The sequence below is a fragment of the Aythya marila genome (genome assembly GCF_965140915.1).
Source record: "Aythya marila genome assembly, chromosome: 28".
NCBI lineage: Eukaryota > Metazoa > Chordata > Aves > Anseriformes > Anatidae > Aythya > Aythya marila.
The window spans coordinates 1,817,137-1,887,742 of NC_139069.1; the positions used below are offsets into that span (position 1 = coordinate 1,817,137).

At 50.6% G+C, this 70,606-nt stretch overlaps 5 protein-coding genes across 5 annotated transcripts; 2 read left to right on the top strand and 3 right to left on the bottom strand.

Moving 5' to 3' along the window:
- Positions 1 to 6,541: 6,541 nt before the first annotated feature.
- LOC309888250 (olfactory receptor 14J1-like) lies at positions 6,542 to 57,444 on the top strand (the record flags this gene model as incomplete). The annotated part of the gene is made up of 2 exons (XM_082780488.1): positions 6,542 to 7,062; positions 57,015 to 57,444. The coding sequence occupies 2 exons, from the start codon at positions 6,542 to 6,544 to the stop codon at positions 57,442 to 57,444; spliced, it is 951 nt and encodes a 316-aa protein (XP_082636614.1).
- LOC309888138 (olfactory receptor 14C36-like) lies at positions 15,469 to 16,461 on the bottom strand (the record flags this gene model as incomplete). The annotated part of the gene is made up of 1 exon (XM_082780380.1): positions 15,469 to 16,461. One exon carries the CDS (start codon positions 16,459 to 16,461, stop codon positions 15,469 to 15,471), a length of 993 nt encoding a protein of 330 aa, XP_082636506.1.
- On the bottom strand, positions 34,403 to 35,344 carry LOC309888139 (olfactory receptor 14C36-like; the record flags this gene model as incomplete). The annotated part of the gene is made up of 1 exon (XM_082780381.1): positions 34,403 to 35,344. The coding sequence occupies one exon, from the start codon at positions 35,342 to 35,344 to the stop codon at positions 34,403 to 34,405; it is 942 nt and encodes a 313-aa protein (XP_082636507.1).
- Positions 49,892 to 50,884, bottom strand: LOC309888140 (olfactory receptor 14C36-like; the record flags this gene model as incomplete). Its single annotated transcript, XM_082780382.1, has 1 exon — positions 49,892 to 50,884. The coding sequence occupies one exon, from the start codon at positions 50,882 to 50,884 to the stop codon at positions 49,892 to 49,894; it is 993 nt and encodes a 330-aa protein (XP_082636508.1).
- A 10,541-nt stretch (positions 57,445 to 67,985) lies between the features above and the next one.
- Positions 67,986 to 68,921, top strand: LOC309888251 (olfactory receptor 14C36-like; the record flags this gene model as incomplete). The annotated part of the gene is made up of 1 exon (XM_082780489.1): positions 67,986 to 68,921. The coding sequence occupies one exon, from the start codon at positions 67,986 to 67,988 to the stop codon at positions 68,919 to 68,921; it is 936 nt and encodes a 311-aa protein (XP_082636615.1).
- Between the last annotated feature and the right edge of the window lie 1,685 nt (positions 68,922 to 70,606).

Genomic DNA, 70,606 nt, shown 5'->3' on the forward strand with positions numbered 1-70,606 from the left:
CTGTGGGAGACAGTGTCAAAAGCCTTGCTGAAGTCAAGGTAGACCACATCCACAGCCTTTCCCTCATCCACCCAGCGCGTCACTCTGTCATAGAAGGAGATCAGGTTCGTCAGGCATGACCTGCCTTTCATAAAGCCATGCTGACTGGGCCTGATCGCCTGCTTCCCCTGCAAGTGCTGCGTGATGACTCTCAGGAGGATCTGCTCCATGAGCTTTCCTGGCACTGAGGTCAAACTGACAGGCCTGTAGTTTCCCGGGTCTGCCCTCTGGCCCTTCTTGTAGATGGGCGTCACGTTTGCTAGCCGCCAGTTGATTGGGACCTCCCCCGATAGCCAGAACTGTTGATAAATGATGGACAGTGGCTTGGCCAGCTCCTCTGCCAGTTCCCTCAGTACCCTTGGGTGGATCCCATCCAGCCCCATCGACTTGTGCACATCCAAGTGCCGTAGCAGGTCACCAACCAGTTCTTCATGGATAGTGAGGGCCACATCCTGCTCCCCATCCCCTTTCACCAGCTCAGGGTACTGTGTATCCAGAGAACATCCGGTATTGCCGCTAAAGACTGAGGCAAAGAAGGCATTAAGCACCTCCGCCTTTTCCTCATCTCTTGTAACTAAGTTTCCCCCCGCATCCAGTAAAGGATGGAGATTCTCCTTAGTCCTCCTTTTTGTGTTGATGTATTTATAGAAACATTTTTTGTTATCTTTAACAGCAGTAGCCAGATTGAGCTCCAGATGAGCTTTGGCCTTCCTAATTTTGTCCCTGCACAGCCTCGCTACTTCTTTAAAGCCCTCCTTAGTGGCCTGCCCACTTTTCCAAAGCTTATAAACCCTCTTTTTCCTCCTAAGATCAAGCCACAATTCTCTGTTGAGCCAGGCTGGTCTTCTTCCCCGCCAGCTCGTCTTTGGGCACGTGGGGACAGACCGTTCCTGCGCCATTAAGATTTCCCTCTTGAAGAGCGCCCAGCCTTCCTGGACCCCTCTGCCCTTCAGAACCGCCTCCCAAGGGACTCCACCAACCAGTGTCCTGAGCAGCTCAAAGTCAGCCCTCCGAAAGTCCGATACAGCGGTTTTACTGGTCCCCTTCCTGGCCTCGCCAAGAATAGTGAACTCCACCATTTCGTGGTCACTCTGCCCAAGACAGCTCCCGACAATCACATCCTCCAGTCCTAGTCCCTTAGGGACTCACTTTTCTGGGTTAGAGAGTAAACAGAGTTTTTTTTGGGAATGTTTGTTGTTCTTCTGTGGTTAGGGTATAGGCAAGCTCTGTAGTTTAGCATTTTATTTAGGTCTGCCAAGAAATCGAGGGATAAATAGAACATTTTAATACTAGTGTCCACGGAAGGCAATTTGGAGAGTAAGCCTCATTTTGGCAAGGGATGCAAGGAATAATAAGAAGAGATTTTAGAGATATATCGCTCAGAAAATAAACGCGAAGGAGAGTGTACCCCCTACGATGGATGAGAAGGGTGGACTGTTAATGACAGACATGGAGAAGGCTGAGGGACTCAACAACATCTTTGCCTCAGTCTTCCCTGCCAGTCAGGCTTCCCAAGTCTTTCATTTCCCTGAAGCCATAGATGGAGGCTGGAGGTGCAAATTCCCACCCACTCTAAGTGAAGAGCAGGTTTGAGACCGCCTGATGGAACTCAACAAGTACAAGTCTATGGCACCTGATGACTTGCATCCCAGCATCCTGAGGGAACTGGCTGATGCAGTTGGCAAGCCTCTCTCCATCATATTTGAAGATTCCTGTCAGTTGTGTGAAGTCCCTGGTGACTGGAAAAAGGGAAATATCACTCCCATTTTTAAAAAGGGTAGAAAGGATAACCCAGGGAACTACTGAATGGTGAGCCTCAGCTCTGTGCCTCAAAAGATCATGGAAAAGATCCTCCTGGGGTCAGTGTCAAGGCACAAAGAGGTGATCCGAGACAACAAGAATGGCTTCACCAAAGGGTAAATGGTGCCTGGCCAATCTGGTGGCTTTCTAACAATGGAGTGACCACATCAGACAACAAAAGAAGACCAGCCTATGTCATCTACTTGGACTTCAGTAAGACCATTGACACTGTCCCACATGACATCCTGGTCTCCAAATTAGAGAGATACGCATTTGATGGGTGCACTATTCAGTGCGTAAGGAGTTGGCCTGAAGGTCACACCCAGAGAGTGGTGCTCAATGGCTCTATGTCCAAGTGGAGGCTGGTGGTGAGTCTTGTACCTCAGGGGTCTGTCCTCGGACCCGTATGGTTTAATATGTTTATTAGTGACATAGACAGTGGGGTCGAGTGCACCCTCAGCAAGTGTGCAGATGACACCAAGCTGAGAGGTGTAGTTGATGCGACAGAGGAAGGGATTCCTGTGCAAAGGGCCCTGGGCAACCTGATCTCATGGGGGGCATCCCTGTTTATGGCCAGGGGGTTAGCAATAGGTGATCTTTAAAGTCCCTTCCAACAGGAGCCATTCTCTGATTCTATGGTCTCACGAGCTATACCTCAAGCATGACTCCCATCCCATCAGCCTTCTTGTGGTCTATCACCTGACCAGAACAGAAGATGCCTCACCATCATCTTCAATGCCATGTGCATGCTTCTGGCCTTTACAGTCCCTAACTGTGCCACATTCCTCATGCAGGTCCATCAGAGCCAGAGACAGAAGTGACCTCCCAGCCTCCGTCACAACCATGGGCCTCCTGCAGGCCCAGTATATCCTGAGGCACACCTGACCTCATCCCAGCATTCCCAGCCAGCTCCACCTTGTGGCCTCTGATCTGATCACATACCTATCACCTCACATGCCTCTTCCAATGCTGAGTGACTGCTGCAGGACTTCACAGTTCCTGCTCTACCCCAAGGGGACAAACAGCTGAAGTTAGGTGTAGAAGTGGGGTTGAAGCTGAGATGTGTTGTGTGCATGGTGGAGGGCTTTGGGAGTTATGTGTTCAGATTAACATTTAGGCATTAGAGGTCACCTTCTAGGGTTAAGGGAATGGTAGGGCTTTAAGGGAGGGATCAGTGTTCTGCTCAAGATGCCTGCTCAATGGGTAGGGGAAGAACAAGCTTTGTGGGTTAGAGTTCAGTTCTTGGTGGAGGGCTAGGCTTAAGGCTGGTGTTTTACTCCTTGGTTAGGCTTAATCATCCTTCTGCTTGCTCTTCTAGTAGAAGATGAATTTGACATCTGCATTTTCAAAGTACAGAGGAACGTCTTTGATCAACCTGCCCTTTGCAAGCTTGTTTTCAGAAATGTGTTGTATAGCACATTACTTACTGCACGTGTTCCCATTGTGCTCTTTATCATTTCTGGGTCTGGTATAAAGTTATTTTGCTATGTTGTGTAGCACTGGCTTATGAGTCTATAAAATTACTGGTCATGTGACAAATCTGTTCTTTGTACTGAGCATTGCCATCACCTCCATACCTCAGGAACCATCACTCAGAAACTATTAAGAATTACACTCTTGACCTTTTTGCTTTAGGGAGCCAATCCATGAGGAGAAACGGGAGAGACACTTCTCCACTTATGCAATCTCTCTTTCTCCTTCACCTCCCCCTTCTCCTCCAGGCTAATTACACTAGCTCTACAAAGCTTTGGATATCCATGGGATGGGCCTACTGTGATGTCTCCTGAATGTGTTTCAACTTTTGTTTAAGGATAAGCAACTCTTGAAGAATGCCCTCCTGAGACCTGCCCCAAGGCCGGAGAGTTAGGAGTGGCAGGGAGCATGGGAGGATCTGGGCAGGCACCTAGAGCAGTGGGCACCTCCAGTGCTTTGGAAGTTCCCCCCTGAGCACGTGCAGAATCCTTAAAAACTGCAGAAGTGCTTGAAAAGGAGGGGTTATCACCTTGGCAATTCCAAAGGGAATTCCAAAGGCAGCCTCAGTCAGTGTCACTCCAACCCCTGGGACAGGCCCTGCAGGTACTCCAACACCTCTGACATGTCCTGCAGCCACTCCAGCCCCAGTGACAGGCCCCAGGTCTAGTCTGGGGCCTAGACCAGACCCCCCAGGTCTGCTCTTGCTAGGCCAGAACACCAACCTTTGCCAGGATCAATTGCCTCTACATGCAGGAGAAAACAGTGGGTGTGAAAATCAGGCTCCTGAGAATGGAAGAGAACTACTGCCTGGAAAAGAAAGGAGGGAGAGGAATGTTGATCTATGAAACCTTGACATAGACTTCCCCACGAGAGGGTACTTCCAAGATCCAAAAGGGTACAGCTGGAGTTTCGGGATAGCTGCCTTCAAGAGAGAGGATGTTAAAGAGCTGTCTACCTTGCCCAGTCCCTGGGAGGACCCTTCCATTTGTGGTCTTGTTGAAGGTCAAAGAAGGTGTAGATGGTTACCAGAATGTTCTACCAGTTGGGGACAGGCTGGACATCAGTCAGTAAAGAGCAATTGCACTGTGCATAGCTTGCTGTGTACATAACAATAATAGTACTAAAAATAATTGCTATTATAATTCTTTCTCTACCATTTCAGTCCTTTCAACTGCCCTGACCTCAACCGATAAGCATGTGGGGGGGTTGGTGTGAGCTAACAGCTGTGTGGTGCTGAGCTGCCTGGCAGGTTAAAGCACATCATGTTTGACAACCACAGTCCAACAGCACAAATCACACTTCTAAAAATCTTGTGTTCAGAGGGGAGCAGTAGATGATCAGTTCAGTCTGCCTCAATGAGCAAACCCCAGCAGAGACCCTGCTGCCTTGGGGAGCTGTCAGCCCTGAGGGACACCTCGAGGGAGCCCAAGGGCACAGAGCAAGCGATGCCATGGTCGGGTGCTGTGCTGCTGAGCTGGGCCGGGCTCCTGGGCACAAGGGGAGCTCCTGGCAAAGGCAGTGCTGCAGAGAGACAGCTGTGCCCAGGAGCAGCTCCTCTGCACAGCGCAGCAGGGCTGGGGGCTCTGACCGCAGCTGGCACGCAGAGAGGAGAGAAGGAGAGAGGGCTTGGAAGCACTGAGGAGCGCAACAACAGAGGGCAGCGTGTGGCAGGACACATCTGCAGGCTTTTGACACCGTGAGGCTCTGGCAGCAGGGCCATGCAGGTGGGGTTGCCAGAGGGGTCTTCTGCAGCTAGCGCATCTGATGCCTGATAGCATCTGGCAGGGTGGGTCTCTCTATTTCTCCAGAAATGAGTAGAAGATGCTTTAGAGAATGGCATTTATGGTTCGATATTTAAAGAGGAAGGCTAAAACAGGGGTTACCTGAAGGGTAAGATTTTTTTTTAGTCTGTGTTTTGAGCTTACAGCAGTAGAGACAATATAGGTTTCATGTTAATTTGTTGTCAGCATTGTGTAGGAGACTGAGATTCCTAGAGCATTGCACTGAGAGATCTATATGGAAGCAGTGAACTTCATAAAGTGCCTTCAGCCAGTTCAGCTTAAAGATTACACCAACATCATGTTTGTGGTCTCCTCAGGATATAACTGAGCTGACACTAATCTGGCTCCTGGTAGGGATATGGGTAGGCAGCAGGGACATGGGCAGGCAGTGAGAGGGAGCTGCTGCCAGAAATGCTGTGCGAGGGAGGGCTCAGGCACCTCCCTGCCACCCTCTACAGGGCAGGCGCCTTCCCTGGGACACCCCTTGCTCTCTTCTCTCACCAGCACAGCCTCTGCCCTCAAGCCCCTGCTGTCCCCAGCACAAGCTGCCTCCTCTGCAGGCAGAGCTGCAGCACAGGAGGGTCTGCTGAGTGTCCGTCTGTCCCTCCCTGGCCTTGCCTCCCCTGGCAGCAGCATGCTGGCATTCCTCCTGGCTTCTCCAGCTGGCCGTGCTGCTGCTGGTCTTGTTCCCAGGCTGGCTGGGGATGGGGGTTTCACATGCCCATAGTGTGAGCCCTCAGTGTGCTTGGGGGAAGGGGAGTACAGGGAGAAGGTGAGGCGTCGGGAGATGGGCACTTTGAGCCTGGATGTCTCTGCTCTCAGCAGTGTTCAGGTTCTTCTCAGGTCAACCTCTGAGTAGAACTTTCCTGCAGCTCTCACAGGGCAGCTGAAACCAGCACTGATGGACAGATTGTCTGTCCTCACTAAAGGACACTTCGCGCTATAGGGACTGCCTCTTTTTCTCTTAGGATGCGCAAAGTTTCCCATCAAGTGCAGGAGAAATGCTCAGGGTTTCTGTTTCAGAAAAACTCAGCAGGTGTGGTAGGTTAGCAACCACAAAAAATCTGACCATATACAATAAAAATTAAAGAAATCTGTATATATATATATGCTCTGAAGTTGGTAAACCCGGGAGCAACACTGGGGCAAGGTTCTTTGATATCAGCAGTGAAGTGAGTCTGAGATTACACCATGTTCTGCCTTTCCTCTGGCTATTGGGCATAACTGACTCTTCCATTGCCCACAAAGGAGTCCCCTGCTCCCAGGGATACCCTCAGGCAGCATCAGGAAGAACTCATGAAAGGGACCTGCCAAATGTCTTCCTGGAAGTGGACAACTTTTCTGGTGATATTAGATGAGAAATGGGATTAATTTTTCTCTGATAAATCTGTTGTATGTTATTACTGTTCTTCCTCTTCTATGTGCAGGAACACATCCCAAAAACACAAATGTCCAACAGAAGCACCATCACTGAGTTCCTCCTGCTGGCATTCGCAGACACACGCGAGCTGCAGCTCCTGCACTTCGCGCTCTTCCTGGGCATCTACCTGGCTGCCCTCCTGGGCAACGGCCTCATCCTCAGTGCCGTAGCCTGCCACCACCGCCTCCACACCCCCATGTACTTCTTCCTGCTCAACCTTGCCCTCCTCGACCTGGGCTGCATCTCCACCACTCTACCCAAAGCCATGGCCAATGCCCTCTGGAACAACAGGGCCATCCACTATCAAGGGTGTGCTGCTCAGGTCTTCTTTTTTGTCTTATTGTTTGGAGCAGAATATTACGTTCTCACAGTCATGTCGTACGACCGCTACGTTGCCATCTGCAAGCCCCTGCACTACGGGAACCTCCTGGGCAGCAGAGCTTGTGCCCAGATGGCAGCAGCTGCATGGGGCAGTGGCTTTCTCCATGCTGTCCTGCACACGGCCACTACATTTTCCCTTCCCCTCTGCCAAGGCAATGCTGTGGACCAGTTCTTCTGTGAAATCCCCCAGATCCTCAAGCTCTCCTGCTCAGAGTCCTGGCTGAGGGAGATTGTGCTTCTTGTAGTTACTCTCTGTTTAGCCTTTACATGTTTTGTTTTCATTTCATTTTCTTATGTGCAAATCTTGAGGACAGTGCTGAGAATGCCCTTTCATCAGGGTCGTCATAAAGCCTTTTCCACGTGCCTCCCTCACCTGGCCGTGGTCTCCCTGTTTGTCAGCAGTGTCCTGTTTGCCTACCTGAAGCCTCCCTCCATCTCCTCCACATCCCAGGACCTGATGGTGACAGTTCTGTACTCGGTGGTGCCTCCAGCCGTGAACCCTCTCATTTACAGCATAAGGAACCAGGAGCTCAAGGTAGCCTTGAGGAAACTCTTTGGACACATGCTTCTTTGGCATCAATAATGTGTCTATAAAAATAACAGGAAAGAGAGGTTATCTGAAAAAAACTCTTCATACAATAGCTTGTAATTCTTCTATTTTTTTTAATTATTTCTTAAACTTGTAATTTTGACTGAATTCTACTTGTGTAATCCTACCTATTAATTAAGTTATTATCTGTCACCCAATCATCTAATATACCTACAGTACCAGGCTCTCTGGATAAAAAGAATAAAGAAACTATGAATTTTGGTGGTGTCAGCTGCTCCCTCTTTGCATCTGCTATGGAGTTGGGGGAGCAGCCCCAGCACGCAGGAGGGGCTCGGGGCCAAGAGCCCAGCTGACACATGCAGAAGCAGCCCCGGTGGCCCTCGGGGCTGCCCCTCACTGCCCGCTGGGCTCTGCCTCTCTGCTGCCTTTGGGTCGGGGCTGCTGCTTCCCTGGAGCCATGGCCATGGCCAGCAGCAGGACGTGGCCTTTTCCCTGCTGCTCTCTTTTGGCTTCCACATTGTGCTTCTTTTCTTTCTGGGTAAGCCCTGATATCTTGTGTACCTTCGTGACAGTCCTGTTGTCTCTGCAGTGGCATCCCTGTGGCTGCAGGCAGCAGCAGGCACTGTGCAGCCCTGGGTAACAGCTGGCCTCCCTGCTAGCACCACAGTAACAAGAGGGTCTTGCTCAGGGCAAACCCAGAACCCTGGACACCTCTCCAAAGCTGCTGCCAGGAATACACCCAAGAGGTTGCTCCCTGCTCTTCTGTTTTCTGGGGTTTGTCATGGAGTGAGGGACAGAGGCTGAAAGTCCCAGGGTGGTTTGTGGGGAAACAAGGGCAGGACTAAGAGTTCCTTTTATGGCGGCACTTGCCCAAGCAGATGAGAACTGGTCTTGGACTCATCTATATTAGACTGCACCCGCTGTAGTGGGGCTGACGGCCAAAGCCAGCCTGGAGAGGAATTTGGAGCTTCCAGGAGATGTCAAGGGATCTCTAGGGACAGGGTGCTCAGTGGGTAGTGATTAGAACCTCATAAAATGACTGTGCAAGGTCGTTTCAGGTAACAAACAAGGTGAATCTGAGGAGTGCATGGGCAGCTCAGACTGCTCAGGCTGGATCAGCTGTCACTGCAGATTCTCCTCCCAGCCTCTTGCCCACATACAGCCAACTGTCTCCTGGGGCAGAGTAATAAGCCGAGAAGGCCTTGATGCTGTGCAACCACGGGTGACCAACACTGTTCTGGTCACATATCAAAAACACAGCACCACAGGGCCTGATCTGCAGAGAGAAACTCTGTCCCAGCCATGAGTCATCATACCCACAATGGAGAAGAAGGTCTGGAAGGAGTCAAGATAGTGCTAATAGACACCAGGACAATTGAGGAAGCCCAGAGGCCCTTCTGAAGGGTCACCGACTGCCAACTGAGAGGCAGTGCTGGGCAGTGGGGAGGGCCAGGAGAAAGACTTGTGAGAAGGCTGTGAGAAACAAGGACACTCAGGGCTTTAACAGATCCTTAAACTCCTGCCTGAGTCCCCAAATGGAAAGCAATCTATGTCTGTGGGTTGACGAGAAGGAAGTGGTGAGTCCCGAATGGGGGACAGGGCTTAAGGTCCCTGCGTGAAGCTGGGTGGATGGAGACGTGTCCACCTTGCATGTGTGCCTCAGCCTGGGAGCAGGGGCCTGCCCACGGTGCAGGATGGCTGGGCTGTGCTCAGCCATGCCCCAGGAGATGACCTTGCTCTCTTCCTCCCCACCACTCCCCACACGGGGCAGGCCCTCAGGAAACACCCCTGAGCCTGGAGATGCACCAACCTGCTGCAGTGAGGTGCCACTACTGCAGGGGCAGAAGGGAGGGTTGGAGAGACACGTGGGACCTGCATGCATGAGTGGTATGGACTGGGGAAGTGAGTGTCTGGGAAAAGTTACCCTGGAGCCATAGGAGCCATTCTGGAAAGAAAACTTGTAGGCAGGAACCACGCTTTTGTGGCAGTGCAGAGCTGCTGGGCACATTGTGCAGGGTGCTCTGATGGACATTTGTGTCCTTTTCCATCATGTCTTAAGTGCCACTTTTCTCAGGAATAGAGTAGCCAACAGAGCACTGACAGATAGACTAAGATCATGAAAGGCATCATAAGCATGCCCCTAAAAAGATAATTGATATGGGGAAATCAGGAGAAGCCTGGCCAGGAGAAATGTGAGACTGAGAGGAGAGAATAGGGGCTTGGCCAGCTAAAATTAAGGATTTTGTAGAGGTAAGAGGGTCCAGGTTATGCTGATGCAGCTGTAACCGTGACTTAAAATAGTCATACAAGTCTATTCCCTGGCTTCAACGTGTAAAGTTAATTCTTAAAACTAAATGCTACTCAGCACCCTGACAGGAATCCACTACTCTAATGAGTGACCTCAGCGTACCCCTAGAAGACAAAACTCAGCCCATAGCTGATTCATCCTAGCTCTTACTCTCTTAATCACTCTGATCTCTGCCCTTAATACTAGCATCAAAATGGTCTATTTAACACTGGAAAACTGCTTAAGAGATCTAAACAAAACCCTAACTCCAAATGAATGTGTTGGGCCATGGATCTGATCAGCTTGTGGGTCACAAAGAGGAGATGGGTGGGAATGCTCTGAGGAGCTCAGCTCTGCCTCAGCATCTCCTGACCCAGCAGCAGGAATGTGACTGTGGCAGTGACTGTGAGGTCACTTCTGTCTCTGCACTTGATAGGGCAGCAGCAAGAACGTGTCACGGAAAGGGACTGGGAGGTCACTTGTGTCTGGAGGTGGCAGGTCACCCTTGACATAGACCTGGGAGCTGCACTTTTGGGCTGACATCTGGCAGTGGCCCTGCTAGGCCAGCAGAAGGCACCTGCTTGGCATGCTGACTGGGGGATCCCCTCTGCCTCCAGAGCCAGGAGGACCCAGACAGAAAGAAGGCCCCAACATGGGTTGTCCTGTCCCTTCTGCTGGAGTCCATGACTGGGCAGCAGGAGGCACAAGGCTTGGCTGTGTGTAGCCAAGAAGCTGCAAGGCCAGCAGCAGGCCCCTTGCTTGGAAGCTGCTGCTGAGGTAACCTGTGTCTGGTTTGCTGACAGGCTGCAAGGAGTCTGCTGGGTTGGGATGCCTACTTCAGGAGTGGTTTCCAGCCTGATGGAACTTTCCTTTGCTAGTAGGAAAGAGCAGGGGAGAAGAAACTCAACAAAGTGCACCATGGAAGTTACGCACTGTCCACAAGGAGGAAGAAATGTCCCTCAAAGGGTCATGCTGTGGTGCCAGAGGAAACCCTCTTATCAGACCATGGCTTCATGTTTCAAGGAACAGCTGGTGAGGGTTGACGAGACATCGGTGAAAGCAAGCGATGAGAGCAAGGTGGTGAACAGAGATGGGTGTCTGAAGACTTCAAGGAAATAGGACAAATTGTGGGACAGCGTAGGAAAAGCTACATAGGAGAAGGCAGAGGGTGCTAGCAAGAATGGAGGGCCCAACAGCCCTGAGGTTTTTGTCCTCTTGACTAGAGCTTAGGAGGAGAGATGTTATATTCATTGTGATGGGGTCTCATGGATTCCTTACAACCCTGTGCAGCAGCTCAGAGGTGTAATACCACTGTTCTTCTCATGGCATCACACTGCCCACCACATCCCACAGACCCCAGCAAGAGCCCTGAGATGGACATAGGGGTGCAGGATCTCCTCTCACAGTTCCAGGGGTCAGGCCTTGGCTCTTCTGCTTCACTAAAACCAACAAAGACATTTTTCAACACAGTGCTTTGCCTGTCTGTAACCATGGCCTCCAATTATCTGCCCTAACAAGGCCCTGGGGAGGCTTTGTTAGTAACAGCCCTCAGTGGGGCCCATTAATACTCCAAGTCACTTCAGCTTTTCCTCCTGACTTTACTTGCTAAAGCAGTTGCATCATTCTCCTCTCAGTACCTGAGCTTCATAGACTGAGCACCACAATACACCATGAAACTCATTAAAATTAAGAAACTCCTAACATCTCCTCCATAGTTTTCTTCAAGTCTTCACAGCTTTTGCACCTAATTGCAGAACCTGCATGCTGTAGTTAAGGATGAAGTTTTCAAAAAGCACCTAATAAAAATCTTTTCTGGTTTTAAAGGTTGATTTTTCTGCAATTCAATTTTGAGCATCATTCTCCTATTGCTATTGATCCAGGTTGACTTCTTTGGAGACCTCCATAGGGAGGAAAAGCAGAAACTGGAGGTCTGACACCTCCACTGCCAGCAGTGGTCTTTGTCCCTGTAAATGCAGCCCAGTTCAGCACGGGAAACCCTTTCTAAGACAAGTCAGGGGTTCCTTGGGAAAAAAAATAAAATTAAAATAAATAAAATAAAATAAAATAAAATAAAATAAAATAAAATAAAATAAAATAAAATAAAATAAAATAAAATAAAATAAGTAATATAAAATAAAATATAAAATTAAATATAATATAAAATAAATTTGAAATAAAATAAATTTGAAATGACCATTGGAACCTGAGAAATACAGCCTGAATCTTACTAGAAAACTGGACATCCACAGTCTCTCTTGGTTCTGCTGTGGAAAACTCAGAATGAAAACTAAAGAAAATATTTCTTCAAGTGGCTGTAGCTGTACCCATGAGCTTGGCCTCTTTGGGGACATTGTTCCCTTCCAGCCACGGAAAACTAAATTGAGTAATGTGAAAAGTTACATTACTCAAATAGAGTTGCTATTGACTGGGCAGGTCTTTTCACAAGGCAGCTATGCCAAATCCCCACTGGTGGTGCCATCTTGGAACTTTGAAGTTCCCTCTCCTGAAGCAGTCTATGCCGAGCATGCACATAGCCTCCGAGCGAGTCCCACTGGGGTGCTTTTGCCATTCTTTCCAAGTTAGACTCACTTCAGCCTCAAGTACAGTTAACTGTTGGGATCCCCCTGTCACTCCAGAAATACAGGTGGGTTCTACCTCTTTCTAGCTTGATGGCATTAGGGTACTTTGTGCATCAGTGTCCAGTAGAGCCTGATACATTTGTGGGTGTGATGTGTCAGGCCATTAAATATACCCAGTCCAGTAAACCTGATTGTCCCTTTCCTCCCTGCCTCCCCCTGGCTGGAAGCAGTACCCCTCTAGTCCTGCTCATAGTATTAATTATGGTGCATGGTAGATGACCCACTGGAAACACATCCCACCATGGTAGGGGAGACGGCACTGACAGCCAAGGGATGCATTTCGGTGCAGGAGCTGGGGCCCAGCAGAGACAAGGAGTCAAGGCAGTGGGCTGGGGGAGGCCAGCAGAAGCAGCCCAAGGGGTGGTGCTGCTTGTGAGGACACGTTTGTGGCAGCAGCCTGAGTGGGCAGCAGCTGTGCGCAGGGGGGGGGAGGCCAGGAAGCGCATGGCAAGAGCGCTCCTGCCAGCAGAACCAAGACCGGGGCCAAGCCCAAGGGCAGAGGCAGGCCCAGGGCAGGGGGCTGCAAGGGCCATGCTGAGCTCCCTGCCCCTGCAGCAGTCACCCTGGCCCTCAGCACATGTGCTGGCGGGCACGCACGGGGAGGGGCTGGCGTGCATCAGAGAGCAGCAAGGAGGGCGCTGGAGAGGGCCGGGGCCAGGCGGGTGGCAGAGCTCCATGCAGGGGCTAGCTGGTGGTCCCCTCTGCTGCGGCCAGTGCACACAGTGTAACAGGAGGAGGGCAGGCAGGGCTCGTGGCCATGGGGTACAGCCTGGCCCTGGACACTCCATGAGCGCCTTGCAGGTCCTGGCAGGCTGCGGGGAAGGGACAAATGCCCTGGGCCCCCTTCCTTCTCTGCCCAGGCCAGCAAGGGCCCAGAGCGGCCTCCTCTCCCCTGCCCCTGCAGCTCTGGGCTCCCTTCACGCAGTCCTGGCTCTGCAGCACCAAGCCCTGCTGGGAGCCCTCCCCTGCATGCTGCCACCGCTCCCTGACGCTGCTGTTGCCCTCTGCCGGGCACTGCCCAGCCCAGCCCCTGCCCAACTCTCTCCTCCTCCCTGCCCTCTTCCCAGCCCAGCAGCCCAGGCTGTTCTGGCCCCAGGGCAGTGCCCACCGCAGGCTGCTGCAGGGCTCTGGGCATGGCCACCACAGCCGCAGCCCCTCAAAGGCACCGCAGCTGCTGGCACAAAGGCGGCTCTGGGCCTCCCCAGCAGCCCCCGCACTGGGGCCAGGCATGGCTCAGGAGATGGAGGTCCGTGAAGCTGCAGGAGCCCTGCTCTCTTCCCTGGGAGATCCCCAGCACACAGTAGCTATGCCCCGCAGGGCCAGCCCCACTCCCCCGGCTAGCACAAGAGGCCTGGCCCATCCACAGAGCAGCTCCAGATACTGATCCAGGATGCCATTTGCCATCAGACTAAGCACCACGGGGACAGTCCCAGGCCAGTCAAGGCCAGTTATTGTTTGCTGAGCCATGGCCAGCCAAGAAGGGAGCTCCCAGTACAGCACTACACTGAGCACTCTGAGATTCTGATCCACAGTGAAGCCCCGAAAAGCAAGAGGCCCGTTCATGCAGCAGTTCCTTGGGTATATTCCTTCCACCAGCTTTGGAAGAGCTGTGCAATGAAAGAGATGCCACTGTACAGACAACAAGATTGTCAGCAAGATACACGAGATGTCAAGACTTAGTTGAATGTGAAAGCACAAGAGAACAATGAGGAAGCCAAAGGGAGCAGCAGTGACAAGGCCACGTCCTGCTACTGGCCATGGCCATGGCTCCAGGGAAGCAGCAGCCCCAACCCGAAGGCAGCAGAGAGGCAGAGCCCAGCGGGCGGTGAGCCTCTTGGCCCTGAGCCCCTCCTGCATGCTGGGGCTGCTCCCCCAGAATCAGAGGAGATGGGAAGAGAGGGATACTGAGTCCAATGAATTTATGCTGTCTTCTTTATTGTCTGTACTTACAGAGGAAATCTAGTTCAATAGGTTGATTAGAAGACGTAGTTAAAGTAAATAAATTACTTAAAAAATTAAGCCAATATCAAAAGTTATGAAAATAATCAAAATGAAAAATGAAATGAAAATCTCTCATGTCAGCTTCTCAGATAGAATGGTAGCATTTAGAGGATTATTATTAGTAGTACAATATGATAATAATACTAAGTACAAAAAACGATATGATACAAATCACAATAATGTTAACAACACTGATGCTTAAGAAGCACATATAGAAACAGTTTCCTCACTGCAACCTTGAGCTCCTGGTTCCTCATGCTGTAGATGAGGGGGTTCACTGCTGGAGGTACCACTGAGTACAAAAGTGACACCACCAAGTCCAGAGATGGGGAAGAGATGGAAGCGGGCTTCAGGTAGGCAAACGTGGAAGTGCTGAGAAAGAGGAAGACCATGGCCAGGTGAGGGAGGCACGTGGAAAAGGCTTTGTGTCGGCCTTGTTCAGAGGGTATCCTCAGCATTGCCCTGAAGATTTGCACATAGGCTATAGGACAGCACAATGAAAACAAAAGAACCAAAGGCTAAAGAAATACTAAAACACAAGTGCCCCAACAAGTGCTCCCCCAGCTCCTGAGGGGATCGGAAGAGATGGCAGCTCAGACCAATGAATTTCTTCTGGATTCTTTATTGTTTATCTACACAGGAAGCCTGGTTCTGTAGGTAAATCTTTAAGAAGTAGGAGGCTAAGATTAATATTATTTATATCTGAAACAATAGCTAGTGAAAATAACAACACAGACAAATAAAAAGAAAAAAAAAGTATCTTAAAGATTTCTGAAAAAATAGGTGTTTCTGATTATAAGCTTATTGTTATAGTCAAAGAACCAGAAGCATATGTATTCAAGCAGTGTCCTCACTGCATCCCTTAGTTCCAAGTTCCTCATGTGTGTTCACTGCTGGAGGCACTGGTGATGGGAAGAGATTGCAGTAGAGACTAATGAAATTGTCCCAGTTTCTTTATTTAAACAAGAATATTGATTGTAAAGGTATTTGAAATTATCAGCGTCATAATAATAATAATAAAATAATAATTAGGAGGCTTAGAATAACATTAAATCAATGCCACAAGTTAAAGGAAATAATAATAAAGAAAATTACTTTCAAGAATTTGCACTAAGAGTGTTTGTTTGCAGAAATTCTATTAGTATTTTATGCACATTATTAATGCTGAAGAAAGAGGTATAAAATAGTTTCCTCACTGTATGTTTGAGCTCCTGGTTCCTCATGCTGTAAATGAGGGGATTCACTGCTGGAGGCAACACTGAGTACAAAACAGCCACCACCAGGTCCAGGGATGGGGAAGAGATGGAGGGGGGCCTCAGGTAGGCAAACATGGCAGTGCTAAGAAAGAGGGAGACCACGGCCAGGTGAGGGAGGCACGTGGAAAAGGCTTTGTGCTTGCCCTGCTCAGAGGGCATCCTCAGCACTGCCCTGAAGATCTGCATGTAGGAGAAAACAATGAAAACAAAACAACCAAATGCTAAAGAAAAACTAAACACAAGTGCCCAAACTTCCCTGAGGTAGGAATCTGAGCAGGAGAGCTTGAGGATGTGGGGGATTTCACAGAAGAACTGGTCCACAACAATGCCTTGGCAGAAGGGCAGGGAAAATGTAGTGGGCGTGTGCAGGACAGCATTGAGAAAGCCACTGCCCCAGGCAGCTGCTGCCATCTGGGCACAAGCTCTGCTGTCCAGGAGGCTCCCGTAGTGCAGGGGCTTGCAGATGGCAACGTAGCGATCATAGGCCATGACAGTGAGGAGATAGTACTCTGAACCAAACAAGAAGAATAAAAATAAGACCTGAGCAGCACATCCTTGATAGGAAATGGTCCTGGTGTCCCAGAGGGCATTGGCCATGGCTTTGGGCAGAGTGGTGGAGATGCAGCCCAGGTCGAGGAGGGCGAGGTTGAGCAGGAAGAAGTACATGGGGGTGTGGAGGCGGTGGTCACAGGCTATGGCGCTGAGGATGAGGCCGTTGCCCAGGAGGGCAGCCAGGTAGATGCCCAGGAAGAGCGCGAAGTGCAGGAGCTGCAGCTCGCGCATGTCTGCGAATGCCAGCAGGAGGAACTCGCTCACAGAGCTGATATTGGGCATTTGCTGACATTGAACACATTGTCTGTTGAAGAGAAGACAGAACAATGTTAGTTCACATGTCTTTGAGGGAGACTTATTACAAGTCTTAGAGCGCCCTCCAGCCTGAGCATCTCTCTTTGCAGGAGAACCTTTCTGCAGCTCTCTTACTTGAGGTAAAGCTGGTGCTGGCTGAGAGTGGCACTGGGAGCAGGGGCTGCTGTGGGTTGCAGAGGAGTCCTTCCTGTTGTACATCAGGAAGGAATCAGGAACATGGGGGAAGCTTAAGTTCAGTTCTCTGGTCAGATTAATGATCTTTTCAGTGTTATTTCAAACAACTCATCTGAATGCAGAGTTACACAGGCCACTGCCCACATGTCGTGTTCTAATCTACCCTGTGTTTCCTGTCTTTGAGCCGCAGAACCATCCAGCTCATGAGTTTCCCTGAGAAGAAACTGTAGAGAACTGAGAGCAGAGAATCCCCAGTCCAAGTGCAGCTGGACAGAAACCTCACCTGAGGTGAAGTTCTCACACAGACAGAGCTTGGGAGCATCTCTTTGAGCTCTACCTTCTCTTCTACCCCTGCCTGCCCCACAGCCCATGGGCTGCAGGGGGAGAGGAGGCCAGGGAGGGGCTGCTCCAGGGGAAGGCGTCTGCACTGCAGGGCATGGCCGCAAGGTGCCCGAATCCCCCCTGCCACGGCGTTTCTGGCAACAGCTCCTTCTGGCTGCCTGCCCCTCTGTGCTTCCTGCAGCTGTCCCTGCTGGGAGCTGCTGCTCTGCGCCCACCTCTTCTTTCCCCCTGCCCGTGCTCACAGACCCCATCCCCCGCGGCTGTGCTAAGCACTGCCCTGCAGCACCCTGCCACCAACAGGGCCCTGCCAAGGGACACCTCCATGGCTGCAGGAGCTACGGGGCAGCTGACAGAGAGCACAGCATGGCCAGCCACGGCAGGGTGTTCTGGGCTGACCAGGGGCACCTGCCTTAGGGCACTCCAAGGGGCTTCGGCCAGACTTTCTCACCTCACACAGCAACCCAGCAGGACTCTCAAAGCCTACTGCATTGCCCACTGCCCTCCCAGAAACAAGACCCAGCAAGAGGAGACCCTTCCAGGACCTGCAGCTGCATGGCCCTGCAGCCAGGCATTTACCTTGTCAAGGGCTGTGCAGGTTTCTCCTGCAGGCAGCTCTCAGCATCCTCCCACTGCCAAGTGCCTTCAGCCCCTCTCTCCTTCTCTCCTCTGTGTGTGCCAGCTGCGGTCAGAGCCCCCAGCCCTACTGCGCTGTGCAGTGGAGCTGCTCCTGGGCACAGCTGTCTCTCTGCACCAGGATCACTTCTGAAATGAGTTTTCTCTGTCCCACGAGCCCGGCCCAGCTCAGCAGCACAGCACTAGCCCAAGGCACTGCAATCACCCCTCTGGGGGCTATGCTGATGAGCCCACGAACTTCAGGCACTCAGAGACAATTGAAGACAGCTCTCCAGAAGTCCAAGTCAAAGGCAAGTTTCCTGCAGTGTCCCCCTGAGGGCCAGCACTGACACAGCCTCCCTTGGAGCTCGTTAGAGCAGAACCCTGGAGGCAGTGAGGACAAGGAGTCAAAGGCAATGTGAAGGTGACACTGATGTGTAGGAAACCTGGATGTGTGTCACCAAGCACAAGGGCCAGGACTTGACATCCAACCCATTTTAAGGGGGATCCTTTCCCTTCCCACCTTGCTCAGGGCTCTTTGTGGGGCAGTAGGAGATGGGGATGTGCATTGCCAAGTGCAGGAGAATGGTACGACCCCTGCCTGCCTCATGGGTGTGGGCGAGGAGGCAATGAGGCCCTGGTGCTTTAACAATCAGCTGTCTCCTTAGAGGCGTCAGTGGCAGAGACAACAGCCATAGCCATGGACACAAAGACCTGAGTCCTGTTGAGACTTTCAGCCTTGGTAGAGCCCTTGATCCTCTCCACACCAGGCTGTCTGAGGGACTCCTAGACCTGTATGTCTTTTCCTGCTGGCTGCAGACCCTCTTCTGTGTAGTACCACACTAGATCTCTGAGGAGTCTCATAACTCAGATCTTCTTGTTGGCCATGCTCCTCGTAAGGGAGCTCTGTGGGAAACTGGCCTAGCTGCTGCTGAGCAGGCACCACTGCTCATATGGCATCCCTTGTGGTGCCCAGGCCCTCCTCCTCCTGGCCACTGTTCACTCAGCAAGGTTCCATTCTGCCCTGATGTGTGGGTTTTTCTTCCTGTGGTGCAGTATGGGGTTCTTCTCCTTGTAAAAGCCAAGAGGTTTCTGTAGGCAAAATCCTGCAGTTTCTCAAGGTTGCCCCACACTGATGCTCCATTCTGTCAGCTCTTCATGTCTACAGGCAGACAGTTCAAACTTTGCGTGTGATTGTGCTATCTTTGAGAAGACAACAGCAGCAGGAAAGTTTGGATAATACAGGAGTAACCAGTTGAATGGCATTGCAGCACAGAGCCACAGAAGAGCATGGAAAGCTGCCAGGTTCCACCTCTTCCGTGCTTCCTTCTCATGCATGCTGTCAGTTTGTCTGGAGCTGTGTCCTGAATGTTATGGGGCTGTGCAGGTCAAAATTAGAAGGGCCAAAGCCAAGCTGGAGCTCAATCTGTCTGTGACTCTTAAAGACAATGAAAAACTCTTTATAAAAATACTATAAATAAAGGAGGATTAAGGAGAACCATCATCCTTTATTGGATGTAGTGGAAATCTGGTGAAGATCTTGAGATAACGTAAAGGATGAGGTACTTAATGCCTTCTTTGCCTCCGACTAGGTCAGCGAGACCAGTTGTTCCGCTGGACATTTCTTCTTCCTCATGGCCAGTGCCAATATTCCTGGGCACACATTGTGGCAAGTTTTTCTCTCCTGCTCTTTCCTACAGCCAAAAAAAGCTCCATCAGGGTGGAAACCACTCCTGAAGTAGGCATCCCAACCCAGCAGGCTCCTCGCGGCCTGTCAGCCAACCAGACAGAAGTCACCTCAGCAGCACCTTCCAAGCCATGGGACTGATGCTGGCCTTGCAGCTTCTTGGCTAGACACAGCCAAGCCTTGTGCCTGCTGCTGCCCACTCATGGACTCAAGCAGAAGGGACAGGACAACCCATCTGGGGGCCTTCTTTCTGCCTGGGTCCTCCTGGCTCTGGAGGCAGAGGGGATCCCCCAGTCAGCATGCCAAGCAGGTGCCTTCTGCTGGCCTAGCAGGGCCACTGCCAGATGTCAGCCCAAAAGTGCAGCTCCCAGGGAGAAGTCAAGGCTGACCTGCCACCTCCAGACACAAGTGACCTCACAGTCCCTTTCCGTGACACGCTCCTGCTGCTGCTCTATCAAGGGCAGAGACAGAAGTTACCTCACAATCACTGCCACAGTCATATTGCTCCTGCTGGGGCAGGAGATCCTGAGGCAGAGCTCACCTCTCTGTTGTCCCCTACAGACTGGGACTTACCTTTCTGGTTTAGAGAGTAAACGAAATGTTAGTTGGAAGGTTTACTGTTCTGTTTGTGGTGTCAGGTCTCTGGTTAGGGTATGGGAAAACATTATGGATTAGGGTTTTGTTTAGTTCTGGAAATAAGTCTTGGGATAAATAGAGCATTTAATGTTAGTGTTAAGGGCAGGGATTAGGGTGAGCAAGAGAGGAAATGTAAGAAACAGGCGCTATGGGCTGAGTTTACTTGAGGTGATATTTTGAGTTTTGCTTTACAATAGTGGATTCCTGTCAGCATGTTAGACTAACGTTTAGGTTGAGGGATTATTGTTATTGTTTAAAGGCGTTACAAGACTGAAGTCAGTGTTACAGCAGCATCAACATTACAGGAACCCTCTTACCTCTACAAAGGTAAGCTTCTGAGCTCCTCTTCCCTTCTTCTTCCCTCCCCCAAATCTGACGTCTCTCCTGGCCAGGCTACTCCTGACCTCCCCATATCAGTCATCTAACTGGGATCAGCTTTCTGATGGCTGTCATTATATCAGAGTACCTGTGTCAACTCTGTTGGCTACACTATTCTGTAGTATTAGAATACTCATTACTCTGTTGGCTATTTTATTCGGTTACTCACAAAGCCTCCCATGGGAATTGTTAGGGCAGATAACTGGAAGCCATGATTGGCTTACAGGTTGGCAAAGGCACTGTGCTGAGAAAATCACTGTTTATTTTGGTGAAGCAGAAGGGCCAAGGCCTGACCCCAGCCACTGGGAGGGGAGATCCTGCACCCACAGCATCCCCATGTCTCACTCTTCCTGGGGTCTGTGGGGCAGAGGGTGATGCCCACAATATCATCTGAAGGACAATGGTATGACACTTTCCCGCATTTGCGAAGGATTGAAAGGAGAATTCATAGTCCCAATGCCATGAGTAAAACACATCTTCTCATAAGCCATGGCCAAGGGGACAAAAATGTCAGTGCTGCTGCAGCCTTCCATTCTTGTCAGAGCCCTCTGCCTTCTCCTCTGCACGCTTTCCTGTGCTGTCCCACACTTCCCTGAAGGCTGCAGACAGACACTTCTCTTCCCCACCTTGCTCTCACTCTGGTATTCCCATGATTTCACTGCTGCCTCTCCACTCTCACCAGCTGTTCCTTCAAACACAAGGGCATGGGCTGATACAAACTCCCTCTGAGTGATCTCTGGAGCCACAGTACAAGTGCCAGTGCCTTACCTCCAAGTCAAGAATTTCATCTGACTATCGAATCTAAATCTACCCTCTTGAAGTTTAAAACCATTCCCCTTGTCCTATGATAGAGTCATCGAAATCATAAAAGCACAAATTTGGAAAGGACCTACAAGACCATTTAGTCCAACCTTCCTATCACTAATACTACTCACTAAGCTACTAAGCCATATCTCCTAGCAACTTGTCCTGGTGCTTCTTGAACACTGAGGGTCAGTGATTCCACCATGTCCCTGAGCAGACCATTCTAGTTCCCGACTACTCTTTCAGAGAAAAAGTTTTTCATGATATCTAATCTAAACATCCCCAGGCACAACTTGTGGCCATTTCCTCGAATCCTATCATTAGTTAGTTATCTGAGAGAAGAGGCTGACCCCCACTTCATCACAACCTCTCTTCAGGAAGTTGTAGAGTGCAATGAGGTCTCCCCTGAGCCTCCTCTTCGCCAAAGGAAATAATCCTAGTTCTCTTAGCCTCTTCTCATAAGACCCGTACTCTAGCCCCCTCAACAGTTTGGTTTCCCTTCTCTGGACATATTCCAGGACCTCGATGTCCTTCTTGTAATGAGTGGCCCAAAACTGAACACAGTGCTCGAGGTGTGGCCTCACCAGAGCCGAGTACAGGAGGATCATCACCTCCCTGCTCCTGCTGGCTGATCTATTTCTAATACAGGCCAGAAAACCCTTGGTCTTCTTGGCCACCTAGGCACACGGCTGGCTCATGTTCAGCCGAGCATCCATCAACACTCCCAGGTCCTTTTCCTCTTCACAGTCTTCTAGCCACTCTGCCCCAAGCCTATAGTGTTGCATGGAGTTATTGTGGCCAAAGTGCAGGACCCTGCACTTGGCCTTGTTGAACCTCATCCCATTCACCTCAACCCAGAAATCCAGCCTATCCAGGTCCCTCTGATGGGCCACCCTACCCTCATGCGGATCCTCACTACCTCCCAACTTGGTGTCATCTGCAGACTTAATGAGGGTACACTCAATCCCCTCATCTAGGTCATCAATAAAGACATTAAACAAGATAGGTCCCAGTACCGACCCCTGGGGGACACCACTTGTAACAGGATGCCAGCTGGACTAACCAAAACTCTTGGTTAAAATCTCTGAGGAGACACATTTGCCGAGGCGATCGGCTCCGGGGCAGACGTGTTCTGCAGCGGAGTGGAGGATCAGGCCAGGCAAGGCTAATTTTTCCGGCATCGAGCCTACTTGAGGGAGCCACCAGGACCCGGCAGCCCTCGTGAGGGAGGCTGACGAGGCGAAGGCGGAGCCAGCAGCGCCCCCTCCCCAGCTGTTCAAAAGCTGCCCCTAGGGAGCGCGAGCGACCAGGAGCGCGGTGAACAGGGCGGGCAAACAGGGCGTGGCACGTCAGAAGGGAGTGGCGCAGCAGTTAGCGCAGCAGTTAGCGCGGCAGTTTGCGCAGGAAGGGCAGAGTGCTCCCACCGCCCATACGAACACCTCCTTAACGACAGCCGTTAGCTAGGTGATAACGGTCTCCACCAGGCAGGGTGCGCTCTCCAGGAAGTCAGTACACACGCAGACCGACTACCCGTTAAAAATGCAGCAGTTCAGGTCACTGGATGCAAGGAGTGTCTGAGCCTGTTGCTGCCATCGGTGGGAGGCAGAGAAACTGCGTGCGTGAGGTGCGAGCAGGTGGATGACCTGGTCCGCATGGTGGCGGAGCTCAAGGAGGAGGTGGACAGGTTGAGAGCCATCAGGGAGTGTGAGCGAGAGATAGACTTGTGGAGTAATTCCCTGCAGGGCCTCAAGGGGAGGTACCGAGGTGAGACACCTCAAATGGGGGTGGACCCCCTGCCCTGTAGCCATCGGGCAGAGGGAGGGAATTTGGGAGTTCAGGAGGAATGGAAACAGGTCCCTGCTCAACATCGCAGGCGATGCCCTCCCCTTCCAGCCCCGCCTTCCCAGGTGCCCTTACACAACGGGTTTGAGGCCCTGGAGCTCGACAGACCAGTAGCTGAGGAAGAGGTAGCAAGTGTTCCCAGGAGGATGCCTAGGGCGAGGAGGTCGACTCCATGCCTCAGGACTGCCTCCGTCAAGAAAGACAGGAGGGTTATTGTTGTTGGAGACTCTATTCTTAGGGGAACAGAGGGCCCTATTTGTCGGCCTGACCCTACCCGTAGGGAAGTCTGCTGCCTCCCTGTGGCCAGGGTCAGGGACGTTGCCAGGAAGCTTCCCAACTTGTTACGCTCCTCTGATTATTATCCTCTTTTGATAGTCCAGGCGGGCAGTGACAACATTGAAGAGAGAAGCCTGAAGGCTATCAAACGAGACTTTAGGGGGCTGGGTCGGTTAGTGGATGGAGCGGGAGTGCAGGTGGTATTTTCGTCCATCCCTACAGTGGCAGGGAGGGGTTCTGAGAGGACACGGAAAGGCCACCTGTTAAACACGTGGCTCCGGGGGTGGTGCCAACGCAGAAATCTTGGGTTTTTCGATCATGGGGCACTTTACTCAGCACCTGGCCTGATGGCCGCAGACGGGTCCCTATCTTTTAGGGAAAAAAGGATCCTGGGCCAGGAGCTGGTGGGGCTCATTGAGAGGGCTTTAAACTAGGTAGGAAGGGGGATGGGGCTGAAGCAAGGATTGTTGGGGCTGTGCCAGGGGGAACAATGGCAAGGCCGGAGGATAAGGCAATGGCCCAGCTGAAGTGCATCTACACTGATGCACGCAGCATGGGTAACAAACAGGAGGAGCTGGAAGCCATCGTGCAGCAGGCAGGCTACGACTTGGTTGCCATCACGGAGACGTGGTGGGACCAGTGTCATGACTGGAGTGCTGCAATGCCTGGCTATAAGCTCTATAGAAGAGACAGGCAGCACAGAAGGGGTGGTGGTGTGGCTCCCTATATTAGAGAGTCTTTCGAGGTTGTAGAACTCGAGGCTGGGAATGACAAAGTCCCTTTGGGTTAGGATTGGCAGGGACAACAAGGCTAGTGTCCTGGTCGGGGTCTGCTATAGACCGCCGAACCAGGATGAGGAGACGGATGAGAAATTCTACAGGCAGCTGACAGAAGTTGCGAAATCTTCAGCGCTTGTACTCGTGGGGGACTTCAACTTCCCTGACATATCCTGGAAGCACAACACATCCCAGAGAAAGCAGTCTAGGAGGTTTCTGGAGAGCGTGGAAGATAGCTTCCTGACGCAGCTGGTTAGTGAACCTACCAGGGGTGGTGCCCCGCTAGACCTTCTCTTCACAAACAGAGAAGGACTGGTGGAGAATGTGATTGTCGGGAGCTGTCTTGGGCAGAGTGACCACGCAATGGTGGAGTTCACTATTCTTGGCGAGGCCAGGAAGGCGACCAGTAAAACCGCTGTATTGGACTTCCAGAGGGCTGACTTTGAGCTGCTCAGGACACTGGTTGGTGGAGTCCCCTGGGAGGCGGTTCTGAAGGGCAGAGGGGTCCAGGAAGGCTGGGCGCTCTTCAAGAGGGAAATCTTAATGGCGCAGGAACAGTCTGTCCCCACGTGCCCAAAGACGAGCTGGCGGGGAAGAAGACCGGCCTGGCTGAACAGAGAATTGTGGCTTGATCTTAGGAGAAAAAAGAGGGTTTATAATCTTTGGAAAAGTGGGCAGGCCACTAGGGAGGACTTTAAGGATGTAGCGAGGCTGTGCAGGGACAAAATTAGGAAGGCCAAAGCTCATCTGGAGCTCAATCTGGCTACTGCCGTTAAAGATAACAAAAAACGTTTCTATAAACACATCAACACAAAAAGGAGGACTAAGGAGAATCTCCATCCTTTACTGGATGCGGGGGAAACTTAGTTACAAGAGATGAGGAAAAGGTGGAGGTGCTTAATGCCTTCTTTGCCTCAGTCTTTAGCGGCAATACCGGTTGTTCTCTGGATACCCAGTACCCTGAGCTGGTGGAAGGGGATGGGGAGCAGGATGTGGCCCTCATTATCCATGAAGAACTGGTTGGTGACCTGCTACGGCACTTGGATGTGCACAAGTCGATGGGGCCGGATGGCATCCACCCAAGGGTACTGAGAGAACTGGCAGAGGAGCTGGCCAAGCCACTGTCCATCATTTATCAGCAGTCCTGGCTATCGGGGAAGGTCACAGTTGACTGGCGGCTAGCAAATGTGACGCCCATCTACAAGAAGGGCCGGAGGGCAGACCCAGGAAACTACAGGCCTGTCAGTTTGACCTCAGTACCAGGGAAGCTCATGGAGCAGATCCTCCTGAGAGTCATCATGCGGCACTTGCAGGGCAAGCAGGCGATCAGGCCCAGTCAGCATGGCTTTATGAAAGGCAGATCTTGCTTGACGAACCTGATCTCCTTCTATGACAAAGTGACGTGCTGGGTGGACGAGGGAAAGGCTGTGGATGTGGTCTACCTTGACTTCAGCAAGGCTTTTGACACCGTCTCCCACAGCATTCTCCTCAAGAAACTGGCTGCTCTTGGCTTGGACTGGCGCACGCTTCGTTGGGTTAGAAACTGGCTGGATAGCCGAGCCCAAAGAGTCGTGGTGAATGGAGCCAAGTCCAGTTGGAGGCCAGTCACTAGTGGCGTCCCCCAGGGCTCGGTGCTGGGGCCGGTCCTCTTTAATATCTTCATCGATGATCTGGACGAGGGCATCGAGTGCACCCTCAGTAAGTTTGCAGATGACACCAAGTTAGGTGCGTGTGTCGATCTGCTTGAGGGTAGGAAAGCTCTGCAGGAGGATCTGGATAGGCTGCACCGATGGGCTGAGGTCAACTGCATGAAGTTTAACAAGGCCAAGTGCCGGGTCCTGCACCTGGGGCGCAATAACCCCAAGCAGAGCTACAGGCTGGGAGAGGAATGGTTGGAAAGCTGCCAGGCAGAGAAGGACCTGGGAGTGATGGTGGATAGTCGGCTGAATATGAGCCAGCAGTGTGCTCAGGTGGCCAAGAAGGCCAACGGCATCCTGGCTTGTATTAGGAACAGCGTGACCAGCAGGGCTAGGGAGGTGATCGTCCCCCTGTACTCGGCTCTGGTGAGGTCGCACATCGAGTACTGTGTTCAGTTTTGGGCCCCTCGCTACAAGAAGGACATGGAGGTGCTTGAGCGGGTGCAGAGAAGGGCGACGAAGCTGGTGAGGGGCCTGGAGAACAAGTCCTACGAGGAGCGGCTGAGGGAGCTGGGCTTGTTCAGCCTGGAGAAGAGGAGGCTCAGGGGTGACCTTATTGCTCTTTACAGATACCTTAAAGGAGGCTGTAGAGAGGTGGGGGTTGGCCTGTTCTCCCACGTGCCTGGTGACAGGACGAGGGGGAATGGGCTTAAGTTGAGCCAGGGGAGTTTTAGGTTAGATGTTAGGAAGAACTTCTTTACAGAAAGGGTTGTGAGGCATTGGAACAGGCTGCCCAGGGAAGTGGTGGAGTCACCATCCCTGGAAGTCTTCAAAAGACGCTTAGATGTAGAGCTTAGGGATATGGTTTAGTGGAGGGCTGTTAGCGTTAGGTTGGAGGTTGGACTCGATGACCTTGAGGTCTCTTCCAACCTAGAAAATTCTGTGATTCTGTGATTCTGTAGCGGTCGTAGGCCATGAAGGTGAGAAGATAAAATTCTGAACCAAAGAAGAAGACAAAAAAGAAGACCTGTGCAGCACAGCCTTGATAGGAGATGGCCCTGGTGTCCCAGAGGGCATTGGCCATGGCTTTGGGCAGAGTGGTGGAGATGCAGCCCAGGTCCAGGAGAGCGAGGTTGAGGAGGAAGAAGTACATAGGGGTGTGGAGGCGGTGGTGGCAGGCTACGGCGCTGAGGATGAGGCCGTTGCCCAGGAGGGCAGCCAGGTAGATGCCCAGGAAGAGCGCGAAGTGCAGGAGCTGCAGCTCACGCATGTCTGCGAATGCCAGCAGGAGGAACTCAGTGATGGAGCTGCTGTTGGACATCTGCTTTTTTGGGGAAGTGGTCCTGAATAAGGATGAGGAGAGTAATAAAGTTCAAGAAACGTATCAGAGGAAAACAAATTCCATTTCTCATTTAAAATCATCACGAATATTGTGCACTTTCTGGCAGACATTTGGCAGATTCCTTTCATGTGTCCTGATTCATTCTTCCTGAGGGTGTCTGTTGGAACAGGAGGCTTTACTATGGGAAGTGCAGGAGTCAGTCCTGTCCTACAGCAAGAGCTGAAGAGGAACATGGGGGAATGTTGGTTTCACTTCCTTTGTGATCTCAAAATATTTTGCTCCAGTGTTGCTCCCTGTTCAACAAACTGCAGAGCAGAGCTGTGGAGCCTTTTTTATTTTATTTTATTTTATTTTATTTTATTTTATTTTATTTTATTTTATTTTATTTTATTTTATTTTATTTTATTTTATTTTATTTATTTTATTTTATTTATTTATTTTGATTTTTTGTTTCAGCTGTCCCACCACTCCTGAGGAGTGTTTCCAAGTCACAAACCCTGGTTATTTCTGCTGAACTCAAAGTGAATCCTTGCAGATCATCATCAGAGAAAAAAGGACTGTCACTTAAGTGCACAGATTTCTTCAGGGAGGACAGCCAGTCTGTCCATGAAGTACAGCCTCAGCTGCCCTGTGAGAGCTGCAGGAAAGTTCTACTCACATATTTGACTGAAAAGAACAAAGACACTGCTGAGAGCAGAGGAATCCAGGCTCAAAGTGCACATCTACAGACTCCTCACCCTGTCCCCGTACTCCCCTTCCCCCAAGCACACCGAGGACTCACCCCATGGGCATGTGAAACCCCCATCCCCAGCCAGCCTGCAAACAAGACCAGCAGCAGCACGGCCAGCTGGAGAAGCCAGGAGGAATGCCAGAGTGCTGCTGCCAGGGGAGGCAAGGCCAGGGAGGGACAGACGGACACTCAGCACACCCTCCTGTGCTGCAGCTCTGCCTGCAGAGGAGGCAGCTTCTGCTCATTGCAAATGATCTGTGCTCTGCTTTGACTTGCAGACACCTCTCAAAGAGAGCGGGTATCATGGCTTTTGTATCTCCTAATGATCAGCTAGGATAAAACTTGTGAGGACCACAATATGATCTTGATGCAGTCCACGAGATGATGTTTGGGAAGGTACTTAACAAATTTCATCACTGACATACTGATTTCTCAATCCAATGCTCCAGGAGTCTCAGTCTCCTATACAATCCTGACAGTCCATTACCATGAAATCTGCCTCCCCTCTACTGCAGGAGTCTGAAAGCATGGACTGGAGAAAAAGCCTTACCCTTCAGATAAGCTAAGCATCGATCTTCCTCTTGAAATGCCGTCATAATGCCATTATCTAAAGCATTGCAGACAGAGAACAATTGGGGCAGAGGTTTTACAGGCTTAGGCTGTGCCAGCTGTAGGAGACCCCTTTGGCAAACCCCACCAGCACTGCCATGTTGCCAGAGACTCATGGTGTTAAGAACCTGCAAATGTGTCCTGCCACACGCTGCCCTCTGTTGTTGCGCTCCTCAGTGCCTCCAAGCCCTCTCTCCTTCTCTCCTCTCTGTGTGCCAGCTGCGGTCAGAGCCCCCAGTCCTGCTGCACTGTGCAGAGGAGCTGCTCCTGGGCACAGCTGTCTCTCTGCACCAGGGCCCTCTTGCCACGAGCTCTCTCTGTCCCACGAGCCCGGCCCAGCTCAGCAGCACAGCACCAGCCCAAGGCACCGCAATCACCCCTCTGGGGGCTTTGCTGATGAGCCCACGAACCTCAGGCACTCAGAGACAACTAAAGACATCTCTGCTGAAGTCTAAGTCAGAGGCAAGTTTCCTGCAGTGTCCTCGTGAGGGCCAGCACTGACACAGCCTCCCTTGGAGCTCATTAGAGCAGAACAGTGGAGGCAGTGAGGACAAGGAGACAAAAGCTGTGTGAAGGTGACACTAATGTGTGGACAAACCGGATGTTTGTCACCAATCACAAGGGCCTGGCCTTGAGTCCCAACTCAAGGAAGGGAGATCACACAAGTGACCTCCCAGCCCCTTTCCATAACATGATCATGTTGCTGCCCTGTCACTTCCACGGTCACATTCCTCCTGCTGGGTCAGGACATCCTGAGGTAGGGCTGACCTCTCTCTAGTCCTTTAGGGACTAGGGCTCACCAGTCTAAGTTAGAGGATAAACACAGGCTTAATGGGAATCTCTGGTGTTCTTCTGTGGCCATCAGGTTTGTCATAAGGTTATGGGCAAGCCCTGTGTTTTAAGTTTTTTTTAGGCCTGCCAACAACTTCTCTAGAGCTAAATAGTGCATTTTAATGCTAGTGTTTAGGGAAGGAATTAGGGTAAGCAGGAGAGAAAAGGTAAGGAAAAGGGTCTATAGGCTGCGTTTTTCTTCAGTGGATACTTTAAGTTCAGGCATTAGAGTAGTGGATTCCTCTCAGAGTATTGGAGGAGCATTTAGCTTTAAAGATGAAAATTACTGGTTCAAATAAGGAAAGGGCAATACATTACTGTTTTAAATCAGTGTTACTGTAACACCTACATTAAATGACCCCTCTTACCTCTACAGAATCATTAATCACACTTCCTACCTTCAAGGTTTGTTTCCCAAATGGCTTCTGTGGATCCAGGGTTACTTTTCCCAGGCCCTCTCACATGTTTCAGTTTTGGATGTGCAGGGATGGGATAAGGAAAGCCAAGGCACAGATGGAACTCAGCTTGGCAAGTGATGCAAGGAATAATAGGAAGAGATTCTATAGATACATGGCTCATAAAAGAAAGGCCAAGGAGAGTGTATCCCCTTCTGATGGATGAGAAGGGTGAACTGGTAATGACAGACATGGAGAAGGCAGAGGGACTCAACAAAATCTTTGCCTCAGTCTTCTCTGCCAGTCAGGCTTCCCAAGTCTTTCATTCTCTGAACCCATAGATGGAGGCTGGGGGTGCAAAGTCTCACCCACTCTAAGTGAAGAGCAGGTTTGAGAACACCTGATGAAACTCAACAAGTACAAGTCTATGAGGACTGATGACTTGCATCCCAGGGTCCTGAGGGAACTGGCTGATGTAGTTGCCAAGTCTCTCTCCATCATATTTGAAGAGTCCTGTCAGTCGGGTGAAATCCCTGATGACTGGAAAAAGGAAAACATCACTCCCATTTTTCAAAAGGGTAGAAATGAGAACCCATGGAACTACCGAATGGTGAGCCTCAGCTCTGTGCCTCAAAAGATCGTGGAAAAGATCCTCCTGGAATCGACGTCAAGGCACATGCAAGACAAAGAGGTCATCTCAGACACCCAGCATGGCTTCACCAAAGGATAAATGGTGCCTGACCAATCTGGTGGCTTTCTGCAATGGAGTGACCACATCAGACAACAAGGGAAGACCGACCGATACCATTGACTTGGACTTCTGTAAGACCATTGACGCTGTCCCACATGACATCCTAGTCTCCAAATTGGAGAGATACGCATTTGATGGGTGAACCATTCAATGGGTAAGGAGTTGGCTTGAACGTCACACCCAGAGAGTGGTGCTCAATGGCTCTATGTCCAAGTGGAGGCTGGTGATGAGTGGCATCTGTCACGAGTCTGTCTTGGGACTGGTACAGTTTAATATCTTTATCAATGACATAGTGGGATCGAGTGCACCCTCAGCAAGTGTGCAGATGACACCAAGCTGAGTGGTGTAGTTGATGCAACAGAGGAAGGGGTGCCAACCAAAGAGCGCTGTACAAGATTGAAATTTGGGTCCCTGTGAATCTAAGGAGGTTCAACAAGTCCAAGTGCAAGATGCTGCACCTGGGCTCGGGAAATCCCAGATATGAGGAAAGGCTGGGAGAAGAACTCATTGAGAGGATCCCTGCAGGGAGGTACTTGGGGGTTCTGCTGGACAAAAAGCTCGACATGAGCCAGCAGTGTGTGCTTGTAGCCCAGGAGGCCAACTGCATTCTGGGCTGCATCAAGAGAGGAGTGGCCAGCAGGTGGAGGCAGGTGATTCACCCCTTCTACTCTGCCTTTGTAGGCTCATCTTGGAGTCCTGCATCCAGGACTGGGGCCGCCAGCACAAGAAGGGTGTGGGTCTGTTAGAATGGGTCCAGAGGAGGGCCATGAAGATGATCAAGGGGCTGGAACACCTCTCCTATGAAGAAAGGTTGAGAGAGCTGGGGCTCTTCAGCCTGAAGAAGAAAAGGTTCCAGGGTGACCTCATCACAGCCTTTCAGTACTTAAATGGGGCTTATAAAAAGATGGAGAGTGACTCCTTGCTCAAGGACATCACAGTCACTGCCCTGCCCCAAGGGGACAAACAGCTGAAGTTAGGGATAGGAGTGGGTTTGAAGATGAGATGTGTTGTGTGTGTGGTGGAGGGTTAGGTGGTCAATTTAACATTTAGGGATTAGAGGTCAACTTCTAGGGCTAATGCAATGGAAGGGCTTTGAGGGAGGGATTGGTGTTCTGCTCAAGATGCCTGCTCAAGGTGTAGGATAAGGGCAAGCCTTGTGGGTTAGAGTTTTGTTTAGTTCTTGGGTGAGGGCTAGGGTTAACGCTGGCATTCTAGTTCATGATTAGGCTTAATCATCATTCTGCTTGACCTTTAAGTACAAGATGTGTTTGACATCTGCCTTTTCCAAGTCCCGAGGAACCTCTTTGGTCAACCTGTCCTATCCAAGGCCTCTCAGATAGATCTTATGACAATGTCTGGAGCAGTTCCACCAGCATGTCTCTCACCCTTCCCACTCAACTGCTAAGCAAGCTGAGGATTGAGCAGGGGGATGATGAAGGTTTGGGAAAGGGCTTGGTTAAAACCTCTGAGCACAGCCTTTATGGGCTTCACACAGACAGTGAGGGTGGTGTCACAGAAAACAGTGACACTCATGAGGACTAAAGAGCAGGTGGACAAGACCTTGGGCCTGCCAACACAGGACGCACACACATGAAAACTGCATGGGAGGGAAGAGGAAGATTGGATCCAAAATGTAGATTATGAAATCAAAGAGCATGAGTATCACCGTGACACTGCAGGAGAGCTCCAGCAATGGAACAAAACCACAGAAGGTGTCTATGACACTGGGGCCACAGAACTGTAGCTGGGAGGGGGAGAAAGAATTCCTGTACATGAGAGAAATTGCCCTGGTTCAGGTACAGCTGCCTTCTGGAGTCAGGCCTTCCACTTCTTGAGCCTTTCAGAGCACAGGGGTGGCATACAGCCCAGGGCTGACCGTAGGGCATGGTCCCCAGCAGGAAGCACTGCGGTCATGCAGAAGGTGCAGGTGTCCTGGTTTCAGTTAGAACAGAATTAATTTTCTTCCTAGTAGCTGGTGGAATGCTGTGTTTTGGCTTAGGATGAGAAGAGTGCTGATAACAGCCCGATGTTTTAATTGTTGCAGAGCAGTGCTTATACCAAGCCAAGGACATCTCAGCCTTTCGCTCTGTCTTGCCAACAGGCAGGCTGGGGGTGCAGTAAGAGCTGGGAGGGGACAGACCCAGGACAGGTGACCCAAACTAGCCAAAGGGGTATTCCATACCATCTGACGTCATGCTAAACAATATATAGGGGTGGCTAGCCAGGGGGAGGGGGCCGGACTGCTCAGTTAGGCTGGGCATCGGTCAGCGGGTAGTGAGCAATTGCATTGTGCATCACTTGTTTGTACACATTATTATTATTTTCCTATTATCACCATTGTATTATTATTATTATTATTGTTATTATTACTTTTGTTATTATTATTTTCCTGTCTTATTAAACTGTCTTTATCTCAACTCACGGGCTTCACTTTCCATTTCTCTCCCCCATCCCAGAGAGGGAGGGGGAGGGTGAGCGAACGGCTGTGTGGTGTTTAGCTGCCGGCCAGGTTAAACCATGACAGCAAGTGAGAGTGCTGCCACCTCTGTGAGCAAAGGGGGTGCTGTCCCCAGCCAGGAAGCTGGCCAGCATCTGGCGCAGGGTGCTGGAACTGTGCAAGGAGGACAAACCTCCCCCAGGAAGAAGGCCACAGGCATCTGCAGGTGTTTGGAGGCAGGCACCAGCACAGTGATGAGGGTGTTCCACATCCCAGTCACCGTGCTGGTCAAGTAAGAGAGGAAGAAGAGATTTGTGTATGGGTAGAGGATCTCCCAGATAGGAAATTGATGAGCTGGTTCATCGACGGGAGAGCCGAGGTGTAGATATAGAGCTTGGGAGCGTAGTTTAGTGATGTCCTTGTCAGCACTAAGGTAAAGTTGCCTGACCTGGGTGACACGTCCCAGAGTAGTGTCAGGCACAATGCAATTCTTTTTGCCTTCTGCATCTATAGCACAGGAAGTAGGACTTTGCCCTACTCTATTGACTGGGGAGGTCTTTTCACTTTACTCAATTTAGTTTTCTGTGTCTGGAAGGGGCAATTTCCCAAAAGAAGCCAATCTCATGGGTACAACTACATCAACTTGAAGATATATTTTCTTTAGATTTCATCCTGAGTTTTCAACAGAAGACCCAAGAGATACCATGTATATCTAGGTGTCTACTGCGATTCAAGTTGAATTTCTCAGATTTTAAAAGTCATTTCAATTTTATTTTATTTTATTTTATTTTAGGTTTCATTTTATTTTATTTTATTTTCAGTTTTATTTTATTTTTGGTTTGGTTTTGTTTTGTTTTGTTTTATTTTATTTTATTTTTGGTTTTATTTTATTTTATTTGTTTTCAAGGAACCCGAGTTGTCTTAGAAAGGGTTTCGTGCGTGGGCTGGGCTGCAGTTACAGGGACAAAGACCACTGCTGGCAGGGAGGGTGTCTGACCTCCAGACTCTGCTTTTCCTCCCGTAGAAGAAGGTCTCCAAAGAAGTTACCCTGGATGAACAGTAATAGGAGAATGATACTCAAAACTGAACTGCAGCAAAATTCAGCCTTTAAAAACTGAAAATATTTTTTATGAGCTGCGTTTTGAAATTTTCTTCCTTAAGTATGCCATGTAAGCTCTGTAATTAGAGGCACAAGGCATGAAGGCTTGAAGAAACTATTGAAGAGATGTTAGGAGTTTCTGCATTTTAATGAAGTCCATTTTGGAGGGCCACTGGGGCTGCTCCTCCATGTAGCAGCTGGGCTTTTGGCCGTGAACCCCTCCTGTGTGTTGGGGCTGCTCCCCCAGCTCCAGAGTACATGGGAAGAGATGGCAGCTGAGACCAGTGAATTTATGCTTTATTGTCTATACCTACAGAGGATGCCTAGTTCAATAGGTTGATTAGAAGATGTACTCAAAGTAAAAAATTACTAAATAAATTCAACCAATATCAGAAGTCATGAAAATAATAAAAAGAAATGAAAAATGATATGAAAATCTGTCATGTTCGTTTCTCAAATACAATAGTAGTCCTGACAGGATTATTATTAATGTTTATAATATGTTAATAATACTAAGGATAAAAATAATATGATAAAAATCACAATAATATTAACAATATTGATGTTTAATAAGCACATACAAAAACAGTTTCCTCACTGCATCCTTGAGCTCCTGGTTCCTCATGCTGTAAATGAGAGGGTTCACTGCTGGAGGTACCACTGAGTACAAAAGTGACACCAGTAGATCCAGGGATGGGGAAGAGATTGAGTTGGGCTTCAGGTAGGCAAAAATGCCAGTGCTGACCATCAGGGAGACCACGGCCAGGTGAGGGAGGCACGTGGAAAAGGCTTTGTGCCGGCCCTGCTCAGAGGGCATCCTCAGCACTGCCCTGAAGATCTGCACATAGGACAGCACAATGAAAACAAAACAACCAAATGCTAAAAATGAGCTAAAGACCAGAAGACCAGCTTCCCTGAGGTAGGCATCTGAGCAGGAGAGCTTGAGGATGTGGGGGATTTCACAGAAGAACTGGTCCACAGCATTGCCTTGGCAGAGGGGCAGGGAAAATGTAGTGGCTGTGTGCAGGACGGCATTGAGAAAGCCACTGCCCCAGGCAGCTGCTGCCATCTGGGCACAAGCTCTGCTGCCCACGAGGCTCCCGTAGTGCAGGGGCTTGCAGATGGCAACGTAGCGGTCATATGCCATGATGGTGAGAAGGGAATACTCCGATGACATCAACAAGACAAAGAGAAAAACCTGTGCAGCACATCCTTGATAGGAGATGGCCCTGTTGTCCCAGAGGGCATTGGCCATGGCTTTGGGCAGAGTGGTGGAGATGCAGCCCACGTCGAGGAGGGCGAGGTTGAGGAGGAAGAAGTACATGGGGGTGTGGAGGCGGTGGTGGCAGGCTACGGCGCTGAGGATGAGGCCGTTGCCCAGGAGGGCAGCCAGGTAGATGCCCAGGAAGAGCGCGAAGAGCAGGAGCTGCAGCTCGCGTGTGTCTGCGAATGCCAGCAGGAGGAACTCACTCACTGAGCTGCTGTTGGGCATTTGCTGGCACTGGACACAGTTGTCTGTTGAAGAAAAAAGACAGAACAAAGTTAGAGGAGGCTTCTCTGAGGAAAACCTATTGCAAGTGTTGGAGCACTCCTCTGCCTGAGCCTCTCTTTGCAGGAGAACCTTTCCACAGCTCTCTTGCTTGAGGTTGCAGAGGAGTCCATGCTGCTGTTTATCAGGGGGAAGCAGGAATATGGGGGAAACTCTCGTTCAGTCCACTGATCAGGTCACTGGAATTTACAGTGCTGTTTCAAACAATGCATCCCAATGCAGAACAGGGATTCAGATGCCACTGCTGAACACTCTCTTTCTCAGATGCCCTGTGTCAGCCCTCTGTAAGCTGCAGGACCACAACACTTAGGTGTTTCCCTGAGATGGAACTGAAGAAAGCTGAGAGCAAAGAAGCTGCAGTCCAAGTGCAGCTGGACAGGAGTCTCACCTTGTCTGTCTGTTGTGAGCAAGTTCTCAGCTCTTCCCTCCTAGCAAGAGGTGTAGAGGTCATTGCACTTATTGCACCTCATTGCAGCTGCCCACAGACAGCCACCCAGAAGCATGGACATGGCCTTAGCAAGGAGGTGTCTTCTCCTTGGGACATGTGGATAACACAAAGATGCCACAAGACAGCTGAATCCTGCTGGACAGCAGCCTGCAGCCAGGAGGATGCCCCACAGGCAGAGCTGGATATCTGAAAGCTGGAGTGTCCCATATCCCAGCTGCAGCGTTGCAGAGTCTGGAGGAGGCTTGGCCACTCTGCTCATTGCTGTCCAGGGGCACCTGCCTTAGGGCACTCCAAGGAGCTTCTGCCAGACTTCCTCACCTCGCAGGGCAACCCAGCAGGGCTCCCAAAGCCTACTGCATTGCCCACTGCCCTCCCAGAAACAAGACCCAGCAGGAGACCCTTCCAGGATCTGCAGCTGCATGGCCCTGCAGCCAGGCACTTACCTTGTCAAGGGCTGTGCAGGTTTCTCCTGCAGGCAGCTCTCAGAATCCTCCCACTGCCAACTGCCTTCAGCCCCTCTCTCCTTTTCTTCTCTCTGTGTCTGTGCCTCTGTGTCTCTTTCCTGCTGCGCTGTGCAGAGGAGCTGCTCCTGGGCACAGCTGTCTCTCTGCACCACGGCCCTCTTGCCACGAGCTCTCTCTGTCCCACAAGCCCAGCCCAGCTCAGCAGCACAGCACCAGCCCAAGGCACTGCAATCACCCCTCTGGGGGCTTTGCTGATGAGCCCACGAACCTCAGGCCCTCCGAGACAATTGAAGACATCTCTCCAGAAGTCCAAGTCCCAGGCAAGTTTCCTGCAGTGTCCCCCTGAGGGCCAGCACTCACACAGCCTCCCTTGGAGCTCGTTAGAGCAGAACCCTGGAGGCAGTGAGGACAAGGAGACAAAGGCAATGTGAAGGTGACACTGATGTGTAGGAAAACTGGATTTGTGTCACCAAGCACAAGGGCACAGACAATAATGAATGATTTAATATTTTAAAAGACAGAAAATGAAGATAAAATATTAATAATAACAATAACTAAAATAATATTAATAATAATATGTACAAGGCAAGTGATGCACCATGCAATTGTTGAGAAGCCCCTCACCGATGTTCAACCTGTCTCTGAGCATTAGTCCCACTGACCCTGGTCAGCCGGCATCGGGATCTCTTATGCACGTCCCTTGACCTTAATTTCTTTTCGTGCAAAATCAGCTCTCGGAGGAATTTGGAGTATTTTCTTCCCTTTCTCAAATACTCCCTCTGCTGTGTCACCCCACCCAGTAATGCCATCGATGTAGTGCAGGTGCTCAGGAGCTTCCTCCTCTTCCAGGGCAGTCTGAATCATGCTGCTGGCATGGCAGCACTCAGCATTGCAGGACTTCATTTAGGACATGATAGTCCTCTGTTAGCGCACTCAGTTGGTGCTATACTGACACAGGTGCACAGCTGTGGTAGGGATTGGCACCAGCTGTCCTTCAGCCCTCATCAACCCCACAACAGAAGGGTCCTGTGAGAGACCAAGGCAAGGCAGACAACAGTATAATGTCCTCTGTCTCCAAGGCAGCTATGCCTCAAGCCCACCGATACCCTTTTGGGTCCCTGAAATATCTATCCTCTCCTGAAGCAGTCTCTTCCAAGGATGCACAAAGTCTCTGGGCCAGTGCCAATGGGGTGCTTTTGCCACTTAGACACACTTCAGCCTCCAGTACAGTTCAGAGTTGGGATCCCCCTGTCACTCCAGACATACAAATGTGTTCGACCCTCTGTAGCTTGATGGCATTAGGGTTCACTGTGCAGTGGTGCCCACTAGCACCTGATACTTCTGTGGGTCTGATGTGTAAGGCCATCAAATCCCCACAGTCCAATAAACCTGACTGTCCCCTTCCTCCCCCTGGCTGGAGGCACAGCCCCTCTAGTCCTGCTCATAGTATTCAGTACTGTGTCTGTAGGACTGCCTGTTGGAAATTGGAGCAGCAGTTCTCTAAGAACCACTTTTAGTGACTGTTTTTCCTTGCCACTCACATACCCGTGCCTCTAGATTTTCCATCCAACTTTCTCATGTCCTCTCCATGGTCACACTGGTAAAACCACAGGGTGGCACATAGTGTGTACCCACCATATCTGCCTTCCTGCCCTCTAATTCCAGAGAGGGGCGCCGTTTCTCCCAACACCAGAGCAGCATAGGGACAGGGATCGCGTGATTACTGATGCTCTTATGACTTCTTTCTCTTCGTCCTCCTACTCACATGATGGCCCAGTTTTTCTGAAGCCTGCATCATCTTCTGACTAACTGACTTTCACATCCATTGTTTTTTCTTGCATATAGGAGCAACTGATACAGACACAAGTTGGTTTTCTGGCTCAGACACAGGGCCCAGAAAAGAGCTGGAGTTGCTGCAGGGCATTTTGCAGATGCTGTAGTAGCTGCAGGGTCTGTCAGAAGGGTTGGAGTGACTGCAGGGCTTTTCACAGAGGCTGGAGTGACATTGATTGTGGCTCTGTAAGCACAGGCCAAGACCCAGCACACTGCAGTGGCATGTGTCTCTTTGGAAATGCCAGGGTGATAACACCTCCTTTTCAAGCATTTAACTGTGAGATATGTTCATCTGATTCATGTCAATATGAACGATGCTAGGGGCCTCATGGTATGATGAATGTGACCTTCTGTCTTACATACCCTGTTATAACCACACGTCTAAGTGAAACAGCGTGATTAATGTATATAGTTCTTGTATCTTGCAAAAGAATCGTCTAGCAGTTCGTGTCAATAGAGGGTTTGAAGGGTAAACTTTGAGACTCGGGTCTAGGGGATAAGAGAGCAAAGGAGTTTCCAAAAACTGCTGACTTTTGCATGGGACAAGTATCTGATATCTGGGATAAGAGAACAAAGAGGTTTCAAAATAACTCCTAACTATTTCATGTGGCACTGCATGGGTCTCTGATATCTGGCAAAGATATGACCAAATAAAAAGAAAGGGGGAAGATCACAGAATCACAGAATCACAGAATTTCTAGGTTGGAAGAGACCTCAAGATCATTGAGTCCAACCTCTGACCTAACGCTAACAGTCCCCACTAAACCATATCCCTAAGCTCTACATCTAAACGTCTTTTAAAGACTTCCACGGATGGTGACTCCACCACTTCCCTGGGCAGCCTGTTCCAATGCCTCACAACCCTTTCAGTAAAGAAGTTCTTCCTAACATCTAACCTAAAACTCCCCTGGCGCAACTTTAGCCCATTCCCCCTCGTCCTGTCACCAGGCACATGGGAGAACAGGCCAACCCCCACCTCACTACAGCCTCCTTTGAGGTTGCTGTAGAGAACGATAAGGTCGCCCCTGAGCCTCCTTTTCTCCAGGCTGAACAAGCCCAGCTCCCTCAGCCGCTCCTCGTAGGACTTGTCCTCCAGACCCCTCACCAGCTTCGTCACCCTTCTCTGGACTTGCTTGAGCACCTCGATGTCCTTCTTGTAGTGAGGGGCCCAAAACTGAACACAGTACTCAAGGTGTGGCCTCACCAGAGCCGAGTACAGGGGAACGATCACTTCCCTAGCCCTGCTGGCCACACTGCTTCTTATACAAGCCAGGATGCCGTTGGCCTTCTTGGCAACTTGAGTACACTGCTGGCTCATATTCAGCCGACTATCAACCAATGCTCCCAGGGCCTTCTCCGCCATGCAGCTTTCTAACCACTCATCTCCCAGCCTATATCACTGCTTGTATACCACAAGTTCCTCATCTATTCTTTACAGGTACATACTCCAGCCCTAGATTATCTTATCCCTCTCCTCCATCCTTGGTTACAATTCTGTATGGCCTTACAGACCAGGTGTTAGTGACTAAGGTAGCATCAGACATAAAAAGTTTCTAATCTTCTATCTAATTAAACATAACAACATATTTCAAATCTGGTTTTATTATTCTAACAGGAAGAGAACCAAATGTCCTTCTGAACTGAAATCACCAGGATATGCAGGGATGTCAGGAAGGGCCCAGGGCCTGGCTCTGCCCTGTGGTGCACAGGGAGGGGGTAAAGACACGAGGTGTGGGGAGAAGCTGGAGCTGCTTGGCCTTCCGAGCAGGAAAAGCTTTGTCCTCCGGATCAGGGCTCTTCCCCAGCAAGGTGGCCACAAGCCCTGCCTGCCCTCCTCCTGCTACACTGCATGCGCTGGCTGCAGCAGAGGGGACCCTCAGCCAGCTCCTGCATGGGGCTCTGTCACCCACCTGGCCCCAGCCCTCTCCAGCATCCTCCTTGCTGCTCTCTGATGCACGCCAGCACCTCCCTGTGCGTGCCAGCGAGTACATCTGCTGAGGGCCAGGGCGGCTGCTGCAGGGGCAGGGAGCTCAGCATGACCCTTGCAGCCCCCTGCCCTGGGCCTGTCTCTGCCCTTGGCCTTGGTCCTGGCCTTGGCTCTGCTGGCAGGAGCGCTCTTGCCATGTGCTTCCTGGCCTCCCCTCGCCTGCGCACAGCTGCTGCCCACTCCGGCTGCTGCCACAAAGGTGTCCTCACAAGCAGCACCACCCCTTGGGCTGCTTCTGCTGGCCTCCCCCACCCAACTGCCTTGACTCCTTGTCTCTGCTGGGCCCCAACTCCTGCACTGAAATTCATCCCATGGCTGTCAGTGCCCTCTCCCCTACCATGGTGGGATGTGTTTCCAGTGGGCCATCTACCATGCACCGTAATGAATACTATGAGCAGGACTAGAGGGATCCTGCTTCCAGCCAGGGGGAGGCAGGGAGGAAAGGGAGAATCGGGTTTACTGGACTGGGTATATTTAATGGCCTGACACATCACACCTACAAATGTATCAGGCTGTACTGGACACCGGTGCACAGAATATCCTTTTGCCATCAAGCCAGAAAGAGTTAGAACCCACCTGTATTTATGGAGTGACAGCGGGATCCCAAAAGTTAACTGTACTGGAGGTTGAACTTAGTCTAACTGGGAAGGAATGGCAAAAGCAGCCTATTGGGACTCACTCGGAGGCTATGTGCATCCTCAGCATAGACTGCTTCAGGAGAGGGAACTTCAAAGTTGCAAGAGGGCACCACCGGTGGGGCTTTGACATAGCTGCCTTGTGAAAAGAGCTGCCCAGTCAATAGCTACTCTATTGACTGGGCAGGTCTTTTCACATTACTCAATTTAGTTTTCAGTGTCTGGAAGGGGACAATTTCCCCAAAGAGGCCAAGCTCATGGGTACAGCTACAGCCACTTAAAGAAATATTTTCTTTAGTTTTCATTCTGAGTTTTCCACAGCAGAACCAAGAGAGACCGTGGATGTCCAGTTTTCTAGTAAGATTCAGGCTGTATTTCTCAGGTTCCAATGGTCATTTCAAATTTATTTTATTTCAAATTTATTTTATATTATATTTTATTTTATATTATATTTTATATTATTTATTTTATTTTATTTTATTTTATTTTATTTTATTTTATTTTATTTTATTTTATTTTATTTTATTTTATTTTATTTTATTTTATTTTATTTTATTTATTTTAATTTTATTTTTTTCCCAAGGAACCCCTGACTTGTCTTAGAAAGGGTTTCCCGTGCTGGGCTGGGCTGCATTTACAGGGACAAAGACCACTGCTGGCAGTGGAGGTGTCAGACCTCCAGCCTCTGCTTTTCCTCCCTATGGAGGTCTCCAAAGAAGTCAACCTGGATCAATAGCAATAGGAGAATGATTCTCAAAACTGAAATGCAGCAAAATTCACCCTTTAAAAACAGAATATATTTTTATTAGGTGCTTTTTTAAATCTTCTACCTTAAGTACGCCATGCAAGTTCTGCAATTAGGTGCAAAAGCTGTGAAGACTTGAAGAAAACTATGGAGGAGATGTTAGGAATTTCTGCATTTTAATGAGTTCCATGGTGTATTGTGGTGCTCAGTCTATGAAGCTCAGGTACTGAGAGGAGAATGATGCAACTGCTTTAGCAAGTAAAGTCAGGAGGAACAGCTGAAGTGACTTGGAGTATTAATGGGCCCCACTGAGGGCTGTTCCTAACAAAGCCTCCCCAGGGCCTTGTTAGGGCAGATAATAGGAGGCCATGGTTACAGACAGGCAAAGCACTGTGTTGAGAAATGTCTTTGTTGGTTTTAGTGAAGCAGAAGAGCCAAGGCCTGACCCCTGGAACTGTGAGAGGAGATCCTGCACCCCCATGTCTGTGTCAGGGCTCTTGCTGGGGTCTGTGGGCTGTGGTGGGCAGTGTGATGCCATGAGAAGAACAGTGGTACTACACCTCTGAGCTGCTGCACAGGGTTGTAAGGAATCCATGAGACCCCATCACAATGAATATAACATCTCTCCTCCTAAGCTCTAGTCAAGAGGACAAAAACCTCAGGGCTGTTGGGCCCTCCATTCTTGCTAGCATCCTCTGCCTTCTCCTATGTAGCTTTTCCTACGCTGTCCCACAATTTGTCCTATTTCCTTGAAGTCTTCAGACACCCATCTCTGTTCACCACCTTGCTCTCATCGCTTGCTTTCACCAATGTCTCGTCAACCCTCACCAGCTGTTCCTTGAAACATGAAGCCATGGTCTGATAAGAGGGTTACCTCTGGCACCACAGCATGACCCTTTGAGGGACATTTCTTCCTCCTTGTGGACAGTGCGCAACTTCCATGGTGCACTTTGTTGAGTTTCTTCTCCCCTGCTCTTTCCTACTAGCAAAGGAAAGTTCCATCAGGCTGGAAACCACTCCTGAAGTAGGCATCCCAACCCAGCAGGCTCCTTGCAGCCTGTCAGCAAACCAGACACAGGTTACCTCAGCAGCAGCTTCCAAGCAAGGGGCCTGCTGCTGGCCTTGCAGCTCCTTGGCTACACACAGCCAAGCCTTGCGCCTGTTGCTGCCCACTCATGGACTCAGGCAGAAGGGACAGAACAACCCATGTTGGGGCCTTCTTTCTGCCTGCGTCCTTCTGTGTCTGGAGGCAGAGGGGATCCCCCAGTCAGCATGCCAAGCAGGTGCCTTCTGCTGGCCTAGCAGGGCCACTGCCAGCTGTCAGCCCAAAAGTGCAGCTCCCAGGGAGAAGTCAAGGCTGACCTGCCACCTCCAGACACAAGTGACCTCCCAGTCCCTTTCCGTGACACGTTCCTGCTGCTGCCCTATCAAGTGCAGAGACAGAAGTGACCTCACAGTCACTGCCACAGTCACATTCCTCCTGCTGGGGCAGGAGATGCTGAGGCAGAGCTGAGCTCCTCAGAGCATTGCCACCCATCTCCTCCTTGTGACCCACAAGCTGATCAGATCCATGGCCCAACACATTCATTTGGAGTTAGGGTTTTGTTTAGGTCTCTTAAGCAGTTTTCCAGTGTTAAATAGACCATTTTGATGCTAGTATTAAGGGCAGAGATCAGAGTGATTAAGAGAGTAAGAGCTAGGATGAATCAGCTATGGGCTGAGTTTTGTCTTCTAGGGGTACGCTGAGGTCACTCATTAGAGTAGTGGATTCCTGTCAGGGTGCTGAGTAGCATTTAGTTTTAGGAATTAACTTTACAGGTTGAAGCCAGGGAATAGCCTTGTATGACTATTTTAAGTCAGAGTTACAGCTGCATCAGCATAACCTGGACCCTCTTACCTCTACAAAATCCTTAATTTTAGCTGGCCAAGCCCCTATTCCCTCCTCTCAGTCTCACATTTCTCCTGGCCAGGCTTCTCCTGATTTCCCCATATCAATTATCTTTTTAGGGGCATGCTTATGATGCCTTTCATGATCTTAGACTATCTGTCAGTGCTCTGTTGGCTACTCTATTCCTGAGAAAAGTGACACTTAAGACATGATGGAAAAGGACACAAATGTCCATCAGAGCACCCTGCACAATGTGCCCAGCATCTCTGCAGTGCCACAAAAGCGGGGTTCCTGCCTACAAGTTTTCTTTCCAGAATGGCTCCTATGGCTCCAGGGTAACTTTTCCCAGGCACTCACTTCCTCAGGCCACACCACTCTTGCCTGCAGGCCCCACGTGTCTCTCCAAGCCTCCCTTCTGCCCCTGCAGTAGTGGCACCTCAGCGCAGCAGGTTGGTGCATCTCCAGGCTCAGGGGTGTTTCCTGAGGGCCTGCCCCGTGTGGGGAGTGGTGGGGAGGAAGAGATCAAGGTCATCTCCTGGGGCATGGCTGAGCACAGCCCAGCCATCCCGCACCGTGGGCAGGCCCCTGCTCCCAGGCTGAGGCACACATGCAAGGTGGACACTTCTCCATCATTCCAGCTTCACGCAGGGACCTTCAGCCCTGTCCCCCATTCGGTACTCACCACTTCCTTCTCATCAACCCAGACATAGATTGCTTTCCATCTGGGGACTCAGGCAGGACTTTAAGGATCTGCTAAAGCCCTGAGTGTCCTTGTTTCTCACAGCCTTCTCATCCATTGTGGGGACAAAGACTGGCTGGGACTGCATTTCTCTCTGCAGATCAGGCCGTGTGGTGCTGTGTTTTTGATATGTGACCAGAGCAGTGTTGGTCACCTGTGGTTCTGATCGCTGTTCCTGAGCAGTGCTTGCACAGCATCAAGGCCTTCTCGGCTTCTCACTCTGCCCCAGGAGACAGTTGGCTGTATGTGGGCAAGAGGCTGGGAGGAGAATCTGCAGTGACAGCTGATCCAGCCTGAGCAGTCTGAGCTGCCCATGCACTCCTCAGATTCACCTTGTTTGTTACCTGAAACGACCTTGCACAGTCATTTTATGAGGTTCTAATCACTACCCACTGAGCACCCTGTCCCTGGAGATCCCTTGATGTCTCCTGGAAGCTCCAGATTCCTCTCAAAGGTTGGCATTGGCCATCAACCCTACTGCAGGGTGCAGTCTAATATAGATGAGTCCAAGACCAGTTGTCATCTCCTTAGGCAAGTGCTGCCCCAACGGGAGTGCTTAGTCCTGCGCTTGGTCGCTCACAGACCACCCTGAGACTTTCATCCTGTGTCCTTTACTCCATGAAGAAGCCCAGAAAACAGAAGAGCAGGGAGCAACCCCTTGGCTGTGTTCCTGATAGCACATTTGGAAGAGGTGTCCAGGCTTCTAGGTTTGCCCTGAGCAAGACCCTCTTGTTACTGTGGTACTAGCAGGGAGGCAGCTGTGACCCAGGGCTGCACAGTGCCTGCTGCTGCCTGCAGCCACAGGGATGCCACTGCAGAGACAACAGGACTGTCACCAAGTGTTGCAGGAAGCACGGTCGAAAGCACGACAGACACACAGTAGAGTCAGATCATGCTCCATTTTATTGCCCGAATAGCCTAACTTTTATAGAGAACTTAACAGGGGTGGACAGTGTTTCACACAAGATTATTGGTCAAAAGCACTCAGAGAAACAGCTACAAGAAAACAACCCCACCTGCAAGAAAACAACCCCCTTGTGATTAGCAGTCACATAGACCTTGTCCTTGAGGCCAGCTACTGGTAACAATATTTTCCTGAATTCCTCAATTGGGCGATGTGGGAACACTGTCATGGGAACTTCTCATAGTTGCCCTGGTAGCTTGGTTTGCTCAGCTACAGCAAGCCATGGGATTTTTGCTGTTTCAAGAAATCCCTCAACAATTCCCCCTTCTTCTTTTGAGCAAACCAAGCCTGACACAGCAGTTTTACAAGTAACTCTTTAGCTATACTTACAACACACAACGATGATTACCACCACCATAAACCAAATCCTTAATCCCCTTGTGATTAAACCCAGCAACCATCTACACTTTGTTTCAAACAAGTCAGTGAACCATTGATTGAAAGGATTGATACCATATTGAATCTTTCTCATGTGCTCTTTCAGGAAAGTAATGGATTTGTGAATTGACACATTATGATCAAAAAGGTTTAAACAGTACATTCCCTTAAAGTCCTCACACCCATTCCTTTGAGCCAAAAGCAAGATGTCAATAGCAGCTTGATCCTGTAAAAGCAGATGTTGCAGACTATTTTGATCTGGTAACATCTCCTCAAGTATCTCTGTCGTGGCATAGGCTTGCCTCTCGGCCCAGCATACCAATTTTTCTAAGTTGTTACATGCGGCCGCAGATGCCACTCCAGGCACTGAAATTGCTAATGCCGCTCTAGCTGCAACCCCACACAATTCAACATTATCATTGCAATCCAATGCAAGCAATGTCCATTTATGTCTGGTGATCTCACGCAACTGTAACAAGCTAGGAGCAAATACAATGAGTTTATCTATGTAACATGGACATCTGATAGCATTTGCAGGGATACCTTGCCAGGCCCCATCCCCACAAATCAGAAGCACATCAGGAGGTAAGGCCAAAGCTGTACAATTGTTCCAAACACTGTAGTTGTTACCCCTTGTCTCCATGCTACAAACCCCTAAACCCTGCTTAGCAGCGTCATTGCAATCACAGGTGTTATTTGTGTCTTTGTACCAGTATGACCTTTTCCAGGTTCCTGTAGCAGGAATCATCTGATATCCACGGCTACGTTCACTTTTGTAGCCACCTTTCAGGTTGATACACATTTGACTACAGATACCAAGGTTTTGACATTCATCAATGTCTCCACAGTTTCTCTTGTCTATAAACTCAAACCCAGCTGGACAGTCACATTCATTTATGATGCATTCCTTCAGGGGCTCATCACCCCAGTCCTTGCAGTCTCTCTGCTGGTTACACACTTTATTGATATCTATGCATTCTCCACTTCTGCACTTGAATTTGCCAGGTCCAGAACACTGAATAACATTGTTACAGTTTGCTTCATCAGTGCCATACAGACAGTCTCTCACACCACTGCACTGCCTACTCCCATGGACACAGTTCCCATCTTCACATCTGAAATGGTCTGGCCTGCAGGTCCGAGAAGGGCAGTTAATTTCATCACTTCCATCCTTGCAATCAGGATCTCCATCACATCACCACTTCTTGTGGATACATTCACCTGAGCCGCACTGCACCTCACTCGTAGAACACTTCACTGGAGGTGCAGGCTGGCGGCCACACTGCTCCAAAGATTCATCCGAGTGGTCGGAGCAGTCAGCATCATCAACACACACCCAGCTGATAGGGATGCAGGTAGAACTCTTGCACTGAAACTCATGAACACCACAGGTAGGAGGTGCACACTCCAGCTCATCGCTACCATCACTGCAGTCATCTTGAACATTGCAGACAAAGCTTTTGGAAATACATTGCCCACTACTGCATGTGAATTCTGCTGCACTACAAGTCACAATGCCACAACTCTCTTCATCTTCTCCACTGTCGCAGTCCTTTTCACCATCACATTTCCAGGACACTGGGATACACTGGGTTGACTGAGGACCACACCTGATTTCATTTACCCGGCATGTTCTCGTATGACACAGCTCAGCACTCTCATCAGACCCATTTTCACAGTCCGGATCCCCATCACACTGCCATCTATTTGGCACACACTGACCACTGTTGCACACAAAGTCAGATTCAGCACACGTCTTCTTCACACAAGCACTCTCATCACTGCCATCTGAGCAGTCTTCACATTTTGCTCTAGCACCGTCGGCAGCAGTGCACAGGCCGGCGAGGGCGAGCAGCAGGCAGAGCGCCCCGCAGCGCGGCAGCGCCCGCCACCGCCCCACACCTGTGTCACTTATACTACTCCTATTACCCCTGCTGTTAGTGTCAGTGGCATCCTCCTGGTTCCGTTTCTGTCTTTGTCGCCCCTTACTCTCCCCCTTTTCTTTTTGCCACTGACCATTCACCACAAATGGATGAGACACATGATTACTAGTTAGGAAAGAGAGTGTAACGTCTGCTATACGGCTGCAGGCAGTGCCGGCTGCAACCTTAGAAGCTGTTTGTGAAACAGCCTGCCGGTGGCCATTTGGCAGGGTAATCTGCGTCTCTGCCCTCCTGCCCCGCAATAGAGCTAATTCGTCATTAATAGTCTGTAGAATGTGGCAACCCCACGGAATGTTATCCAGAAACATAGTTATAACACCGATCTGGGGACGAATAGTCTTTTTTGCATTGCAAGGTAAACCTCTTAGAAAAGGAATGCTAGAGAGAAGCAGCACAGCCGCTGCTGCCTCCATGGTTACGTCAGACAGTCTGCAGGGTCCTGATGTCCGTCCCTCTGCTCTGTGCCGACTCGCCACACGGTGAGAGTCGACTACCGTTGTCCACTGACGCCTCTGGTCTCCCGTAGCAACTCGATCTCGGATGGCCCGTATCGCACCGCGATTCCGCGTTTCTCCGCGATTCCGCATCTCACCGCAATTCCCTTTTCCGCGTCTCTCCGCGATTCCGCGTCTCACCGCGATTCCGCGTCTCTCCGCGATTCCTTTTTCCGCGTCTCTCCGCGATTCCACGTCCCGCCGCAACTCCGTTTCCCGCGGCCCTCCGCAAATTCCACGTCCCGCCGCAACTCTAATTCCCGCGGCCCTCCGCAAATTCCACGTCCCACCGCAACTCTAATTCCCGCGGCCCTCCGCAAATTCCACGTCCCGCCGCAACTCCGTTTCCCGCGGCCCTCCGCAAATTCCACGTCCCGCCGCAACTCTAATTCCCGCGGCCCTCCGCAAATTCCACGTCCCGCCGCAACTCCGTTTCCCGCGGCCCTCCGCAATTCCACGTCCCGCCGCAAAACCCCGTTCCCCGCGGTTTTCCGCGTGTCTCAGCGGGAATACCACGCCTCACCGTGAGTCCTGTGTACCGTGTTTCTGGGCCGGTGTCCGGTCCGCTCAAGCGCCGGTCGGATGGGCGCTCCGAAGTCCCGACGGCGCGGCGAGGTCGCGGCGCCGCTGGTCCCGGCGCCGCTGGTCTCCTGGTCTACCTGCGTTCGGATGTGCCGGCGCCGCTGGTGTCCCGCTGCGCTGCGATGTTTGTCCCGGCGAAGCTGCGATGTTCCGTTCGGGTCCTGTTCAGGTCTCAGCCTGTTCGGGCGCCATATGTTGCAGGAAGCACGGTCGAAAGCACGACAGACACACAGTAGAGTCAGATCATGCTCCATTTTATTGCCCGAATAGCCTAACTTTTATAGAGAACTTAACAGGGGTGGACAGTGTTTCACACAAGATTATTGGTCAAAAGCACTCAGACAAACAGCTACAAGAAAACAATCCCACCTGCAAGAAAACAACCCCCTTGTGATTAGCAGTCACATAGACCTTGTCCTTGAGGCCAGCTACTGGTAACAATATTTTCCTGAATTCCTCAATTGGGCGATGTGGGAACACTGTCATGGGAACTTCTCATTGTTGCCCTGGTAGCTTGGTTTGCTCAGCTACAGCAAGCCATGGGATTTTTGCTGTTTCAAGAAATCCCTCAACAACCAAGGTACAGGAGATCTGAGGGCTTACCAAGAAAAAAAAGAAGCACAATGTGGAGACCAAAAGAGAGCAGCGGTGAAAAGGCCACATCCTGCTGCAGGCCATGGCCGTGGCTCCAGGGAAGCAGCAGCCCCGACCCGAAGGCAGCAGAGAGGCAGAGCCCAGCGGGCAGTGAGGGGCAGCCCCGAGGGCCACCAGGGCTGCTCCTGCATGTGTCAGCTGGGGTCTTGGCCCTGAGCTCCTCCTGTGTGCTGGGGCTGCTCCTGCAGCTCCAGAGGAGATGGGAAGAGATGGCAGCTCAGACCAATGAATTTCTTCTGGATTCTTTTTTGTGTTTATCTACACAGGAAGCCTGGTTCTATAGGTAAATCTTTAACAAGTAGGAGGCTAAGATTAATATTATTTATATCTGACACAATAGCTAGTGAAAATAACAACACAGACAAATAAAAAAATATCTTAAAGTTTTTTGAAAAATAGGTGTTTCTGATTATAAGCTTATTGTTATAGACAAAAAAGCTGAAGAATATGTATTCAAGCAGTGTCCTCACTGCATCCATTAGTTCCAGGTTCCTCATGTTTTAGATGAGTGGGTTCACTGCTGGAAGCACTGACGATGGGAAGAGACTGCAGCAGAGACTAATGAAATTGCCCCAGTTTCTTTATTGTCTTTATTTAAACAAGAATATTGATTGTAAAGGTATTTGAAATTATCGACTTCATAATAATAATAATAAAATAAAAATAATTAGGAGGCTTAGAATAACATTAAATCAAAGCCAGAAGTTATAGGAAATAATAATAAAGAAAATTACTTTCAAGAATTTGCACTAAGAGTGTTTGTTTGCAGAAATCCTATTAGTATTATATGCACATTATTAATGCTGAAGAAAGAGGTATAAAATATTTTCCTCACTGCATGTTTGAGCTGCTGGTTCCTCATGCTGTAAATGAGGGGATTCACTGCTGGAGGCAACAGTGAGTATAGAGCAGCCATCACCAGGTCCAGGGATGGGGAAGAGATGGAGGGGGGCTTCAGGTAGGCAAATATGGAAGTGCTGACAAACAGGGAGACCACGGCCAGGTGAGGGAGGCACGTGGAAAAGGCTTTGTGCCTGCCCTGCTCAGAGGGCATCCTCAGCACTGCCCTGAAGATCTGCACATAGGACAGCACAATGAAAACAAAACAACCAAAGGCTAAAGAAATACTAAACACAAGTGCCCTGACTTCTCTGAGGTAGGCATCTGAGCAGGAGAGCTTGAGGATCTGGGGGACTTCACAGAAGAATTGGTCCACAGCATTTCCGCGACAGAGGGGCAGGGAAAATGTGTTGGCCGTGTGCAGGACAGCATTGAGAAAGCCACTGCCCCAGGCAGCTGCTGCCATCTGGGCACAAGCTCTGCTGCCCACGAGGCTCCCGTAGTGCAGAGGCTTGCAGATGGCAATGTAGCGGTCGTAGGACATTATGGTGAGAAAGGAATACTCTGCTCCAACCAAGAAGAAGAAAAAGAAGACCTGTGCAGCACAGCCTTGATAGGAGATGTCCCTGGTGTCCCAGAGGGCATTGGCCATGGCTTTGGGCAGAGTGGTGGAGATGCAGCCCACGTCGAGGAGGGCGAGGTTGAGGAGGAAGAAGTACATGGGGGTGTGGAGGCGGTGGTGGCAGGCTACGGCGCTGAGGATGAGGCCGTTGCCCAGGAGGGCAGCCAGGTAGATGCCCAGGAAGAGCGCGAAGTGCAGAAGCTGCAGCTGGCGCGTGTCTGTGAATGCCAGCAGGAGGAACTCGCTCACTGAGCTGCTGTTGGGCATTTGCTTGTTTTGTGTATGTTGTCCTGCTAAAGGAACAGAAATAGAGTGATAATATATCACGATTATCTGAGAAAAAAACATTTCATTTTTTAGTTAAACCTCTCAAAGCATTTTCCGAACTGCATGTAGACAATTGGCAGATCCCTTTCCTTCATTGGTTTCAGTTGTTCTCTGCTGGCGTGTCCTTGAGCTGCAGGGCAATTGCACTAAGGAGGTTCTCCTGAGAAGAACCTGGACACTGCTGAGAGCAGAGGAATCCAGGCTCAAAGCGCACATCTCCAGACCCCTCACCCTGGCCCCATACTCCCATTTCCCCAAGCACATTGAATGCCAGCGTGCTGTTGCCAGGGGAGGCAAGGCCAGGGAGGGACAGACGGACACTCAGCAGACCCTCCTGTGCTGCAGCTCTGCCTGCGGACGAGGCAGCTCCTGCTGGGGACACCGGGGGCTTGAGGACAGAGGCTGTGCTGGAGGGAGAGGAGAGCAGGGGGTGTCCCAGGGAAGGCGCCTGCCCTGCAGGGGCTGGCAGGGTGGTGCCTGAGCCCTCTCTCGCACAGCATTTCTAGCAGCAGCTCCCTCTCTTTGGTTGCCCTCCCAAATCTCTATTGCCAAATCTCTACTGCCTTCCTATGTCCATGCTGGAAACAGAATTTCTGTCCCCACGTATCTTCCATGTCCTTGCTCACAGACCCCATCCCACAAGCTGTGTGCTTCCTGAGTACAGGGCATCACAGGGGTTGCAGCTCCTGAAGACCTGATAAACCCTGAGGAGACAACAAATGTTATTGCACCTCATTGCAGCTGCCCACAGACAGCCATCCAGGAGAACAGACATGGCCTTAGCAAGGAGGTGTCTTCTCCTTGGGGTACCTGGATAACACAAGGATGCCACAAGAGAGCTGCATCCTGCTGGAGAGCAGCCTGCAGCTCAGGAGGATGCCCCACAGGCAGAGCTGGATATCTGAAAGCTGGAGTGTCCCATATCCCAGCTGCAGCATTGCAGAGTCTGGAGGAGGCTTGGACACTCTACTCATTGCTGCCCAGGGGCACCTGCTTTAGGGCACTCCAAGGAGCTTCTGCCAGACTTCCTCTCCTCGCAGGGCAACCCAGCAGGACTCTCAAAGCCTACTGCATTGCCCACTGCCCTCCCAGAAACAAGACCCAGTAGGGGATCCTTTCAGGACCTGCAGCTGCGTGGCCCTGCAGCCAGACCCTTACCTTGTCAAGGGCTGTGCACATTTCTCCAGCAGGCAGCTCTCAGCATCCTCCCACTGCCAAGTGCCTCCAAGCCCTCTCTCCTTCTCTCCTCTGTGTGTGCCAGCTGTGGTCAGAGCCCCCAGCCCTGCTGCGCTGTGCAGAGGAGCTGCTCCTGGGCACAGCTGTCTCTCTGCACAAGGATCCCTCTTCAAATGAGTTTTATCTGTCACAGGAGCCCAACCCAGCTCAGCACCAGAGGCCTAGATCAAGACACTGGAATCACCCCTCTGGGGGCTTTGCTGATGAGCCCACAAACCTCAGGCACTCAGAGACAATTGAAGACAGCTCTCCAGAAGTCCAAGTCAGAGGCAAGTTTCCTGCAGTGTCCCCCTGAGGGCCAGCACTGACACAGCCTCCCTTGGAGCTCGTTAGAGCAGAACCCTGGAGGCAGTGAGGACAAGGAGACAAAGGCAATGTGAAGGTGACAGTGATGTGGAGGAAAACTGGATGTGTTTCACCAAGCACGAGGGCCAGGCCTTGACCCCTGTCATCTTGGAAGTGAGATCCTTACCCTTCAGACACTGCTCAGGGCTCTTTGTGGGGCAGTAGGAGATGGGGATGTGCATGGCCAAGTGCAGGAGAATGGTATGACTCCTGCCTGCTTCATGGGTGGGGGGGTAAGGAGGCAATGAGGCCCTGGTGCTTTAATGATAAGCTGTCTCCTCCTAGGCCTCAGTGACAGAGGCAACAGCCATAGCCATGGACACAAAGACTTTGGTCCTGTTGGGACTTTCAGCCTTTCCAGTGTCCTTGCTCTTCTCTGAACCAGTTTGAGCAAGCACCACTGCTCATACAGCATCCCTCATGGAGGGTGTTCACAAGTCTATGGAGCTAGATGGGAAATAGCCGAGGGTGCTGAGGGAGCTGGCAGAAGTGCTCACCAAGCTGCCTTCCATCATTTATCAGCAGTCCTGGCTATCAGTCAACTGGTGACTAGCAAATGTGATGCTCACCTACAAAATGGCTGGAAGGAGGATCGTGGAACTACAAGCCTGTCAGTCTGAACTCGGTCCTGGGGAAGCTCTTGGAGCAGATTATCTTGAATTCCATCACACAATGCTTCAAGAACAACCAGGTGATCAGGCCCAGCCAGAATGAGTTTGTCAAAGGCAGGTCCCGCGTGGCAAATCAGATCTCAAGGTGTGACAAGGTGATGCTCGCAGTGGATGAGGGAAAGGCTGTGGATGTGCTCTACCTAGACCGCAGTAAGGATTTTCCATCTTTTCCCACAACATTCTCCAGAGAAACTGGCTGCTCAAGGCTTGGATGGGTGTACGCTTTGTGGGGTTAAAAACTGGCCCAAAGAGTCATGGTAAATGTGAATAAATGCAGATGGAGGCCTGTCCTTAGTGTCCCGCAGGGCCCCGTACCGCGGCCAGGTCTCTTCAATATCTCCATCAATGATGTGGATGAGGGGATCGAGTGCACCCTCAGTAAGTTTGCAGATGACACCAAGTTTGGAGTGAATGTTGATCTGTTAGGAGGGCTTGTGAGGCCACAGCTCGAGTACTGTGTTCAGCTCTGGGGCCCAATAAGGATGTGTATCTGTTAGAAGGAGTCCAGAGGAGGGCCATGAGGACGATCAATGGGCTGCAGCACTTTTCCTAGGAACATGCTGAGGAAGATGGGTTTGTTTAGCCTGGAAAAGAGAAGGCTCTGGGGTGACCTTCAAGAGCCCTTCCAGTACCAATAGGGGGCCTACAGGAAAGCTGGGGAGGGACTCTTCATCAGAGTGTCATGATAGGACACTTGTGTGAAGGTTGTGAGAAACAAGGAAATGTCACTGTCATTGCCCCAGGGCTGCAACGAATCACTCTCTGGACTCCTCTGTCAGGGCAATGGGAGCCCAGGGGACAGCAGTGAATAGAGCCTGCAGAGCGTGAGCCTGTCCGAGGTGGACTGAGCAGAGCTCAAGTGCTCAATCTGCTGTGAGCAGGCAGAGGAGAGCTCTGCAACCCCAGGGCACGCGGCAGCCCCAGCAAAGGAGCCTGGCGAGTGATTCCTTGCAGCCCTGGGGCAATGGCAGTGACCCCATGAGCTGGGTCTGCCTCCCAGTCTGCCCAGCACGGCCCTGCAGAGTGTCCCCGTGCCCCTGCAACCCTGGACCCCTCGCCCTGCAGAGCAGCACCGCCAGCTGGGGCTGGGGCTGGGGCTGGGGCTGAGGCTGGGTGGGGGCTTCCCCTGAGTGTCTTCTAGGCCAGCTGCAGACACGAGGCTTCTGGATGTGAGTGTGATCTTTGCTCTGAGCAAGGAGCTCAGAGACCACCAACAGGCATAGGGTTGGAGCATTGCCTGCAAGGTCTCTCCTGCCCGAGTACCTTACAGGACTGGCATGGAACTGGCTCCTGAGCATCAGAGAGGCTGGGAGCCCAGCAGCAGTGCTCCAAGGATCACAGCCAGATTACTTCTAGGTGGGCAGGTCCTGGGCCAAAAAGGGGGTGTTTTATAGGTCTGGTATTATGAGGTCAGTCGTACTTCAGAAATTCCTAATCCAGTCCTAAGTGAATGTCCATAAAGAGGATTGTGAGTTGAGCTCTTTCTGAAGTTAGCCGACAGGTCATCCCTTGAGTCCTGGCTGAGATCTCTGCCATTAGGCTCACATGTACCAGTGCCTGTGACAGGCCAGAAGAAGACACGTGCTTTGCACTGTAGGCTGTGAGATCCACTCTTCCAAAGCACCTGGTAGGCCCCAAAGAGGAAGAGGTCTTGGATAGGAGTTGTCATGTCAGAGGTGTCAGCTTTTGTCTGACGTTATCCTTCAGGGCTGCTTTAAGTTTTCTACACAGATGTGGTCACTGCTTCCAAGATGCCTGTGGGAAACTGAAGCATGCATGAGGACCTGGGAAATGTTACCCTGGATTAAAAGTTACCCTGGATCCATTGGATGGCTTGGCCATCATAAAGTAACAATTGTGAAAAGGTAAGGGGGTTCAGGTAATATTGATGCTGCTGCAACACTGACTCTGAGAATACTCCCTTCAGACTCTTACTTTGTTTCTAACCCCTAACTGCTACTCCTCACCTTGACTGTAATCCACTACTCTCCTGCTTAACCTCAAACCTTCACTTGAAGCAAGTCTTCCATTTCAGATAAACCAAGCCTCGGTCTTCCTGCTAAAATGACCCCTCAAAAATACCATTCTCTAAAACATCTTCTATGCCACATTACAGGTAGAATAAGACCCATCCTCACAGATGCTATCAGCCATCAGATGTGCTAGCTGTAGACGACCCCTCTGGCAACCCCACCTGCATCGCCCTGCTGCCAGAGCCTCATGGTGTCAAGAGCCTGCAAATGTGTCCTGCCACACGCTGCCCTCTGTTGTTGCACTCCTCAGTGCCTCCAAGCCCTCTCTCCTTCTCTCCTCTCACCTGTGGTCAGAGCCCCCAGCCCTGCTGCGCTGTGCAGAGGAGCTGCTCCTGGCCACAGCTGTCTCTCTGCACCACGGCCCTCTTGCCACGAGCTCTCTCTGTCCCACGACCCTGGCCCAGCTCAGCAGCACAGCACCAGCCCAAGGCACTGCAATCACCCCTCTGGGGCCTTTGCTGATGAGCCCATGAACCTCAGGCACTCAGACACAATTGAAGACAGCTCTCCAGAAGTCCAAGTCAGAGGCAAGTTTCCTGCAGTGTCCCCCTGAGGGCCAGCAGTGACACAGATCTCATTAGAGCAGAACACTGGAGGCAGTGATGTCAAGGAGACAAAGGCAATGTGAAGAGGACATTGATGTGTAGAAAAACTGGATGTCTGTCACCAAGCACAAGGGCCAGGCCTCGACTCCAAGTGCTTCAGAAGGAGATCCTTTCCTTTACAGGTTGCTCAGGGCTCTTTGTGGGGCAGTAGGAGATGGGGATGTGCATGGCCAAGTGCAGGAGAATGGTATGACTCCTGCCTGCTTCATGGGTGGGGGAGAGGAGGTAATGAAGCCCTGGTGCTTTAAAGATCAACTGTCTCCTCAAAGGCCTCAGTGGCAGAGACAACAGCCATAGCCATGGGCACAAAGATCTGGGTTCTGCTGGGACTCTCAGTCTTGTCACAGCCCTTAATCCTTTCCACAGCAGCCTTTCCTAATCACAGAATTTCTAGGTTGGAAGAGACCTCAAGGTCATCGAGTCCAACCTCTGACCTAACACTAACAGTCCCCACTAAACCATATCCCTAAGCTCTACATCTAAACGTCTTTTAAAGACTTCCACGGATGGTGACTCCACCACTTCCCTGGGCAGCCTGTTCCAATGCCTAACAACCCTTTCAGTAAAGAAGTTCTTCCTAACATCTAACCTAAAACTCCCCTGGTGCATCTTTAGACCATTCCCCCTCGTCCTGTCACCAGACACGTGGGAGAACAGACCAACCCCCACCTCGCTACAGCCTCCCTTGAGGTACCTATAGAGAGCGATAAGGTCGCCCCTGAGCCTCCTCTTCTCCAGGCTGAACAAGCCCAGCTCCCTCAGCCGCTCCTCGTAGGACTTGTTCTCCAGGCCCCTCACCAGCTTCGTCGCCCTTCTCTGCACCCGCTCAAGCACCTCCATGTCCTTCTTGTAGCGAGGGGCCCAAAACTGAACACAGTACTCGAGCTGCGGCCTCACCAGAGCTGAGTACAGGGGGACGATCACCTCCCTAGCCCTGCTGGTCACACTGTTTCTTATGCAAACCAGGATGCCATAGGCCTTCTTGGCCACCTGAGCACACTGCTGACTCATATTCAGCCGACTATCCACCATCACTCCCAGGTCCTTCTCTGCCTGGCAGCTCTCCAAACACTCCTCTCCCAGCCTGGAGATCTGAGATGGCAGCAGCTGCCTGGGGCAGTGGCTTTCTCAATGCTGTCCTGCACACGGCCAACACGTTTTCCCTGCCCCTCTGCCACAGTAATGCTGTGGACCAGTTCTTCTGTGAAGTTCCCCAGATCCTCAAGCTCTCCTGCTCACATGCCTACCTCAGGGAAGCTGGGGCACTTGTGTTTAGTTTTTCTTTAGGCTGTGGTTGTTTTGTTTTCATTGTGCTGTCCTATGTGCAGATCTTCAGGGCAGTGCTGAGGATGCCCTCTGAGCAGGGCCGGCACAAAGCCTTTTCCACGTGCCTCCCTCACCTGGCTGTGGTTTCCCTGTTTGTCAGTACTTCCATATTTGCCTACCTGAAGCCCCCCTCCATTTCCTCGCTATCCCTGGACCTGGTGGCCACACTTCTCTACTCAGTGGTGCCTCCAGCTCTTAACCCCATCATCTACAGCATGAGGAACCAGGAGCTCAAGGTTGCAGTGAGGAAACTGATTCCATACATGCTTCTTAAGCATCCATGATGTGTTCAGAAGCTGTATTCTTAATAATATGCAAATGTTTTGATTCACATTATATTGTATCATTTTTATCATTCCTAGTGTTATCATAACATTGTCATTAATAGTAATCCTATCAGAAATCAAAGGATATTTGGGAAAATGATAGAACATTTTTAAAATTATTTTTCTCTGTTAATATTTTAACAATATTTTATTTGTATTTTATAACGTAGTTCTCAGCATTCTGAATGTTATATTTTGTGTAATTTTTTACCATATCAGCTAATGTACACACTGATCCATGCTTCCTAGGTAGATAAAGACAATAAAGAAGTCAGCGGAAATTCATTGGTCTCAGTATCCCTCTCTTCCCTTCCCCTCTGGAGCTGGGGAAGCATCCCCAGCATGCAGGAGGGGCTCAGGGCCAAGAACCCAGCTGACACATGCAGGAGCAGCCCTGGTGGCCCTTGGGACTGCCCCTCACTGCCCGCTGGGCTCTGCCTGTCTGCTGCCTTCGGGTTGGGGCTGCTTCTTCCCTGGAGCCATGGCCATGGCCAGCAGCAGGACGTGGCCTTGTCACTGCTGCTCCCTTTGGCTTCCTCATTGTTCTCTTGTGCTTTCACATTCAACTAAGACTTGAGATCTCGTGTATCTTGCTGACAATCTTGTTGTCTGTACAGTGGCATCTCTTTCATTGCACAGCTCTTCCAAAGCTGGTGCTAGGAATATACCCAAGGAACTGCTGCATGAACGGGCCTCTTGCTTTTCTGGCCTTCACTGTGGATCAGAATTTCACAGTGCTCAGTGTAGTGCTGGACTGGGAGCTCCCTTCTTGGCTGGCCATGGTTCAGCAAACAATAATTGGCCTTGACTGGCCTGGGACTGTCCCGGTGGTGCTTAGTCTGATGGCAAATGGCATGCTGGAGAGAAATCTGGAGCTGCTCTGTGGCTGGGCCAGGCCTCTTGTGCTGGCCTGGGGAGCGGGGCTGGCCCTGCGGGGCACAGGCACTGTGTGCTGGGGATCTGCCAGGCAAGAGAGCAGGGCTCCTGCAGCTTCACGGACCTCCATCTCCTGAGCTGGTCCCAGTGTGAGGGCTGTGGTGGCCGTGCCCAGAGCCCTGCAGCAGCCTGTGGTGGGCATTGCCCTGGGGCCAGCCCAGCCTGGGCTGCTGCGTTGGGCTGGGCTGGGCTGGGGAGAGGGCAGGGAGGTGGGGAGAGGTGGGCAGGGGTTGGGCTGGGTTGGGCTGGGCAGTGCCCAGCAGAGGGCAACAGCAGCATCAGGGAGCGGTGGCAGCATGCAGGGGAGGGCTCCCAGCAGGGCTTGGTGCTGCAGAGCCAGGGCTGCGCCAAGGGAGCCCAGAGCTGCAGGGGCAGGGGAGAGGAGGCCGAGGGCCAGGGCGGCTGCTGCAGGGGCAGGGAGCTCAGTATGGCCCTTGCAGCCCCCTGCCCTGGGCCTGCCTCTGCCCTTGGGCTCGGTCCTGGCCTTGGCTCTGCTGGCAGGAGGGCTCTTGCCATGCGCTTCCTGGCCTCCCCTCGCCTGCGCACAGCTGCTGCCCACTCCAGCTGCTGCCACAAACGTGTCCTCACAAGCAGCACCACCCCTTGGGCTGCTTCTGCTGGCCTCCCCCACCCAACTGCCTTGACTCCTTGTCTCTGCTGGGCCCCGTCTTCCCCACCCAAATATGTCCCTCGGCTGTCAGTGCCCTCTCCTCTGCCATGGTGGGACATGCTTTCCAGTGGGCCATCTACCAGACACCGTAATGAATACTATGAGCAGGACTAGAGGGGTCTTGCTTCCAGACAGGGGGAAGCAGGGAGGAAAAGGACAGTCGGGTTTACTGGACTGGGTATATTAGATGGCCTGGCACATCAGTCCCACCAATGTATCAGGCTCTACTGGACACAGGTACACTGGGTGCCCTAATGCCATCAAGCTAGAAAGAGGTAGAACCCACCTATATTTTTCAAGTGACAGGGGAATCCCAGCAGTTAACTGTACTGGAGGCTGAAGTGAGTCTAACTGGGCAGGAATGGCACAAGCACCCTAATGGGACTGGCCCAGAGATATCATCTTGTGTATCCTCAGCATAGACTGCTTCGGGAGAGGGTACTGCAAAGTTCCAAGAGGGCACCACCAGTGGGGTTTTGGGATATCTGCCTTGTGAAAAGAGATGCCCAGTCAATAGCTACTCTGTTGACTGGGCAGCTCTTTTCACATTACTCAGTTTAATTTTCCGTGGCTGGAAGGGGACAATTTCCCCAAGATCATGGGTACAACTACAGCCACTTGAAGAAATATTTTGTTTAGTTTTCATTCTGAGTTTTCCACAGAAAACCCAAGAGACACCACGGATGTCCAGTTTTCTAGTAAGATTCAGGCTGAATTTCTCAGGTTCCAATGGTCGTTTTGATATTTTATTTTATTTTATTTTATTTTATTTTATTTTATTTTATTTTATTTTATTTTATTTTATTTTATTTTATTTTATTTTATTTTATTTTATTTTATTTTATTTTATTTTTTATTATTATTATTTTATTTTATTTTATTTTATTTTTTTTTCCCAAGGAACCCCTGACTTGTATGAGAAAGGGTTTCACGTGCTGGGTTGGGCTGCAGTTATGGGGACAAAGACCACTGCTGGCAGCAGAGGTGTCAGACCTCCAGATTCTGCTTTTCCTCTTGATAAAAGTCTCCAAAGAAATCCCCCTGGATCAATAGCAATAGGAGAATGATGCTCAAAACTGAAATGCAGCAAAATTCAGCCTTTAAAAACAAAAGACATTTTCACTAGGTGTTTTTTGAAATCTTCCTTAACTACGTTTTGCAGGCTCTGCAATTAGCTGCACAAGGCATGAAGGCTTGAAGAAAACTGTGGAAGAGATGTTAGGAGTTTCTGCATTTTAATAAGTTCCATGGTGTATTTTGGTGCTCAGTCTATGAAGCTCAGGTACTGAGAGGAGAGTGATGTAACCACTTTACTTGCTCAAGTCAGAAGGAAAAGCTGAAGTGACTTGGAGTATTAATGAGCACCACTGAGAGCTGTTACTAACAAAGCCTCCCCAGAGACTTGTTAGGGCAGACAATTGGAGGCCATGGTTACAGCCAGGCAAAGCACTGTGCTGAGAGAAGTCTTGGTTGGTTTTAGTGAAGCAGAAGAGCCAAGGCCTGACCCCTGGAACTGGGAAAGGAGATCCTGCACCCCCAAGTCCAGCTCAAGGCTGTTCCTGGGGTCTGTGGGCTGTGGTGGGCAGTGTGATGCCATGAGAACAACACTGGTGTGACACCTCCGTGGTGCTGCACGGGGTTGCAAGGAATCAATGAGGCCTCATCACAATAAATATAACATACATGTATCTCCTCATAAGCTCTAGCCGAGGGGACAGAAATTTCAAGGCTGTTGGGCCTGCCATTTCTACTAGCATGCTCTGCCTTCTCCTCTGCAGGCTTTCCTATGCTGGGCCACAGTCTGACCTATTTCCTTGAAGTCTGCAGACACCCATCTCAGTTCACCAACTTGCTCTCACAGTTTGCTTTCACCCATTTCTCGTCAGCCCTCACCAGCTTTTCTTTGAAAAACAAAGCAAGGGTCTGATCAGAGGGTGACCTCTGGCAAGACAGCACGACCCTTTGAGAGACACATTTCTTCCTTCTTGTGGCCAGTGCCAACCTTCCACAGCACTTTGTTGCATTTTTTTCTCTCCTGCTCTTTCCTACGACCAAAGAAAGCTCCATCATGTTGGAAACCACTCCTGAAGTAGGCATCCCAACCCAGCAGGCTCCTTGCGGCCTCTCAGCCAACCAGACACAAGTCACCTCAGCAGCAGCTTCCAAGCCAGGGGCCTGCTGCTGGCCTTGCAGCTTCTTGGCTACACACAGCCAAGCCTTGTGCCTACTGCTGTGCAGTCATGGACTCAAGCAGAAGGGACAGGACAACCCATATGGGGGCCTTCACACACAGACACACACACACACACACACACACACACAATTTCTAGGTTGGAAGAGACCTCTAGATCATCGAGTCCAACCTCTGACCTCTTTCTGTCTGGGTCCTCCTGGCTCTGGAGGCAGAGGGGCTCCCCCAGTCAGCATGCCAAGCACGTGCCTTCTGCTGGCCTAGCAGGGCCACTGCCAGATGTCAGCCCAAAAGTGCATCTCCCAGGGAGAACTCAAGGGTTACCTGCCACCTACTTCAAGCAGAAGTGACCTCCCAGTCCCTTTCTGTGACACATTCCTGGTGCTGCCTTATCAACTTTAAGGGACGAACAGATAAATGGGATGCCGTTGTGGGAATCTATTACAGACCACCTGGCCAGGACAACAATGCCAATGAATTATTCTTTGCAGAACTAAGAGATGCCTCGAGATCAACTCCTCTTGTCCTTATGGGAGATTTCAACTTGCCCGACGTCAACTGGGATCACCACACAGCTGACACGAGCAAGTCCAGAAAGTTCATAAAGCACCTAGATGATCTCTTCTTGGTGCAGGTGCTAAGGGAGCCAACTAGGAAAGGTGTTCTCCTTGGTCTGTTGCTGGAGAACAGGGAGGGTGTTGTGGGCGATGTGGCAATTGGTGCCCGTCTTAGTCATAGTGATCATGAAGTGGGTCAGTTTAGAATTTATGGCAACAGAAGGAAAACTGCCACCAGTACTTCAGCCCTGGATATGGGCAAAGCAGACTTCAGGCTGCTCAGGGAACTAGTCAGCAAGGTCCCCTGGGTAGCTGCTTTTGAAGGCATTGCAGTCCATCAGTGTTTCAGGTCAATCTTTAAGCACTGCCTCCTCAAAGCACAAGATCAGGCTATTCCAAAATATCGGAAGGCAGGCAGGCAGGGCAGAAGACCGGCCTGGCTGACAAGGGATCTTCTACTGGAGCTTAGACAGAAAAATAACATGTACAGCTGCTGGAAGGAGGGTCAGGTGACGAGGAAGGAGTACAGGGATGCTGTTCATGTTTGTAGGGAGAAAATTTGTTGGTCCAAAGCCTAACTAGAGTTGAAGCTGGCCACATCTGTGGGAGACAATAAAAGGTGTTTTTTTGGATATGTGAACAGAAAAAGGAGGACCGAAGTAAACATAGGTCCACTACTTGATGGGGAATGTCTCCTCACAGACAATGATATAGCCAAAGCAGAGACGTTTAATGCCTTCTTCACTATCCTGGTTTCAGTTAGGACAGAGTTAATTTTCCTCCTAGTAGCTGGTAGAATGTTGTTTTGGCTTAGGATGAGAAGAGTGCTGATAAAATGCTGATGTTTTAATTGTTGCAGAGCAGTGCTTACACCAAGACAGGGAGAAGTCAAGGGTGACCTGCCACCTCCAGACACAAGTGACCTCACAGTCCCTTTCTGTGACACGTTCCTGCTGCTGCCCTATCAACAACAGAGACAGTCACTGCCACAGTCACTTTCCTCCTGCTAGGCCATGAGATCCTGAGGTAGAGCTGACCTCTCTCTTGCCCCCTAGGTACCTGTTTTTCTCTTTCTGGCGTAGACACTAAGCAAAGTTTTTGTGAGAGTGTGTGTTGTCCTGCTAGTGGTGTCAGGTCTGTGGTTAAGATATGGACAAGCTGTACAGTTTAGGGTTTTTAGGTCTGCCAATGAGTCTAGGGTTAAATAAAGCATTTTCATGTTAGTGTTAAGGGAAGGCATTAGGGTTAGGAAGAGAAAAAAAAAAAAAAAAAAAGATTCCTTTCAGTTTATTGTAGTAGCATTTAGGTTTAGGCATTAAAATTACTGGCTCATGTAAGGGCTATATGTGACTAGTTTAAGTCAGTGTTACTACAGCATCCACATTACATAAACCCTCTTACGTCTATGAAATCATAAGTTTCTGCTGGCCAAGCTCTTCTTCCCATCCCAAAATATCATATCTCTCTTGTCCAGGCTGCTCTTGACCTACCCATATCTTGTTGGGATCAGCTTTCTGATGACATTCACAATTGCAGAGTATCTGTCTCACCTCTGTTGGCTCCTCTATTCTTGAGACAGTATTGGCATGGTAGTTAGAAGAGAAAAGGACACAAAGATCTTTAGGAGCATCCTGCATAATGTGCCCATCAGTTCTGCACCTCCACAAAAATGCGCTTCCTACCTACAAGTTTTGTTTCCCAAATGGCATTTAGGGAATCAGTTTTTTTTTTTTTTTTTTTTTTTTTTTCTCATGCATGGTTCTGTTTTGGATATGCAGAGATGGAATAAGGAAAGTTAAGGCATGGATGGAACTGACCTTCTCAAGGGATGCAAGGAAAAATAGGAAGGTATTCTACAGATACACTGCTCAGAAAAGAATGGCCAAGGAGAGTGTACGCCCTCTGATGGATGAGAAGGGTGCACTGGTAATGACAGACATGGAGAAGGCTGAGGGACTCCACAACGTCTTTCCCTCAATCTTCCCTGCCAGTCAGGCTTCCCAAGTCTTTCATTTCCCTGAACCTGTAGATGGAGGCTGGGGGTGCACCTGGTGGGAGTGAAGAGCAGGTCCAAGACCACCTGATGACACTAAACAGGTACATGTCTATGGGGCCTGATGACATGCATCCCAGGGTCCTGAGGGAGCTGGCTGATGTAGTTGCCAAGCCTCTCTCCATCATACTTGGTGGCTGATCATTCTACAGAAGAGAAGGCTCCAGGGTGACCTCTTTGTGGCCTTTCGGTACTCAAAGGGGACTTCTAAAAAAGATGAAGAGTGACTGTTCACTTAATTGTATGACAGGACAAGGGGTAACGGTTTTAAAGTAAAAGTCTGGAGACTTAGACTAGAGGTTAGGAGAAAACTCTTCACTCAGAGGGAGGTGAGGCACTGGAACAGGTTGCTGAGAGACCTTAGGGATGCCCCATCCCTGGAGCTGATCAAGAGCAGGTTAGATGACGCCCTGGGCAACCTGATCTCATGGGGGGTATCACTGCTAATGGCATCGCTATCCATGGAACAGGTGGTTCAAACTAGATGACCTTTAAGGTCCCTCACAATAGGGGCCATTCTCTGATTCTATGGTCTCAAGAGCCATACCTCAAGCATGACTCCCATCCCATCAGCCTTCCTGTGGTCTACCACCTGACCACAACAGAAGGTGCCTCACCATCATCGTCAATGCCTTGAGCATGCTTCTGCCCTTTACAGTCCCTATCTGTGCCGTTTCCTGCTGCAGGTCCGTCAGATCCACAGACAGAAGTGACCTCCCAGCCTCCTTCACAGCCATGTGCCTCCTGCAGGCCCAGCACATCCTGAGGCACACCTGATCCCATCCCAGCATTCCCAGCCAGCTCCTGCTTGTGGTCTCTGATCTGATCACATACCTGTCACCTCACATGCCTCTTCCAATGCCATGGGACTGCTGCAGGACCTCACAGTCCCTGCCCTGCCCCAAGGGGACAAGCAGCTGAAGTTAGGGATAGGAGTGGGGTTGAAGCTGAGATGTGCTGTGTGCATGGTGGAGGGCTTTGAGGGTTAGATGATCAGGTTAATGTTTAGGACTTAGAGGTCACCCTCCACGGTCAAGGGAACAGGAAATCATCGAGGGAGGTATTGGTGTTCTGCTTAAGGATCCTGCTCAAGATTTAGGATAAGGGCAAACTTTGAGGACTTCAGTTTAGGTCTGGTTTGGGGGTTAAGGCTAAGGTTGGCATTTTATTCCTTGGTTAGGTTTAATCATCCTTCTGCTTGCCCCTCTACTAGAAGATGCGCTTGACATCTGCCTTTTCCAAGTCTCGAGGAAAGTCTTTGATCCATCTGTCCTTTCCAAGGTCTTTGAGATAGGTCTTACGATGACATCGGCAGATCCACTTGAACCTCTCTCACTCTTCCCGTACCATCTCTAGGCAACCTGAGGACTGACTGGGAGGATGGTAGTTTAGGAAAGGGCTTCATTAAGATCTCTGAGGAGGTCTGTATTTGGGCTTCTCACAGACAGTGATGGCAGTATCTTAGAAAACAGTGACACTCGTGAGGACAGAAGAGCAGGTGGATAAGGCCTTGGCCTGCCAATACAGGACACACACACACCTGAAAACTGCATGAGAGGGAAGAGGAAGATTGGATCCAAAATGTAGATTATGAAAGCAAAGACCATGAGTATCACCGTGGCACTGCAGGACAGCTCCAGCAATAGAGCAAAATGACAGAAGGTGCCCACGACACTGGGGTCACAGAACAATAGCTGGGAGGAGAAGAAATAATTCCTGTACATGAGAGAAATTCCCCTGGTTCATGTACAGCTGCCTTCTGGAGTCAGACCTTCCAGTACTCGAGCCTTGCAGAGAACAGGGATGGCATAGAGCCCAGGGCTGACCGTAGGGCATGGTCCCCAGCAGGAAGCACTGCGGTCATGCAGGTGTTTGTTGGCAGGCACCAGCACAGTGTTGAGGGTGTTCCACATCCCAGTCACCGTGCTGGTCAAGCAAGAGAGGAAGAAGAGATTTATGTATGGGTAGAGGATTTTCTATGTGGATTACTGGAAAACTAAACAAACGGTGTCTTAGTGTCCAATTCCCTTCATGGAAAACTTTTTAGAGCATTTGGTTCCCCCCTCTCTTGTTAGGACACATTCAGAGGGGTGAAATGATCCCTGGCAGTCATGGCTGAGGTGTCCTGCCATGCAGTGGGAACACAATAGGAGTTAAGGGAGGGAAATATTTGTTCTCATGTTTGACAATCAAACTTTAAGAGCATAAAATCAGTCTCTCCGAAATTCATCTAGGAGCAGACAGTGATGACTTCAGTCTGCTTTAACCACCACACCCCAGCAGAGCCCTGCTGCCTTCGGGAGCTGTCAGCCCTGAGGCCTTGGGGACACCTCAAAAGAGCCCAAGGGCACAGAGCAAGCGATGCCATGGTTGGGTGCTGTGCTGCTGAGCTGGGCCGGGCTCCTGGGCCCAAGGGGAGCTCCTGGCAAGTGCTGCAGAGAGACAGATGTGCCCAGGAGCAGCTCCTCTGCACAGCGCAGCAGGGCTGGGGGCTCTGACCGCAGCTGGTACACAGAGAGGAGAGAAGGAGAGGGCTTGGAGGCACCGAGGAGCGCAACAACAGAGGGCAGCGTGTGGCAGGACACTTCTGCAGGCTCCGGACACCGTGAGGCTCTGGCAGCAGGGCACTGCAGGTGGGGTTGCCAGAGGGGTCTTCTACAGCTGGCACATCCGATGCCTGATAGCATCTGGTAGGGTCGGTCCCTCTGTTTCTCCAGGTAGGAGTAGAAGATGTTTTAAAGAATGATATATATGATTGGATTTTTCAAAAGGAAGACCAAGGCAGGGGCTACCTGAAAGACAAGACTTTTACTGTAGCCTGTGCTTGCAGATACCTGCGGTAGAGTGGAGGCTGGTTTCATGGTAATAGGTGGTCAGGTTTGTACTGCAGACTGAGACTGCTAGAGCATTGTAGTGAGGGATTAATATTTCATCATTGAACTTCATAATGTCCCTTCCCACACCTCAGCCCACAGACTACACCAACATCATCATTGTGGTCCCCTCAGGTTTTATCCTAGCTTCTCTTTAGGAGCTGCAAACCCTCCAATGCCCAGTGCCCTGTCTTTGGGAGGCCTCAGCCAATTTGAGAAGAGTACAGATTGCCTACACTGAGCATGAGCTGCCTCCTCTGCAGGCAGAGCTGCAGCACAGGAGGGTCTGCTGAGTGTCCGTCTGTCCCTCCCTGGCCTTGCCTCCCCTGGCAGCAGCACGCTGGCATTCCTCCTGGCTTCTCCAGCTGGCCGTGCTGCTGCTGGTCTTGTTCCCAGGCTGGCTGGGGATGGGGGTTTCACATGCCCATGGAGTGAGCCCTCGGTGTGCTTGGGGGAAGGGGAGTATGGGGACAAGTTTAGGGGTGTGGAGATGGGCACTTTGAGCCTGGATGTCTCTGCTCTCAGCAGTGTCCTGGCTTGTTTCAGGCAAACATAGGAGTGCAATTGTCCCGTAGGTCAAAGAGACACCAGCAAAGGGCAGTTGACCTTTGTTGTGGAGTCACCATCCCTGGAAGTCTTCAAAAGACGCTTAGATGTAGAGCTTAGGGATATGGTTTAGTGGAGGGCTGTTAGCGTTAGGTTGGAGGTTGGACTCGATGACCTTGAGGTCTCTTCCAACCTAGAAAATTCTGTGATTCTGTGATTCTGTGACACTAGGACTAACAGACAGACTTGATGTGCTCTCCCAAGGACACTACACTGAATACATGAAATACATGATGACACACAAGGTTTTACTTTGAGTACAGTGGGGCTGCTAGAACAAAAGAGAAAATAAAAATCACTATATGATCTTTACCACTAGCTTAGGGCAGCACTGACTCCCGCATTGCTCACAGCAAGTCTCGTGCCCTCTAGCAGCACCAGACAGAACTCATAAAAGGGACCTACCAAAAGACTGAATGGAATTGGAGAATCATTTGGGAGGGATTAAATGAAAAATGGAATGATTTTTCCTCTGAAATGAGAAATGAAGGCATAAAAGAAAAATGGATATATATTATCTTTTATTTTGTAAGATAACTCTGTTAAGATAACTCTGATAAACACTCAGTGTTTTTCTTTTCCTTGGGCAGGACCCCATGCCCAGAAGCAGGAAATGCCCAACAGCAGCTCTGTCAGTGAGTTCCTCCTGCTGGCATTCGCAGACACACGCGAGCTGCAGCTCCTGCACTTCGCGCTCTTCCTGGGCATCTACCTGGCTGCCCTCCTGGGCAACGGCCTCATCCTCAGCGCCGTAGCCTGCCACCACCGCCTCCACACCCCCATGTACTTCTTCCTCCTCAACCTCGCCCTCCTCGACGTGGGATCCATCTCCACCACTCTGCCCAAAGCCATGGCCAATGCCCTCTGGGACACCAGGACCATCTCCTATCAAGGCTGTGCTGCACAGCTCTTTTTCTTTCTCTTCTGCATATCAGCAGAGTATTATAACCTTACTATCATGGCCTACGACCGCTACGTTGCCATCTGCAAGCCCCTGCACTACGGGAGCCTCGTGGGCAGCAGAGCTTGTGCCCAGATGGCAGCAGCTGCCTGGGGCAGTGGCTTTCTCCATGCTGTCCTGCTCACGGCCACTACGTTTTCCCTTCCCCTCTGCCACAGCAATGCTGTGGACCAGTTCTTCTGTGAAATCCCCCACATCCTCAAGCTCTCCTGCTCAGAATCCTATCTCAGAGAAGTTTGGGCAGTTCTGTTTAGTATCTTTATAGCATTTGGTTGTTTTGTTTTCATTGTTTTCTCCTATGTGCAGATCTTCAGGGCAGTGCTGAGGATGCCTTCTGAGCAGGGACGACACAAAGCCTTTTCCACATGCCTCCCTCACTTGGCTGTGGTCTCCCTGTTTCTTAGCACTGGCATATTTTCCTACCTGAAGCCCCCCTCCATTTCCTCTCCATCCCTGGACCTGGTCGTCGCACTTCTGTACTCGGTGGTGCCTCCAGCACTGAACCCCCTCATCTACAGCATGAGGAACCAGGAGCTCAAGGATGCAGTGAGGAAACTGTTTCCATACATGTTTCTTAAGCATCCATGATGCTTTTAGAAGATGTATTCTTAATAATATGCAAATATTTTGATTCACATTATATCATATCATTTCTATCATTACAAGTGTTATCATAACATTGTCATTAATAAGAATCCCAAGAGAAATCAAAGTGTATTCGGGAAAATGACACAACATTTTTTAAATTATTTTTCTCTGTGAGTATTTTAACAATATTTCATTTTGTTTTTAATAATCTCATTCTTAGCATTCTGAATGTTACTTCTTGTGTTAGGTTTGACCACATCATCTAATGTACATACAGAACCAGGCTTCCTTGGTAGATAAAGACAATAAAGATACCAGTGGAAATTCATTGGTCTCAGTATCCCTCTCTTCCCATCTCCTCTTGACCTGGGGGAGCAGCCCCAGCATCCAGGAGGGGCTCAGGGCCAGGAGCCCAGCTGCCACAGTTAGGAGCAGTGTATTTGGATTAGACCTTGTGTATCTAGGTGACAGTCCTGTTGTCTCTATAGCAGGGCCGGCACAAAGCCTTTTCCACATGCCTCCCTCACCTGGCCGTGGTGTCCGTCTTTCTCAGGCCTGTCATGGTTGCCTGCCTGAAGCCCCTTCCATCTCCTCCCCATCCCTGGACCTGGTGGTGGCAGTTCTGTACTCAGTGGTGCCTCCAGCAGAGCACGTCCTCATCTGTACCATAATGATCCAAGAGGTCAAGCATGCCTTGTGGAAATTGATGACTAGATGTGTCTTGGAAGCAAGAAATTTTTGATCTGCTTCTGCACATAGCTTGTAATGCAAATAATTGACAGAATAGCCAGTATAACTGTTTTGTTTTGTTTTGTTTTGTGGTTGTGTTTGTGCATATTCTTATTACATTAATTCAGCTAATGAACACCCATTAAAATGAAATGGATGTACCTGTTGAATATAGCTCATAGACTCTATGATTGTGAAGCCATGCTCTCTGTGAATTTAACCTTAAGGAAGTTAAGATTTAACTGCCTTATTTGTCTGACATCCTTTCTCTGAGACCAGGCCTGGCACTTCAGGATCAGTGCCCATGTGCAGGGGCGCAGAGGAAAAGAGTCCCATCCCAGCAGCACGGCCAGGGAGCACCAGCGCTTGGGGCATGCAGAGCTGCTCTCTTGCCACTGCTGCCCTGTCCTGCTGAGCCCTGCTGGTGGGGTCAGGCCCGGCTGCTCCTGGAGCTTGGTGCCAGTGCTGCTGTGGGGCTGTGCTGGGACTGCAGGCAGGGACAGGCAGTGGGCACGGCAGTGGCACAGCTGGCCTCCACTGCAGCACTTCCCTCCTAAGGGGGGATCTCCTCCAAGGTGGACTGACCAGAGCTCAAGTGCTCAGTCTGGTGTGAGCAGGCAGAGGAGAGCTCTGCAGCCCCACGGCTCAAAAAAGCCCCACCAAAGGAGCCTGGGGAGTGATTCCTTGCAGCCCTGGGGCAATGGCAGTGACCCCATGAGCTGGGTCTGCCTCCCAGCCTGCCCAGCATGGCCCTACAGAGTGCCCCCATGCCCCAGACACCACAGCCCCCTCGCACTGCAGAGCAACACCACCAGCTGGGGCTGGGGCTTCAAGGATGCTTCACATGAGTGTCTTCTAGGCCAGCTTCAGACTTCTGGACTTGAGTGTGATCTTCACTGTGCACAAGGAGCTGAGAGACTGCCAACAGGCATGGGGATGGAACATTGCCTGCAAGA